We start from the raw sequence: 72089 nt of genomic DNA on the forward strand, positions 1-72089 counted from the left end.
AGAAGGGGTTCCATACAATCTAGCCGTGATAAAGTGTCAAACCATGAGTTTCAAACCCTCAAAGAGGAGATGGATCATGATCGTGCACTAAGCGCTTATGAGAAATATAAATGCACTTGTGATGACTATAAAGAGAACCAAAGGAGGACGTGCCAAACATCTAAAAGGAGTTCATCCTTAACTAAATCAGTTTGTACCTTTGAAGAGTTTCATGACCATAATCTCAATTGATCGACATATGGTGAATCAAAGGGGAAAAGACTGCTCAAAAAGGAAAAAGAGCCTACCACATTAGCATCTTCCAAATCTAAGTATGCCAATACATCTTCCATAAATGAGATATGTGGTAGTGTATTGGATACTTACCAACGACTTCTTTAAGAAAAACAGAAGAAAAAGCAGATTAAAAGAGTTGAACTTGAAGAAATTGCCATTGAAGCTAAAAAGTGAGAAGATGAAATTGAGTGTGAGGTAAAACTTGAGAATGCACTTGAGGTAAAATCCGAGAAGATTGTCAAAAAAAAAAAAAGAGTGAACATTCAAAAGAGTTGAGTGTGAAAAATTCCGTAAGTGATTCGGCCATTGAAAGAAAGGAGAGAAAGCAATTACTCAATGTAAAGTCTAAGGATGTGAGGAGAATTTCTTATTGTACTAATCATCTTAATTTTGTCTTGTTTAGTGTTTCTTATTTTGCACAAGTTAAGCAAAGTGCAATCTCCTTGGTCTTAAGTTATTCCATTCCTACATCTATCGGAGAGTTAGAGAACTTTCACGGAGTTGAAGTCTTGAGTGTTGTTTCTTTTTACTGTCAACATATGTTCAAACTTCAAGTTAAGAATAGGTTACTTGTTGATCAGCCAATTTTCGTGTCAAAGGAAGTCACTACACTTGAGTTTTGTTCTATAGTTTCTTATAATTTCGATAATACTGAAGGTGTTACTCGAAGTGCTGCATTTTCTCTAATTTGTTGATTTGAGGGCAAATCGCTTTCAAGAGGAGGGAAATGATACAAATATGTGATCAATGGCATCAAATTCTAAAGATGATTCTGTAACAGCCCCACTTTCCCCTAAGGCGAACCAAAGAGGTTAGCGGACTGCCTGCCCAGCTCTCGCCAGGACTACGGATCAGTTCAAGTCGATCTAATACGGTCCGGAACATACCCACGCGCGTAAACAAGTCAAAATCACAAAATAAAAAAACGAATGAAAATCGAAGCCGATGATGAACAGTACCGGCCATGTCCGAATCCGGATACTAGGCCGAGAGTAGCCAAATTTTTCTTTTGCCGTTTGAAATACGAGTTAATCCGAAATCCAACCAAATGTCAACCAAACATTGAAATGTAACATTTACAAGCCAAAAGCCAAAGCGGCATATCAAAACGATTCATCATGGATATACATGTTTGGTTTGCCAATCAAAAGAAATTGAACCCAATACACATTAGGGTTTCATTCAAAGAGCTATTCAAAAGACATTTACATGAGCTCAACTTGACAACCAACTAACACAACCTTTTCCAAAAGTGGTCATTTCCTGTAAGGAAAACAAATAGAACGGAATGAGCTTAAACCCAGTGAGTTACTACCACATAAGCACAAAGAGCATATAGCATAACCTTTCATTTCAAGTACACAATGAAAGAATAAAACAAGTCGGTAAAAGGATACGGACGGCTCTCAAGAGCCCATTTCCACGCGTACATTCTTGATCCAATCTCATTGACTCTCCGTCAACGTTTATGAGTACCAACCGTAGAACCCACTTCACTCCCATCCCTTCCACCAAACATACCCCAACCGGGCCCGTACTCCAATCAGTAGCTTTTGGTAATACTCGAGTTTACCGGAATCAAGAGTCTCATTACTACAAGATTCCCCAGTACAGTCCCCGTGGCATGTCAATTTTCACGACCAAGCCCTCGCCGGCTCGATTCAATTGACTACCAATGGGGTTGAGCTCAGTAGTACAGTAAGGCCGTTGGATACTCGTCCAGACGACACCAAATCAGTTTTTCATGAAGTGAAGTCAATATCTCATATAGCAAGTGCAGTATATCAGTGGAGCGGTAAACAGTCACTAACGGTATCACAAGGGGTGAGGGCGGTCAAGTACACCCTCACCTCAATCAATTCCAATAGCCAAATAAGCCTTCAAGGCATCAAAATCACATATAGCAAAGCCACATTGTAACATTCAAGTGAGTAGTATACTCACCACTCAAGTAAGTGATGTTTCATGCACCGTCGTTAAAAGGACGTCGTGAACCCCCGTCACGTCCTAAAACATACAAACAAATACAATGAGATTCGATAACGAGTCATAAAGCCATGCCAATCACAACCCCAATAAGACTTTATATGAAAATATAAGCATTATAGCAAACCAGAAAATCAGGAAATGTAACTCATTTGGCCCTAACAACAAAAACAGTTTTGGCCTCATTATGCGGTAATGGCACAAATTGCACTACGATTATCGGATTAGGGTGTAAGATCCACCGTTTCGAAGCTAAGAACCAAGGCTACAACAATGTAGAAGGTCACTCAGTCCAAATCCCAGCACAACTAAGTCAAATATGCCAAATAACAAACCAGAACCGTAATTGCAGGTTTACAAATTACACTATGCTGTAATCAGTACAACTCAGTCTAAACAGGTCCAAATGCAGAAATTCCAAAGGCATATGGTAGCTAGGACATCAAGCTACATTTCATCAGAAGACCTCAACACCCAAATCCAAAACAATTCCAGTCAAAACAACCCATTTCAGACGCAGTTCTAACATCCTGATGAACCCAGAACAGCAATAGTAATTTCGGCTTATCTCATTCTACACTACTCCAATTGACCTGAAATTTTACAGGCACCCTTAAAACATCAATACCTACAACTTTCATGCTTTGAGCCAAGGCCAATTCGGCCCCTAACCATGAGATACAAAACCGGACAGAATTGGGGATATAAAACCCTAACTTTCTCAAATTCCTTCCAAACCCAAAATTGGTTACAATTACCAATCATGTACACCTACTAGAGTCATTACCCTTCATTACCAACCATCATAGATAACCACAACATCATGATCACATTAAACCAGAAAATACACCATTAAATTGAAAACTTCATCATTTCATCCAAAAGCAAGAAATAAATCACAAATGTCATCACTTTAGCTTCCACTAAGCACAACTCAAGCTTCATTAAGTGTAGGAGGAAGTTCAAACACCACTTACCTAGAACACAAGAGAGGGAGAGTTGTAGGACACCTTAGCTTCCTTGAACACTTCCACAAAATCACTTACTAGCACCAAATGGAGGGATTTTACGGAGTAGAAACAAATTTAAGCAATTGGTTTGGATGATTTGCACTAGATGGAAGCTTGAAAATTGGAGAAGTTTTCTTTCTTTTCCTAGAGAGAGAGCCGGCCAAGAAGTTGAAGACAAGAATGAATTTTGTGTGATTTTTGAGATATTTAAGCAATTGGTCAAAAGTCAAGAAAATGAATAGTTGTCCTACAAGTGCCACCATTCACCAAGTGACACTTGTCACTACATTTAAAGCATTTCTATCCTTTAAGTCTCTCTCACATCAATCACATCTCATCCTCTACTTATCTCTTAACACCTGAGATATTTCACTCAGTATCCGAAACTCAACCTACTTGGCCGAATTTTTCTGAACTTTTCGCCCTAGTGGGTCCCACATCCGGTATACACTCTTAATTTCTCAAAACCTATTTGATACTAGAAAAATCATCCAAAAACTATATCTGCTCATTAAAAATATCTAGAAAATTTCCCTACTAAAGAAAACGCAGAAAACAAGCCATTAAATAAATAAAACCCTAGAAAATGGGAAAAGTACGGGTTCTCACAGATTCAAGATAAAATAGTGGCTGATCCATTGAAACTCAACAAATGCACATCCTTTCCTTGGTTTGAAGTAGTTTTCTATAGTTTGTCATTATTTTAGATTATAAATATTATGTGTCATTTGCTTGAAAAATTTCAGCCATGTGTGTTTCGCTATTTTCAACAAATTGTAGGTGATTAATTAGTTAATTAACTTCTTAGTTTGGTTGAATAAATGGCTAAAGGTCATGTGGACCATTATTGAACCAATTTGAGTTAGTTAGTTTCCTATTCTAGTCGAGTTAGGGTTAGAAAAGTAGTTAAATTATTTTCATATTTGAGTAGGTTTTTTGAGTCTTGTAAAGGCTATAAATAAATCTCAAGTGCCAACGTTTTTTATGGTCAAGTCATGATGAACTAAAGAAAATTTCAACAAAACACTTTGTGTTTAGCAAGTCTCTTGTCTAAGAGATTTTTTCTTAAATACGTGAGAGGATTCTTGAGTTTTCAATTGACTAATCAATTCAAGATTACATTGAATTGTGGTGTCATTCTACCGTTCTAAACTATCTCGAGTTATCCTTGATTGGTTTAGAGTCCATCCTTTGTATTCATAACCTGATCAAGATAAATCCTTCCATTGCCTGTGCAATTCGATTTTTCAAGATAGATTCTTGCTGGGTCGAGTTCGCATCTTTCTGTAAAAAAATGGAGGTTGCTTTCTAATGTGTTGGGACTTTTAGTAGATAAATGAAGAGTTTGTGGTCACATGGGAGCATGAGGATATCCCGATATCCAACAAGCAAGACCTTAATCAAAGTTGATATTAGCTACAAGAAAGACTTTAATATTAAAGATTCCTGACTAGCTAATCTAGTTGTAAAGGTTCAACAAACTTTCTTGCTTTTTTTTTTTTGCTTTAATTTTTGGGTATTAAAGGTGCTAAGGCTTGAGAGGTCAGGTTTGGTTCGTTTCGATAAGAAAATCATGATGAGGGGATATGTTAAAATTTAAAGTTAATCCTGTCAATGAATTATAATAAACTCTCTAGAAACTTTTAGATAGTATTTTCTATGATATGAGACAACTTAACTGCAAGTCTTAGAGGGATCAATATTCCCACATTTAGTAATTTTATATGCTTATTGGTAACAGGCATCTTAAGGCTATTTTTTATCTGGAACATAATTTTAAATTGGATTTATTCGACACTTGTTAGTATTGTCTAATTTAGACTTAATCTTTATTTAAATGTACATACAAGTTCAGGGTTATTAGTCCCCCTTCATTTAGACATGCATTTTCCTAATCTAATTAATTCTTTTCTTTTTTGACCAATGCAAAGAATTTGGAAAAAAAATAAAAAAAAACCCCAATCTTTTAGTAGTTAAACATTTCTAATCTAAATCTTTGTAAATGTTGATGACCATTGAGGCCTTAAATGTGATGAATATTTGCATTTTAATCTTTATAACAAAAAAAGGTGTTAATATGGCCTAACAAACTTTATTTTAGAGACAAATAGATGCCATGCTCTTTGAATGGATGATTAGTTAGGCGGTATTTCGTAGGGAAAGGCACGTTGATGTTTTCGATGGTTCAAGAAGGTCAAGTTGTTTTCAACTTTCATGCTTTAGGATTTAATTAACTCATTCAAATTCCAGTGGAGCAAATCTTGATGCCCTATTAATTGGGTTTGACAACCAAGTATTTAAATAAACTATGAATGCCCATTCATAAATTTGGTGATGTGCAATCACTTTTTTGAACTACAAGCACTTTTCAAAAATTAAGCATGACTTTGTTTGTCTTTTTTAAACTTTTACCAGATTCACATCTTAGCTGTTTTTTACAACAGAGTGCTTATGTCTTTCTTTTCTCCTTCGTGTATAGCTAAAACATATGAAGCATAAGATGGATATGCCTCTCCAAGAGTAGTCTTCACAAATTATTAGATTAATGAGTGATTCTGCTAGTCTCGTGGATATTTTGAATAGAGAGACGGGAATTGAGAATCAATAAGAGCTCAAATTCTCTCTTGGAGATAAAGAAATAGGGAGCCAAGAAGAGGGGTCAGAAGGTGATACTTATATAACCAAACAAATTACAAATCAAGAGAATACTGCAGGTGATGACTTAGATGCTTTTAGAAAAAAAAGAAAAGAGTCAGAAAGTCTAAAGTATGGGATGATTTCAATGATGTAGAACTTGGACATCAAAAAACTCTCATGTTAGAGTGTATGCACTGCTATGCTAAATTCAACAAGACCAAAAGTAGTACAATGTCAATTTTGTTTCGGCATATCAAATCATGTCCTGTCCGCTTACAAAAACTCAAAAAGAAAAATGAACAACAACAAAAGAAGCAATAGTTTGATATGGTTGCAATGAGAGAAGCAGCAGTTGAATGGGTGCTTATACGTGAGCATTCCTTCTCGATTGTGGAGGAAGAAGGCTTCAATTTGCTGATGAAAGAGGGATGCTTGAATGACAAAGAATTAGCTAGACCACTAACAAGAATGATTGCACTTCCGTATATGAAAGAGAGAAGACCAACGCCAAGTAGAGGAATTTATTGAAAAAAGTCAAGAAAATCAGCTTGACTATAGATTTTTGGAAGTCCAAGAATCAAAAGATTGAGTATATGGTCATTGCTGGACGTTGGATTGATAGCCATTGGAGATTGCAGAAGTGGGTTCTAAACTTTGTGCATCTTCTTCCAGCACATCGAGGTATCCAAATTGCAGATGCTATTTTTAAGTACTTAAAGGAATGGAGCATTGAGAACAAAATTTATACAGTCTCGGTGGATAATGTTTCAAATAATGACACTGTTTTGAGATGTTTGAAAGATATCTTCTCAAGAAGCAAATGCCTATTAGTCAAGAGGAAGTTGTTTCATGTGAGATGCCATGCTCACATACTCAACTTAATGGTTCAGGATGGTCTCAATGAAATCAAAGATATAGTTGCAAGAGTAAGGGAGAGCGTGGAGTTTATAAACAAAACAGAAGGAAGACGCTTGCTCTTTACTGCTATTGTATAGCAACTTCAATTACCAAGGAAAGTGCTCATTTATGACTATAAAACAAGGTGAAATTCAACCTATGAGATGTTGGATTGTACTCTAAAGTTTTAAGAAATTTTTCCAAAATTTAGAGATAGAGAGTCGGATTTCAATTTATACCCAGCCACAGAAGATTGGGAAAAAGTGGAAAAAGTTTGCAATTTTTACAAGTTTTCTAGACAACTACTAATATCATATTTGGTAGTGATTATTCAATAGCTAATTTGTATCTAAATGAAGTCTGCTGGATAAAAGCACAATTAAATAGTAAGGTAGATGATGAAGATGATTTTGCTCGATCAATGGTTAGGAGGATGAAGCAAAAATTTGACAAGTATTAGGGTGAGTGTAATTTATTGATGGCTATAGCAGCAATCTTGGACCCGATGTGCAAAATGAGAGTCATAAACTATTGTTTTCCATTAATATATCCTCCACATAAAGTGCAAGTTAATATAAGCAAGGTTCGACAAATATTGTATGATCTGTATGATGAATATGTGGAGATGCATGTTTCAAGTTCAAGTGGTTGTTCATCTTCATCGGTGACACATATTTTGGGAATGAGTCAATTTCTTAGTCATATTACTACCATAGAAAGTGTTCAAGCCCCTAAGAATAACTTGGATACCTACTTTGAAAATGGTCTCCTCACTGCCATAGAGGATTCAAATGTGGATACTGTGAACTTGGATGTTTTGAAGTGGTGGAAAGACACAACAAAATACAATATTCTACTTAGAATGACTGCTGATATTTTAGCCATTCTTATAAGCATTGTAGCTTCAGAAACTACATTAGTGCTGGAACTAGAGTGATTGACTCTTACCTTACTTCATTGGCTCTAAAAATTGTAGAACTGTTGATATGTGCAGACTGGTGTCGCAAACTACATGAGGTTAAGAAAAGGGAAAAGGTGACTAAAAAGCAAAATTACTATACATAGTATTTAAAATATGTCTTATTTCACTATTTCTTGACTTTCTTTTCTTTTTTGTAGAAAATGAAGACTTCACAAGAGATTGTATTGCCTATTTTTTGACTTATCTCATTTTAGTAATATGCATTTCATTTTTCTTCTTATAATCTTACTTGTGGTTCATTTTTAGCTATTTTTTAGTCTTTTTATTCTTGGCTAGTATTTGGCTGGTTTTTGGATTATTTTATGTTGGCTAGTATTTGGTTGGTTTTTGACTATTTATGATGTGTATTTGGCTGTTTTTTTGACTTTTTTCTTGGCTAGTATTTGGCCATTTATGTTGTGTATTTGGCTGATTTTTTAATTTTTTTTCAACTGGTGTTTGGCTTGTTTTTGCCAACTCACTTGGTGTTTTTTTTTTTTTTGTTTAATGTAGTCAATGGTGCACATTTTAGCTACTGTGCAGAATTGAGAACTTGAGGCTAGACTGCAGAGGATAAGTGGAGAACTCATGGCTTGTTCATAGGCTCATAGCTATTTAAGACAATGCATTTCCCCTTTGAACCTTGTTTATCTACTTGATTGATCCTATTGTGTGTGTGACAATAGTTGAATAATCCTTGAAGTGTTGGATATTTGGACTTTAATGTCTTCATATTTTTTAATTGTATGATTGTGTTAGTGGATAATTTGTAAGCCTAAATTCGATTGGGAACATGTGAAAAACTATCATCAATTATAGCTTAAAAGTGTAGGCTATTATTATGCTCAAATTTGATTAGGAATAGATGGACAAAATGCTATTTTTATAGTTTGAATTTCCAGAAATTTGAGCAAAATTCGAATTGCTTGGGAGCCCAAAATTGGAGCGTAACTCAAGCTGACAATTCGAGCTGCTCATGAGTTAAAATCCAGCTTTAACTCTCAAGCCTTGTCGACTCGAGCTCGAAGTTGCATTTTCCTTGGTCGAGTCAAGCTTGTGGTCCAATTTCTTGGCTCGTTGAACTCAAGTTCAAACTCGAGCTCACACATGAACAAGTCACACGCAGCTCGATAGGATCAAAATTCGACTTGATTTGGCTCGTTTGCATCCTTAGTCCTTGCAATCAAAATTGGTTTGAATTTCTTATTAAAAAATTTTGTATCAATGCTTAAACTTATTAGTTCAAGTTATTAATATTTCTTGACATAAATAAATCCCAACTATTGATGGACATTTTCTTTAATATTATGCTCTTCTTTTTCTTTTCACTTTCCTTTTTCTTCTACCAAATCCATAAGTTCTCTACTTTTATATCTTTCACTACTGAATAACATGAATAGGTTATAATACATTATTAGTAATTACTCCCTCCGTCCCATTGATAGTGTCATACTTTCCTTTTTGGGCTGTCCCAAAATATTTGTCATGTTTGACATTTCAAACTATTTTAAGCTATGAATTTCCATTTCTGCCCTCCATTAATGGTGTGATAATGCATGTACTAGTTGGCCCACAAATTGATGTGTGGTCCCAAAGGACATCCAAATATTCCAACTTGTACCATATTTGACTTTCGGCTCCAGCAACAAAGTTCCGACTCCAGCCAAATTCATCATGAAGAATGTGCACATGGTTCTTTTAAACTTCAATTGAAAACTGGTTTTGTTATCAAGAGGATCATTTCGATTTTTTGCAGGAAATAGAATATCGAGATGATTTAATTAGTGATTTTCTTTTGAAAGCTTTCAAATTTTAAATTATTTTCATACGCACTAATTTGTTAAGAATGATCAACTTTCACAAAATAAATTCATATTGAAAGCAAGAAAAAACTGTAAAAAATAGGTGAATAATTTTAGATTGATCCAAAAACTAAATGAGCAAAATAATAAGGCATGTTACTCTACTTGGAGAAAAAAAACTACACTCACTACCAAATTTAATTTAAACGTAGTCTATGGAAGTGTCAGTTCCTTTCTTTTTTTTTTAATGTTTCAAAACTCAAAAATGCAAAAACAGATATTCTACCACCAAATAGCAAAAGAATGCAAACCAATATGCACTATTTTCACTTTATAGAATAATGCTATTGACAGTTTCAAAAACTCCAACAAAAGTAGTGTTTCAATGTTTATACATGTACATAGCTTCACTCAGCATTGCACATTTTCCCTTTTGTACAAAAATCAGCACTACTACTACTAACGTCAAGCTAACTTTACTGAGCTATTCTAAAATCTTGTAAAGTGAAATAAAAGCAGTCAATGAGAAACCACTAGTACATAAAAGTGCTTCTATATTCTTTGCCCAATCAAAAGCTTGTACCACAAAATCAAAAGGGTTGGATTGCTTGACTTCAACCATCTGCCAAAAGATGAGATAGGACACAATTTAGTGATAAACAACAAATAAAGATGCTCAAGAGCAAAGTGAACAAGAACAGCTAGACAAATGAACATTGAGTACATGTACATTTTGCACATTAGAACACCCATACCATTTTGTTCAAAACACATGATTAGTAAAGTTTAAGTACCTACAAATATGAAAATAAGGAACACTAGTTAGTTTAAACAACCATACACACAAGAAATTAGAGATAAAAAATCTTAAAAAACAAAAAAGCTTTATAAAATCTTACCTGTCCAATGAAGATAATCACGTTTGCATATGACTTAGAACTTGATTCACAAGTTCTTTTTCACATTCTATTTGCAGTGGAAGACAACTTTCTTTCATTAAATGGTGCTTCCCAATGTGTGGCACTTTATAGTTATTTCCCCCAAGATTTTTCATCACCTCTACCATACATGATTGCAATGTTAAGAAAACATTGTTTAGACTTTCACTTGATAATTGATCAAATGACTTTTCCACAGCAAGAATTAGCTCATCAATTGACAAGGGTGCTTCTTGATGTTGCAAGGATTGTATAGCTCTAAAATATCCCAAGTCAAGAACATTCATGTCCGGACTGTTAGGAGGCTGAAATGACAAGTGAATATCAAATCCATCTCTAGAAGCAGCTTCAATAAATACAGGATCAGTGGGATTAATATGTGGTTTTGCATTATCCTGTTGGATCAAAATTTCAGTAACACTACCACCATCCCGTGGCCATTTAGCATGTATTGCAGGCAAAACCTGTTCAATTAAACATCTCCTATATACTTCCTTGGTCACTGACAATATTGGCTTAGTTTCTAATGTACCTGCCATACGATTTTTACTACTCCTCTTTGCTGGTTCTTTGAATACAAAAGGAAAAATCCCAATTTTCCCATCAAATGTTGGGTTACCAGAGCAGTCAAAACGTGGTCGAGCAACAGCAGCTAGGAACATAACTTTCACAATGAACTTTTTGCTCTTACATGTCCTAAGAGGTTCTTCTTCTTGAGGATGAAGATAATATTTTTCACATTCTTTAGTCATGTAAAACCACTTTTCATCAATATGCACAACATTGAACATACTCATAAATGTTGGATTGCTGTTGAGACTTTCTGGTTCAAGCATTGACAAGCAAAAGTTAAGCCTTACTTGCTTATTCTGATCTGTCAATTGTGGTTTGAGTGCATTTGAGTGTGGCCTTATAGCACCTTCTTTAATTCGTCGGTGAAGGGTTGATTTGGACACTTTCATTTCACTGTGACCTGATATTTGTTCGGCGCCGGAGAGGAATTGCCATGATCAAAGTAAAATCAATATCCACTCGTTTTCTTCCGCATCTTTTAGGAAACCTACGTGATACATCAACTCTTCCATCTGTAGAAGTAATTGCTGCTAGCTTCCAAATTCTCTGAACTGTCCTAACACTTGTTTTAAATAGGCTTGCAATGTTCCTGATGGTTCCCCTTTTCAATTTACCGCAATTACTTTCCTGTAATAAAGCTTCAAAAATCATTTGCCTTTCTTGATTAGTTAATCTCTTCGTAGAATTATTAGTTTCAACATCATTAAAAGTATCCATATTTCTTTTAAGAGTCACTTTTGAAACATGGTGTAAAAAAAAAAAGAAACAGAGTGTTAAAACAAAACAAAATGACTGCATATATAGAGGTACAAGTCAGTGTACAATTCCATTAAATATTTTAAAATAGGCATTTCAAGACTTATTTTTGGAGTAATCCGCCAAAATCTAAATTTTCAGTAAATAATTTGGCGGCAAATCTTTAAGAAATTATAGACAAAATAATCAATAAATAAACATTACAAAAGTTTAAAAGATCCAGCCTTTCTTACATGAGAAAAGAGAAAAAAACCATTAAAAAGAAAGAATAAAAGACAGTTAACTAACCTTTTAATCTCATTTGTTATCAACTATGGATTAGCAATCAACTTCATATCCTTCCAATGCTTCTCTCTTGAACTGGAGCACCAATATTGTAATCAAAGGTGAAAACTTTCAAGTGAATATGGAGTATGAGAAGTGGGAATTTGTAGTTATTTCAGAGAAATTATCGTAGCTTAAATTTGCAGCAATTGAAGAATGGCTAACGATGGAGAATCAGAGAAGATTTTAGTAGTAGGCGGTGATGAATGTCTGCTAGAAGAAGGAAACAGTTTCTGTGGCAGCAATTGATAAGGAAACGGTTTTTGTGGCTGAAACAAAGGATTGGTTTTTGGTGGGTCCCATTTTGACCCATTTGCTTTGGATGAAGAAGATTTTGATAAGGAAATGAGTTTTTGTTTTTGGTAGCCGAAACAATGGAATGCTTTTGATGGGTCCCTCTTTGACCCATTTATTTCTTGAGCCTGTCGGTGAATGTGAAGGGCAAATTTGGAACCCATGAGTTTACAAACAAGTGGATTTTACTGTGCATAAAAAGCACTGCTTCCCAAGCGCGACAGAGTTTACGGGACGGAGGGAGTATATAGTATGAAGTAATTTTACATTTTGATTATTCTGTAGCAATCAATTTTACATTATTGTAGTGCAATTAACTAAACAATATCTAAACTAAAAAAATTAAATTCTTAAAAAATCTAGAATGAAATAAATGATATTTTGTTTGTTAATTTTGAAAACCTAAAACATCACTAGATTATAGGTGTTTTTCCAAAAGAAAAAGTTATAGTGGGATCATAACATGATGTGTTGCAAGGAAATCCAATATTCTAAAATTAAGTAGCTACATTAATGTTAATGATTTTCATAATTATTATGACTAATTTAGGGTATTAAGAGCGGAAAGTCATTAATGCACATAATTTTTTGCATTTGAAAATCCAATTTAAATATTTTAATGGCTTAAGTGTTTTGAAAACAAATTCAAGAAGTAAAGTGGTACGAGGACAAGCTCTGATATTAAGTACAAATCACTAAAACTGTAAAGTAGACCAAATAAAGGGTTAATTATATTTACCTTTCCTAAGGTTTGTCAAACTAAAAAATTAGCCCCTAAAGTTTGACCAAATCACAATGACCTTTATTGGTAGAGTTAGGACTTCACAATGGAGAAGCAATGTGTGAATGGTAAAAACTAATCCTTTGTGAGATTTAAAAAGAAAAGAAATTAGAACTTGTTATAAAGCAAAATGTAAGGGAAGAGGAGGTGATAAATGGTATTTTATCAAAATGTTTAGGGATAATGACACAAAAATTCTAAAATCTAATTGGGGTTAAAAGATATTTTCAAAGTTTAGAGAGCGACCTTCAGCATTGACCACCTTCTTAGTAGTAGCATCGAAATCCAACTACCATAAGTAATGAAATGACCTCTCTTTGTATATCATAAAGTTAAAACAACAAAAAAAAAGAAGCAGCTACTTACCTTTACCTCTCATGACATGTATGAAATATGAACAAATCCTTAAGTTCGGCCAAATTAGAAATACTTCCTTGTGATTAATGTCATTAGAATCCAAATAACAAAAATAATAGATTGACAAGTGTGCTCTATCAAAAAGATAATTTTTCTTTTTTTCTTAAAAAATTTAAAAAGGATTTTCTAGAAGGGTTTTTTTTGTCAAAAAAATTCTTCATTTGAGAAAGCTATGAAAGTATTAGTTGGGTCTGCTTTTCTTTTTTAAAAGCAATAAGAAAAAGCATTTTCTAATTCTTTTCCTACGATATCCTAGTAAGATCAGATATAATGTGTAGGGGAAAATCGTTCAAAATATCTCTCATATTTCGTCCAATGAATTTTTTTGTCCTTTACTTTTAAAACGATAACTTTACGCCCCTTACAAAATTTAATTAGTAAAATTTGATGCTAGCCTAGTTTTTTTTCAATAATATAGTGATGTGTATATGTTAATAAACTTTATGCTGCAAAGCCTCTTAAAGAATATAACAAAATTTTCTAAATTAAAAAGTCATATCGATACGTAAAAGTTCTCAACCAACTACAATAGTTTCAAATATTAGAGAAGTTACTTGACAATAATTTTTTGTCAATTTTAGCCATAAGAAAGTTTTTTTTTTTTGGCAAACCCTGATCACAGGGTTGGGTCGCCAACCCTTATATTATTTAAAATTGAGAACATTACAAGGGAAGAGAAAACTACATGTCGGTCACTTGGCGAATTTAAGGAAATTGCCTAGCATCTAAACGAATCACACCTGTGATTGCTGCCAGCGGCATGTTAGCCCCATAGACTGACGAAATCCTATTCTGCACCGCAAGTTTTGCAAGACCACTTGCTGCAAAGTTAATCTCCCTGTAGCAGTGTGTTAAAGTGAACATCGCACTTGCCAACATATTAGAGATCCCCACTACTTCCTCATGTATACGCCAGGGACACCTTTGCAGCCTCTTAACCGTGTTGAGCAAAGTAAGCAAGTCCGTCTCAACAATAACATTGCTCAAGCCCAAGGATATGCATAGTTCCAAGCCTTCCAACATAGCCATGGCCTCATCTTTGGTGTTCGTTTGGTAGCCATAGAACGATGAAAAGGATCTAAGGACACGGCCGTATGAGTCACGAATAATTCCTCCACCCCCGACATTTCCTAGATTCCCCATGAAAACCCATCAATGTTCAGTTTTACGGTGAGGAAAGGGGGGAGACTCCATGCCAAACATAGAAGCTTTGTAGCCCTGGTCTTTGTGATAGATGACAAGACCCTTCTAAGAGATCCAACACTATTGTTCATGGTAACAAAGGGGTGAGCCAAAGAAGTGAGTTGTAGATGGTGAAGCGCTTGTGTAGAGATCTGATCAGCTGTCATGATGCAACCTTCAAAAACTGTCTTGTTCCATGCTTTACATAGTTCCCAACAAATGTATAGAGGGACAATCTGAGCTATTTCAACCTTTATGAATGTCCAAAAAAGTGTAGCCACCAGCTTTGCAATTTGAGCGTTAACTCATCCGCCGGTGAAGTGTAAATATCAAGCACTTGCTCCATTTTTCTTCAAACCGAAGCCCCTACTGGGCACCTAACAAACCCATGAGATATACTATCTTCATTTTCGCAAAACGGCACTTGGAGGGGAGATTGAAGCCGAAATGCCTCAGAATTTCTGGGAAAGGAAGTGCGAGGTTGAGCAACCGCCACATAAAATTTGAGACCTTTAGTGGAACCCGCTTATCCCAAATCAGCTTCCTTGATATCATTGAGTGTGATGGTTGTCGAAGGAGTTCCAAGCCAGAGGATATTAAGAAACATCCACTCATTGTTGGACGTCATACCATCGAGTCTTTGCCCGCACCTAATTAGATATGTGCACCTTGAATCTGCACCCTGTCCTCCTGTATTAAAACCGTTGCTATTAGGTCCAACTTTCAAGTCCCATTATCAAATAAGTTTCGAATACGAACATTGGGCAGCGGCACCTGCAACCTGTGAGCCCCAAGAGGACCTGATCCAAACCAATTGTCATACCAAAACGAGGAGCTACCATCCTTAATCAACAGCTGCAGGTGTTCCTCAACAAAGTTTTAGACACCCAACATTCGTTTCCAGCACCCTGAGCTCGAAGGCCTAAGCGCAACATTACACACGTGCTAAGAAGGCGAGACATATTTTGATCACATGAATCGGGACCATTATGTTCAAGTCACCCTCATCTTCCACCAGAGCTTGCACCCAAAAGCCTGTAAGATGTCATGCAACAGCCTTAACCCCAACCCACTTTCTTGTGTTGGCTTGCACAATTTACTATGTTGCTTGTCTAGCCCATCAACCTCACCCCAAAAGAAAGCGGACATTATCTTCTCCAGCTGATTCAATATACCCTTAGGGGGTTCCAGAATAGCAAATGAGTGTAATGGTATAGTCGACAAGACGTGCTTGATGAGTATTAAGCGATCACCCGTTGAGAGCACTTTGTTTTTCCAGCCCGCAAGCTTGCCATATATTCTGTCAATTAAATGTTGAAAGTAGACATTCTTTTGCTTCCCCTTTGAATACCTTGCATCCTAAGTAGACTAAGGGAAGAGTTTTTTTGTGGAAACCCGGTCCAACGGGGGACATTAACCGCTTCCTAGCAGCTGGACACTTTGGAAGATGTCACGTAGAAGCTTTTCTCTATATTTACTTCTTGGTTGGAGTCTTTCTGATATAACTCCAAGAAATCCATGAAGTTTTTCACAGATCTCCAGTCTCCCCTTGTGAAAATAATAACGTCATCCACAAATGCCAAATGCGATACCAGAATGCACCCTCGACCTGTAGCAAACGACTTCAGCTTTTTTAACGAGAGCAAATTGTGTAGCCCTCGGCTCAGAGCCTCCGATACCAATATAAAGAGGAAGGGAGATAGCGAATCTCCTTGTTTCAACCCACGCTTCACTTGGAAGAACCCATGAGGCTTCCCATTGACAAGTATTGAGAACCAGGCTGAATTTAGTTTATTTAAAATCCATGAGACGAAGCGAGGATAGAACCCAAAACGAATCAGCAGCCGCGATAGAAAATCCCAGGAAACGTGATCAAATGCCTTCATCATATCCAACTTGAAAGGGACATTATGCCATCGGGTCTTATTGTCAATGGACCGAATCAGTTCCTGTGCAAGTAATTTATTATCTAAAATTTTCCTTCCACTAACAAAAGCAGATTGTTTAGGCGAAATAAGGGCAGGCAACACCATTTTTAACCGATTGCTCAAGATTTTGCTGAAAACCTTGTTAATGAATGTACGATGACTGATCGATCTAAAATCTGTAAACGAAATAGGCGAGTCTTTCTTAGGGATAAGAACCACCATAGTTCTTGAGATACCCCTAGGAATGGAAACCCCGCACATAAACTCACGAGCTGCTTGCAAGACATCCTCCGAGACAATCTCCCAGTAGTGGGTGTAGAAATATCCTCCAAACCCATCACAACCTGCTGCACTTTGGCCATCGAGTCCAAAGACTGCTTTCTTGACCTCGTCTCATATAACCTTTTGCGTTAGCTGGTTGTTTTGTTGCGGAGTGACTAACAATAACTCCTATGTTGCATGATTATTTATAGGCGAAACCTCTACCAATAAGGCCTTAAAAAATTCAATAGTTGCAGCTCCAATGTTGTCGTCCCCTTCTATGTTATCTTCCTTAGCAGTCCTAATTCTTTTAATAGCTAGGCTTGCTCGTTTCTGCAGAAGGGATGCATGATAAAACTTTGTATTATTATCTCTTTCTCGCAACCATTTAACCCTCACTTTTTGTTTCCAAAAAGATTCTTCATTTGCTAGGCGTTTTAGTAGTGAAGCGTGAGCCTGACTCCATAGGATCCGTGCCCAGTTGAATCTCCCTTTGTCTCACTACCTCTTTCGCTTGCGCTACCTTGTCGAAGACATTTCCAAAAGTCGTTCGATTCCACTTTTGCAGTGACTACTTTAACTGCTTCAACTTATGGAGGAATCATCTCATACCATAATCGGAGGCGGGCTGAGTCCAGTTCTGTCGTATTATCTCTATGAAGGTGGGATTATTAAGCCACATGTTTTGAAATCGAAACGACTTAGACCCCGTGTCAGTGTGAGTTTGAAGCAGCAAAAACAAAAGGCTATGGTCCGAAGCCGCCCTATTAAGGTGCTGCACATGACATGACGGAAATAACCACTACCATTCCGGGTTCATAAGGAGCCTATCTAGTCTTTTCCAAACACGTGTATCTTGACAAATACCAGTCCACATGTAGCGGCTACCTGATGTCAGAACATGTATAAGCTCACATATGAAAGTATGTGACGTCCCGAAAGGATGAGTGTGAGAACCCAAAAATTTTTATATATTTTCTAGACATTATTTTGTTTCCTTGTTTATAATTTTGTACCTTTCTTCAAGATATTAATTTTCTATACATTTTTATAAAGGAATATAATTTTCAAATCATTTTCTTGATACAAGTTAGTCCACGTTGAGTTTGAAGTGTATTATGGACTTGGGACCCACTAGTGCGGTAAATGCAATATATATTTTTGACAACTTGTTGGAATTTTGTATTAAGTGATATTATTTTACAATGTGCTAAGAGATAATTAGAAATTACCTATATGGATTAGTATTAGAGAGACAAAGAGATAAGTTTTAAACTAAAAGGTGACAAGTGTCACCATTCAATTCATCCTTGGACTTTTGACCAAGATATTTTTACCTTCTTAAAGCTAATTTTGGCTAATTTATTTCTTCATTTTTAGCTCCTTTGGCCGGCCCTCTCAACAAGAAAAGAAAAGAAAGCTCTCAACTTGTTTCTTCCATTTCTTGCCTTGATCTCACAAACCAACCGTTAAAATTTTGATTTACTCCATAAAAACCTTTCTCTTTGTAGGATTAAAGTGAGTGGTAAAGTGGTTTGAGAAGCAAAGGTGCTAAGTTGCTTGTTGTCTTGAGATTACAAGGTGAGTTGTTAAGAATTTTTCCCTTTAGCTTTGATAATGTTCAATTGGTGGCTTTAGTGGTTTAATATGATAACATATGGTGTGATTATGGTTTGTTTATGGTTGGAAGTGAAGGTTTGATGAATTTTGATTTATTCTTGTTATTTTTCTGTTTTGTATGAGGATCATGGTTTGATCATGGTATGATGGCTGGTAATGGTATAAAATGAAGTTTGTATATGTTAGTTGAAGTTGGTTGCGGAAAATTTCTGGTTTGATACGAAATTCCAGGTTTAGGGTTTGCTTTTGCCCAGTTCTGACCGGATTTATTTGAGCATGTTAGAGGCCGAATCAGGCTTAGGTTAAAACATGAAAGTTGTAGAAAATGGTGTTAACTAGCTACCGGTAAAATTTCAGCTCGATATGAGTACTGTAGCCTATGAAATGACCGAAATACCCTTGACTGCCCATGAGCCCTGTTTCGCGCCTAGATTTGTTTTCGTGGAGTTTTCCATTTTTGACCATGAAATTGCATGATTTGGCTTTGGAGGTCTTCATAAGAAATGTAGGTTTATGTCTTGGTTTCGAAACGCCATAAGATTCGTTTCAATCCGATAAGTGTAGCTTCATTTATGGATATTGTGCTGAAAGGTGTATTTGATAATTTATGATATGTATGTGGTTAATTCGAGATGAATTGGTGTTGCTTGTAGGTTGGAAATGAAGCATTTATGGAAAAATGCTGTCCGAACTTATAGAGTGTATGATTGCTTTGAGTTTGTGATTTAGGGCTTGGATTCGGGCAAGGTAAGAATATATGATGGATGGTTCCTGAGCTGTGGAGGTGAGTGACCCTAAACCATTTCCAAAGTTACTTTCGAATTGTTTCTTGCATTATTTACTTGTTTGCATATCATGTGTGCCGACATGCGAGTTCATAACATGATTTGGCTTAACTGAGTTCTTGGGAAGTCTGTGCTGAACACCAACGTCTCCAACTCTGTTCATTTGGAGCAAATGGCTCCCTCTTACTGTTTCACTGCTACTTGATCTATTTGAGCGTTGGATGTTTAAGTACAATGATTTCACTGGCTCACGAGAGCAATAAACGTACATTTGATTACTGATTCATGACATCATTGAAATTAACGATTTTGAAATATATTTGAGTACTGATTTTACTGGTTACTCATTGAGTTTTTAATTCACCCCAAAACTATTTTATTCCCCTCCACATGGCTCGTGGCGAAGGAAGGCTTGTAGTACTTATTCGCGTGACTGGATGGCATATATCTTGTACCGTTTGGATTTGGAATCATTTTATGTATAGTTGGGAATTAGTTTCCGCTTCGCTTATGATATGTAATTCTTGAAGAATTTGATGTAATATTTGAGATTTATATTGTAATTGAATTGAGGATTGTAGTGAGTGAGTGAGTCCCGGCGAGAGTTGGACAGGCGGCCCGCCGAACCCTCTAGTTCGCCCTAGGGGGAGGTGTGGCTGTCACAAAATACACTTAGCAAAATCTGTAATGGCATTCAAATCATGGGGAGCCCGTCCTAGGTACTCGTCAACCGATGCAACAACAATGAAATCTCCCCCTATTAGCCATGGCTTGGCAGTTAAGTCCCCAGAGATGGACACTAAATCCGACCACAAAGGCATTCGCTCAACGCGCGAACACTTAGCATAAACGAAAGAGCAAAAGGTGACAGAATTCCAAGACTCATGGGCAATGGCTAAGTGAATGTATTGATCCGTGTTCTTGACGACATTTACTGCAAAATCAGCTTTCCACATAACCCATATTTTATTTGATGTGTTACAAATAGCGAGATAGAATCCGAACCTGATTGCAAAAGCATTGAGTTGTTCAGGATTCACCATAACCTCAAGTATTACCAAGAACAAGATCGAGTGACTTTTAATTAACTTCTTTAACTGATGAACGGATGCACACCCATTAGTGCCCCTTATATTCTAGACCAAATCGCTATTCATCTTTAAAGGTGGGAAAAGGAGTCTTCGATTACCTTGGATGATTGCCTCGTGACAACCATCTTTGGTAAACTTAGATAACGTCTCTTCCGACTATGCTTCGCAGTTGCTGGTTCTTGTCGAGGAAGTGGAGACAACTGGTTTGTCCGCTTCTTGAAGCAAGCAAATTTCTCCATCAAATCAGCCCTAGGTTTACTTAGCTACTGGTTCTCTTCAATGTCTGAAAGGGAGTCCCAATTGTCTTGCCTCTTTGCGCGAAATTGTTGGTTGTCAATGATTGTTCCAACCAGCGCATTGCAACCCGAGAGGGAAACCAATTGCTACACTAGTTGTACTTCCAATGTTGGTGAGAATTCAGATTGGGGCTGCTGGAGCCCATCCAGTGGCAATAAAGGCATTGAATCATCAGTTTTCCCTTAACCCGAAGTCTTTTGAAATTTGGTGCTGTCATGGCTCAAAATTTGCTCCATGTCTGGCTGAACTGATGCACCTGAGTTTTCCTTTTCCTGCTCAATCTTCTGCTATAGCTGAGAAGGCTGACCTTTTTCATGATGCTTGGCGGTCTGGTGGGGATCCTTCGTTCTTAATTGCACATCCTTTCCTTTCGGTATCCACAGTTCCTGCACAGTAGGATTCTCCGTTTTCCCATCATCGCTGCTCGTCTTGTGGCGCAGATCTTGCAATTGCCTACAGGAGGTCTCAGCATGTTCAAGTTTGTGGCAGTGAGTGCAATAGGCCAGCAGATATTCATATTCAACACGCTGCCAAAATCCAGCAAATCCATTTTGAATCCAAATTCTTTCCGGGAGGGTCTTTAAAAGGTCAGCTTCAACACAGACCTTGGCTACGGTTAGACGAGAGAGCATGGTTGTCAATGAGTCCATCTGTAGAGGCTTCCCAATCAAGCTCACAATAGAGAATAGAGGTCCTTTGCTAAAAAAATGGACATGGAGATGCGACAAGGACACCCAAATCGGAACCACCAATGACTCCGTATCCACTGAAAAGTTGGGAGTCCACTTGAAAACCCTCATGACAAAACCCTGGAAAGACCAGAATCCACGCAACTAACATCTGTGATAGTCCTTCTCAAGATCGAATCTGATCAAGACGTGCTGCGTATCCAAACAGCCTAAAGAGTAGGGTCCCTTAAAGCCAATAGCAAGGAAATCTTTCCGAAGACCTTTCATGAAGGGCCAACCCTTAGTAAACTTACCGACCAGGGCAAACTCGAGAGGAGTCATGGTTGCCAAAGTTGAGGAAGAGGTAGAGAAAAGAATCTCCGCAAAAGACTGCTTGGTTGGGTGCCCTTCACCCAAGAGATGAAGGACAACCATGGTGGGGTTGAGGGCTTAGAGGGAGAAGCGATGGAGAAGAAACCCTAAAACTCTTTGCACTAGCAATCGCAAAGAAGAGCCACAAGAAAGTTTTTCTTTTAGGTTGATAGAGGAAATGTAAACTTTAATTGAAGAGCCGCTAACCTAGGTTTTCAACCATTTTACCTTAAATTTATCATGTGATTATAGATACCAAATTTTTTCCAAAAAAATTTGTTAATTTTTATTTTGTCTTTATTTATATCATTATTTAAATAATCATTTTTATTTTATTTTTGTAGGAGAAAAGAAAAGAAAAATGGGATTTTCAAAATTAGAAAATCTATACTTAGTAGAGATTTCCTTTCTAACCCAACCAAAAATTTCTCAACAGAAAACAGATGAATTGGTGGCAAATTTCGGAAGTAGCAAAATCCAATTTTTCTTCCCTTTCTTCTCCCCCAAGTATAACAGTACAAAGAGTCACCTCACCTCTTGTGAGAATTATCAAGAAACATCTAGAAAGAGGCCATCAACCAGATCAAAATGAGTCAGCAAAAATCAGTTTCATCCCACCATTGAGATAAGGGTTTTGCAGCTTAGTTTCATTTTAAAAGGGTTTTTAGGGGCAGAAGGAAGGAAGAAGAAATGGTAGAAAAGAGAAAGCAGAAAAAGAAAAGAAAAAAACGGAGAAACAAAAGAAATTTTTTAGATATTTTTCCAGAAAAAGGCTGATCAATCAGCCCTACTTAGACTCGATTTTCTTCCTTGATAAAGCTTCGTTTAAGGAGTTTTTGATTTCTGCGTAATCTACGAACTTGGTAGAGCAAGTTTCGGTTAGAAATCTTTTTAAAACAACGTCCGGAAACCCTTCGAATCTAGCCCCAAAGTTGTTGTTTCGACCTTGCTGGTACACATTTGAAGTTTCAACAAATCTGCTTCCATTCATGTTTTTCTGGTTTCAATCTAGTCCGAAATCATTCTCAGGTATTTCCATGACCTTTCTTTTTCGATTCAACGTTCATGTAAGGATTTGAGTGTGTTCATGGAAGTTTATGTTCAAGAAACTTAGATCCCCATTTTTACATGATTATTTAGCTTTTCAGATGTTGTTTGATGTTTGGTTGAGTCCGTAATGCCATGAGCTTCATGTATATGAAAAGATTCAGTTCAAGAGTTTGAAAAAAGGGGTTCCAGCGAGATTCTGGTCGACTTGGCCGGACCCGCCAGAAACTTCATTCCAATTTTTCCTTTCATTTATGTTCTTTTTATTTTGTTTTGTTTTGTTATGTTTGATCCATTAGAGGTTGTAAACGTTTAATGGGATGTGTTTGTGGATTAAAATTGGGTTAAGAATTTATTTTGTGTTGGGTTTCATGTTATGTTTATGCATGTGTTTTGATGTTCAAACCCAACACTTTTATTAGGTTTAGTTTAGCAAAATAAGTTGGGTTGATTGGTTCTTTGTTTTAACAAAATAACCCATTTATTTTCCATGGGCGGAAGGGTTTTGGCCCAAAATATATAGAAATGGCCCAATGTTATTTTTCTAGTGAAATCAGGAAGGAATTTTGCAATTTGGTCCCTACTTTTTTGAGTAATTTTACTATGACCCACAATATTTTAGATTTTTTCAATTAGATTCTTAATTTAATTGCATTTTGGTCTTTGAACTTTATTTTTTATTTGATTTTGACCCCTATTTTTTCAAAAATTAATAATTTAACCCCAAAAACTTTTTAATTTTTGCAATTGAGTCCTTGATGGTTTTGATTTCTTAATTACTATTGTTTATCTTCTTTAATTGTTAATCATGCTTCATTTAAATGCATCTAATTTGTAAATTTTTAGAAATTTTATGTTTATTCATATTTCTTTAAAATAATAAAGTGAATTTACTATATGTTTACATTTTTTTAAATTGTTAATTAAATTGGTGTCTTGACTATTTTTATTAGTTTTGGAGTGTAAATAGGGTAAACTCTATCTCATTTAACCACTACCTCAAGGGATGTACCCTCTATTATTCTTTAAGTCCTTTGTGTGCTCTTATGTGTTTTTTTAGTGTGATTATATGTTTTATGTGTTTTTCCTTTATTTACTTATTTTAGTTTTTTATTCATTTTCTGTTTGATTTAAGTCTTTTGATTATTTTGAAGGGTATTTTAAATGTCAAATTGTAATAGATAGGTTTTTCCCTATTGCCTAAGAAAGTGTATTTAGATAGACAAATGTAATAGATAGGTTTATTATTTTCAAAAATTCCCCTCTTAGATTGTAATTAGGATCTCCAAATATAATAATTAAGTCTTATTTGGTTACATGTTTGTGTGCTTGTGTGCTTATATGTTTTTTCATTTTCTTATGATTTTTACTTCTAGATATTATGTCTATGTGTTATGTGATCTATGTGCCTTATATATTTATTTATTTTAATTATTATTTATATATTTTATTTATTCATAATGAGTGCATGACGTCACCACACTAGTCCAATATTAGTTGTGATTTCATTCCCCAATTTCTTACTAGTCCAACGCTAGTGAAAATTGTAGAAATGGGTTAGTCTAATGCTAGACCCTTTAAATTATCAACATGATAAATTCATACTTTGGTGTGACATTTATTGCATCTCATGCTTTTTTATTTTACGTTATTTTTATTTGTATGATACGTCCCCCTATTCCCTTATCCTTATACACACAAATCATGCAATTTAGACTTGTATTTCTTTTAGATAATTAAAAATAGACTAGTTCATTTGTTTGACTAGATTAGAAGAGTCGCCATTTGAAAATGGAAAATGGGCGAGTATGGCTTTTGAACCTTAGTAAGCTATTCCCTCTATAAAAAGGAAAATTAATTCACAAATTTTAATCTCCCATACCCATTATGTTACATTCTACTCTTCTAAATTATATATATTTGTATTATAATTTCCTTCTTTTGAGTCTTATCTTTTGCATATTCGTGACCTTTTCGAGACCTCTTCGAGGGATCATTCTTAAGTTTCATATTTTATGTGATTTGCACCAATTAAAATTTAAAGAGATATTTCGTCCTTTCCGATATTCTCTAGATTTAGGTTTGCATTCATATAAAAGCATTCAAAATGTGATAATTTTTATAGATTAGATTAGAAAAAGTTTTTGACTAAATCTTGCAACTATCCTAGGTTAAGTTGAAAATGTGCTTTAGATTTGAGTTGAACAAATTTTTGTCTTCCCTTTCTTCAACCGTGACTTTCGAACTCTTTTTTCTCATTTTTAAAGATCTGGAATTGTCTAAAAAGGTTTTATTTGTTTTCATTAAAAATATATTTTGAGTGACTTAGTACACCTAAATTCAAATCAAGTGATGACTCTGTTTTTCTAAAAAATCTTTTTTAGATTATTATTTTGGATCCAAATCGTGGTATATTCTCAGTTCCATTTTAGACCCTTTTTTTATTTTCTAAAATCAAAAACTCATTTTTAAAATGCTTTTTTCTTTTATTTTCAAAAATGGGGTGCGACAGCTTAGGCGACTCTACTGGGGATTTCTAATGAATCCAATTACTTGATTTAGTCGATTTTTTTCTTTTCTAACCCTTTTACATATCACATTTAGATGTTTAGATTGCATTTTTTTGGGTTTTTTGTATTTCATACTCGTATTCGGCCCCATTATTCGCGTATATAATGAATGTTTTGTTTGTTTTCATTTATTTGTATTTACCTATTCGTATTACATTTTGTATTTTTTAGTAGAAGGTGATATCACCTTAAAGCCTTCATGTGCATTTAATGATGTTAATCCCTTCTATCAAAGGAGCACTTCAAATATGCATACGCTATTCCTTTTAACCCTTCATTTTATTTTCTTTTAGTGGTTGTCACATTACTCCTCCCTATTAGAATTAGAATTGATTCACTTGTACATGTGGCTATGGCACAATGTGCAGTAGCAATGTGGGGGGGATCACTCGAGCCATCGACTAAAAATTTTGGGATTAATGACCATTTGCCCTTTAGTCTGAATGTTTGTGAGTCTGAAATCTTATCGAATTTAACATCAGTGAGGCCAAACTCATACATCCATATTAGAGATTGCTTAGGATAGAGTCAATTTTACCCTATTAGGAACAGTAGATACGATACGAGTGTAGGGATTCTACCCCTCTTTCTTTACCTTATATTTCTATATCATTTTATTGTTCCAATGTAATATATGTGTTATTTATCAATTGAACTAATCTTTCTTTACTTTCTCTTCTCTTACATTTACAAATCTTAGAAATACGAGTTCTAACATGGTAATCTAATAGGTTATTATACGTTTAAATTATGATTCATTGCATTAAATATTCTAATAATTGCACATCATTTTTAGACTTACCCTGACATATAAAAAGGGTGCCTTTAGGTCATATTTAATTTCTGCTGTTGCATATTTATTTGTTTTAATAAATGAACATCATGCATTAAGTTTAGAGGGAATGCCATTTAGCAAATCCCATTTTTAGGATTATGCTAACCTTTCTCCCCTAGGTATCTAGCCCTCTATGAGATTTTCACATTTAATTTTCGTCAAAAACTGGAGAAATGGGCCATGTAGGTAAGGTATTTGCCCTAGATTTTATGTTTCAGATAGACAATTTTCGATGAATCAAACAATTGTTGGTAGTTCCAATTGAGATTTGGAGGTGGTCCGCGCTTCTTTCGTCTAGTGAAATTCGACAAGTGGCATCTTATCTAGAACCAATCGGAGATTTTAAGGACATTGAATCAGATGGTTACCTGGTAGAGGTTTTGATATAGTTATGGAATCCTAGTTGTTCGGCATTTAAAGTAGAAAACAGATAAATAACTATGACAATTGAAGAGATAACTGACCTTCTTAACTTGTCAATACATAGCACAGTCGTGATATTCCCATTTTTCTCTGGCAAGGTTCAGTTTTGTCACTTCATTGGGTTGAAAGATTCTGTGATACGAGGATTTGATCAGAGTATAGATGTAAAGTTCTTATTTGATAGATTTGCATTAAGAGATGGGTTCGAGAAGTATTTTGAGAACTTTTCGTTTACATCTAAGATAATGTAAGAGCGCAAGAGACCTTGAGTATATGGACTAGTCATGGCTGGGACTTACCTCTTTTCGAGAAGGGATAAGAAGATCACTTTCAAAATCACTATACTCATGTTTGACCTATTTTTGGGAATTAAGAATCGACAGCGTTCCATAGTGCCAACCATGTTGACAGATATATTTGTCACTTATACTAATTGCCAGAGAGGAATAAAATTCTTTCATTGTTCGAATTTGATTCTATATATGTGAGATATGGAGCATTTTAGGAGACAATTACCGGCTTTTAATAGTTTACTCTTGATTGAGTACAATTAGATAGTGACTCACCACAAAAGGGTTGACCGAAATAGTCAGCCGAAATGTGCATTGGAATACCTAGATTTCCTAAAGACATTACTAGATTAGAGAACCAAGTGGATTTTGGATTGGACCGACTGTTTCAATTATGCTATTCGCACTAAGTCATCAGATTTTATAACATTGCCAGAAACTCAAGGTATCATGACTTACATTCCAAAAAAGTTTCTTAGACAGTTAGGACGTGTTCAAGGATCGCCACCTACACCCGATCCAATCGAATTCACCATCAGTTTCGATAAGAAAATCTGTCCGAACTAAATTCCAATAAAGATATTGATCATTGAATCATGGAAAACATTGTCTAATAATGAGAGTATTGCTTATATTCTGGAATTTAAACAAATGATTTGGTCACCTCACAATACAAAAATTGGCTTAGAGATGTTGGTGCACAAAGGCCACGAGAAGAGCAATCCGAAGAGGTCAAGAAATTGATGGTAATCATTGAGGCAAAGGATAGAGAAAATTTACAATTGAAACAATCCGTAGAAGTCAACAAAGATCTGGCAGAAAGAAATAAAAGGCCATCCAAAGAAATGAGAGAAAAACACTAAGAATTGAAAAGAAAATATAGTGAATTGTATGATCAACCTGAGTGTATGAGAAATCCCTATTCTAGAGAGCGAAAGGATGCTGTAATAGATAAGTTGAAAAATATTTAATGATTTTGTAAGAAATCGTCTTCAAAAAATGATGTAGCTAATGTACATCGGTTCCGCAACTTTGGCTATGAAATGACTTTCCTTCTCTTGCAAAATTCTTATTGACAAACAGGTTTGATGAGCGGGTCCTATTTCAAAAGTGGTGTATTATATTAGGCCAACTCTTGGAGTAAAAAGGGTATCCCCATAAGACACACATCCAAATTATTTAAATATTTACTAACTCATATTTTTTTCTTTTCTTTTCCTTTTCTTTTGAAGCAGTTTAATCAAGAACGAACTTCTAAATTGATTTTTCTTCTAAAATTCAGGTACTTTCAAATATAGCTACACATAGAAGTCCCATGTTACAAGGTCGTATAGTAGAATTTTGAGAAACCGTATAAGCATGAGTTTGCACCCACAATCATCGGAAAGATCTATAATGATTATCTCATCAGATGTCGCATCTTTAGGGGTCCAATTGAATGAAATGTTGAATAAATTCAATGAGTTAAATGTAAAAATATTGACGCAAAGAGGAGTGGCTGATCAGTTGGTTTCAAATAGTCATGGTGGTGTCCAAAATGACCATATACCTATTGATGATAATGAACTTGAACCAGATAACCAACCACCCCATATGTCCAATATTCAAACCATATTTGTTCCACCTTTTACAAATCCACCTGAGGGTGCTTTCACTTACCTCAATCCTGTCTTTCAACAAACATACCCAAGCATTTCCTTGATTTACTCGACTAACAACTAAATTCTCTAAAATTACCTACAGACGAATCCAAATATCTTACCTAATTCTCAAGGACCCCAACCCCCTACCAAAGAGTCGTTCATGTTGGACACCACCTTTCAGGAGAAGATAGGAATGGATGAATACACTACTCCTATTAACAAGAATTTACTGAAGAGATTAGATCGATTTAATGAGTTCATGAAGAAAAATCAAGAATTGAGTAAGCATGGAAGCTTAGATTATGATGAACTGTGTCTTTTTCCAAACGTGCAACTGGTTTTGAATTTTAAAATTCTAAAATTTTGTAAGTATGATGGAACTGAAAATCCTAAAATGCATTTTAAAATGTTTCCTAACAAACTTGACAAATCTATGGATGAAAAAAGCTTGCCAGTGCAATTATTCCCTAAAAGTCTGGAAGGCAATACTCTGAATTGGTATTCTAATATGAAATTTGAAAAAATGAAGACTTTGTTGGATTTATCAACAAATTTTGTGAGACAGTATGAGTATAACTATGAGCTTGCATCTAGGTGAACAACACTCGAAGGAACTAAGAGGAAACCCTCAGAAGATCACAACACATGCAAAATGATGGAAGAAATTTGCTGCTAAGGTAGAAGCCCCTATGATTGAAGAGGAGATTGTCTGTACGTTTATCAAAACCCATGATCCACTGTATTTTGAAGAGATTTTTCGCATGACTAGGAGTTTGTTTGCCACTATCGTCAATAAACTCGAATAATATGATGAATTTGGGAAAATAAAAAATTATCAATGTGTCACCTTTAAAAGTACAATTGGAATCCCTGCAAGGTTAAAATAATAGGGGAAAGAACCCCCAATTTAAGAAAAAAGAAGGAAAAATTGCTTTTATGTGGGATCAAGACCCCTCTTTTAGATCAAGATTTCAAAATCACCCAACATATTCGTCTCCTTATCCACACTACTTAAACCCCAGACCTATTTATTATACCACTATCAACCCTCCTTGTCCCCGATCAAACTATACAAATACACCAGCACCATTCGAAATTTTTTAACCTACCTTATAAAGTCATTCTCACTCTATCTATAATCCAAGACCTACTCTCTCAAATCTCCCAATTCATGATCCTTTTCAAACCAATGGAACTCAAATCCAAAATTAATTTTGAATCTTTATCAATTAAAGCCGACCCATTGACCAACTGTATGAACAACTTAAGGCTGCTAGTAAGATTGGAGTTGTACCTCCCAAGATTTGTCCTAGTGACTTTCCTACTAGTTATGATCTTCAGGTTATTTGCCCTTATTATTTTAGGAGTTTCGATCACTCAACTGTCAATTTATGGACTCTGAAGCATAAAATTCAAGATATGATTTATACTGGTGATATACCATTGAGAAAAAGAGGTGAACAAGGGTCGAACGTCTGTAAAATTTTCTCGCTGAGCATAAAGGCACTGTTGGAGCCATCACCCTTGATGAGGAGTTTAAAGAGCCCGCTCAATATATTGTAGATGAGATTGAAATAATTGGAATAACTGACAAGCCATTCGTGCTAGAAGAGAAGACCTCCGAAATTGGGAATATTAGAGAATCTTTCATCTTAGACTTACCGCCTTTTGAATGGGAGTTGTTAGAACTTGTTGTACTTGAATTTCTAAAATAATCGCCTGTTCATAATCTGCAAGAAATGCCGTTGAACTATAGTGAGCCCACCATATTGATTGGAGATAAGGAGATGCCGAAAGAGGAGGTGACTGCTGTCACTAGATTTGAAATAGTTGTGACCGATTCTGAAATTTATATTCAATCAACAGCCAAGGAGGATGTCCCGTCAACAAAAATGCAGGTAACTGAAAGGAAAGCACTGGATTTCTTAAAACTGCTAAAGAGGAATGAATACAAGATTATAAAATAGTTGGATAAAATGCCCACTCAACTCTCTATTTTAAATCTGCTTTTGACTTTCGAGTCATATGTAGAGGTGTTGCTTAAGATTTTGAATGAATCTCAAGTACCTATGAACATTCCTCTTGAAAAATTCTCCTACGTCATTGAAAATGTTCTAGCTTTCAATCATATTACCTTCTCTAATGACGACTTGATTTTGAAGAGATTCGAACACAATAGACCATTGTATATGTCAATGCGTTGTAATGGAAAGTTAGCACTCAGGGTCTTGATAGATAATGGTTCAACTTTAAACATCTGTCTGTGGAATACTCTAACAAAGTTAGGATTTCTTGATGTTAGATTTCATCCATCAACAACTGTAGTAAGAGGATAAGATGGCACCAGGAAGGAGTCTATGGGTGAAGTTGATTTAATATTGGAGATTGGACTCGCTCAATTTCAAGTTACTTGCCAAGTTACAGATTTTTTAAGTGTGTATAATCTCTTACTTGGACGACCCTAGATTCACACATCTAACTCAATGTCGTCCTCTCTCCATCATATATTGAGATTTATTGTGAATGACCAACTGATCATTGTGTTCGCTGAAAATGATTGTACTATGATCGTTAACCCTGAATCAAAAGGAAAAAGTAGTAGAAAAACTTTAGTATCTTTTCATCATGTTGCTGACATTGTTTCAATGGGATGTATATCTAAAGAGAAGCTATTGATGAAATCGAATCTTTCAGAAACTAGTGTTATGATAGCCAAAGAGATGATCCAAGAAAGATACGAGATTGGGAAAGGCTTTGGATGAAATCTGCAAGAAATCTTAGAGCCGATAGACTTTCTAGTGCAAAAGAACACATTTGGGGATTTCGACCGACTGCTAAGAATAAAAGGGAGATGCAACCTCGCAAGAAGACAGAAAAGGAAGAGAAACAAATTGACGTGAACATCCCGCCACTGCACTTCACTTTTCCTCATTCGTCTGGAGTAATCATATTCGAGTCAGCTGAGAAAAATTCGATCAATGAAGTGGAAGTGAATTTATCCCAATTATTTGTCGGAGCTACTTATGAGAGTAAACCGTTAGAAAATTTGGAGTTCCCAACCATTCTCGAAGGAGGTATGCAAAACTAGACTATTGATCATCTTCCCTTTTGAAATTTTTTTTTGATAAATGCTGTTAAATGCTATTTGTCATAGACAATGTTATCAAAAGCGAATGGCTCGTACTTACAAAAAAAAAGTCTAATCTCGCCTATTCGAAGAAGGAGACAAGGTCCTGAAACGAATTCTTCCAGTTCAAGATAAATCTAAAGGAAAATTTGCCTTAAATTGGCAGGGACTTTTCATTGTTAAGAAGGTATTGCACGGATGAAATCTCATTCTCTTGTAGATGGACGGACAAGTTTTTTTTCAACTAATCAATTCAGATATGTGCAAGAAATTTTTCAACTGATTAGATAAGTTTTCTTTTGAACTACTGCATAGGGTGGATTAAAAGACGGATTTTCTTCCTTTTCGATTAAACATTTTATCCCTAATTTTTCCTTTTGAACCTTCAAAATGACCTACTCTTTTCGTTTGGCAGCTCCTGAGGATCGCATACCCCACACTGGGGCAGGTTTTAATTTTCATTTGATTTTTTTTTAAAAAAAAAGAGAGAGAAAAGAAAAATAGGAAAAAAGCAAAAAAGAGCGAAAATATATACAAAATAAAGAAAAAAAGGAAAAAGCCCAATCAAAGACAAAAATCAGAGCAGCTTTTTTAGTTTTAATAGTCCTATATTGCGACAAATTTTGTAGGATGCAATCTTAATATTATTTTAAACCCCTTAAAAGATTTGCTTTCAAACATTAACATTTCTTAACACCCCACTTGACCCCATTACGAAAGTTAAAAACCTCCAGACTTCCGTCTTTTGCAATATTTCTAATAGAAAATTTCTTAATCAAGTGGCAAATGATGTAAATACACTTTCACCAATTTTTATAAGGGAAGGATTGTCTCACTAATGTCATCAATTATGAAATATATTTCTGAATTGATATAGACTGACATCAAAGTTGTTCATTAGGTGTAAATTTGAAAGGGCACCTTTTCAAAAAAGAAAGAAAAAAAGTAAAAAAAAAAGAAGAAAAAAATGATGAAAATGGGTGAAAAAAACCTTAGTGAAAACCCGAAAGGGCACTAAGATAAGGATTCCTAGTACAAGAGAGTCCTGAATAGGAAAACAGAATGGTCAGGGATTGAATAGCTAGTGACTATTTTCATTTGGGTTTCTTTTCGTACTGTGGTTCTTTTGACAACACTGAATTCTAGAAAGGTGATATCAGAAGGGATTAAATGTTATCTTTTTTTTCTCATCACAAACTGGCTAGTCAAATGCGGATTCATTTAGAGTGCTTAAGTCATTTTTCATAAATTTAATAAAGGTTGTTTTTGAATATCATTTTTTCTCTGTTTTGTATCTTTGCATGAAATAATCTTGTTTAAAACCTTTAATCCCTCCATCCCATTGAAAGTGTTATATTTTCCTTTTTTTTGACTATCCCAAAATATTTTTTATATTTGACATTTCTAACTACTTCACACTCTAAAATTTCCCTTATACCCTTCATTAATGATGCATAAAGACAAATGTGATGGTTTGCTTTCTACTTTTTACTTTGACCAGCATGTGATTAAGGGCAATAGTGGAACAAAAAAAATTTGGTGGAATGTACAATGCATAAAAAGTATGTATCCTCAAATATGACTAAATATATGGGACGGAGAGAGTTTATATTTTTAATTGAATTTTACCAAGAGACAATCCTATAATTTATCATAATAGGTGTATAGACGTGTATATATCATGGCATACAGCATGGTTGACTAATACAGATACTAGAAGATCTGAAATAAGTTGCAAAATAATTATGAACGAGACAATTTTTCCAAGTTTTTGACATCTAAAAACTCATGTTTAAGATAAGGATTCCTAGTACAAGAGAGTCATGAATAGGAAAACAGAATGGTCAGGGATTGAATAGCTAGTGACTATTTTCATTTGGGTTTCTTTTCGTACTGTGGTTCTTTTGATAATACTGAATTCTAGAAAGGTGATATCAGAAGGGATTAAATGTGATCTTTTTTTTCTCATCACAAACTGGCTAGTCAAATGCGGATTCATTTAGAGTGCTTAAGTCATTTTTCATAAATTTAATAAAGGTTGTTTTCTTGTTGAATATCATTTTTTCTCTGTTTTGTATCTTTGAATGAAATAATCTTGTTTAAAACCTTTACTCCCTCCATCCCATTGAAAGTGTCATATTTTTCTTTTTTTTTACTATCCCAAAATATTTTTTATATTTGACATTTCTAACTACTTCACACTCTAAAATTTCCCTTATACCCTTCATTAATGATGCATAAAGACAAATGTGATGGTTTGCTTTCTACTTTTTACTTTGACCAGCACGTGATTAAGGGCAATAGTGGAACAAAAAAATTTGGTGGAATGTACAATGCATAAAAAGTATATATCCTCAAATATGACTAAATATATGGGACGGAGAGAGTTTATATTTTTAATTGAATTTTACCAAGAGACAATCCTATAATTTATCATAATAGGTATATAGACGTGTATATATCATGGCATACAGCATGGTTGACTAATACAGATACTAGAAGATCTGAAATAAGTTGCAAAATAATTATGAACGAGACAATTTTTTCAAGTTTTTGACATCTAAAAACTCATGTTTACATGATTCTCAAGACTCGAGGGATCATACGGTGATAGCATCATATTTCATCGCAGTTGTTTCCGCCTTTTTTACAAGTTGGATTACGGGACCATTATTTATACCTTCTCAAAGGGAGAAGAAAGAATATCACTTGTTTTATCTGAACTCGATCTACATTGGGACAAATTTTTGTAAAGGTAATATCTGATTCTATAAATATTCTCAATATTTACTTAGAAAAATAGCAAAAGCGCTCCACGTCTTTTCATTTAATTGAAACGCATTTTCGTTTCTTCTGTCATTTAATTGGAATTGAGTTTTATCCTACTAATTTGTTATTTAATTAGGTTCAAGTTTTATTCTACCAATCTGTCATTTAATTGGGTTCGACTTTTATTTTACCAATCTGTCATTTAATTGGGTTCGAATTTTATTTACCAATTTGTCATTTAATTGGGTTTAGGTTTTATCCTATCAATATATCATTTAATTGAACTCGAGTTTTTATCCCATCAATCTGTCATTTAATTAGACCCGAATTTTATCCCATAAATTTGTCATTTAATTGGATTCAAGTTTTATCCCATCAATCTGTTATTTAATTGGGTTCGGGTATTATCCATCAATCTATCTTTTGATTGGGTTTGGATTTTATCCTACCAATTTGTTATATAATTGGATTCAGATTTTATTCCATCAATTTGTTATTTAATTGGATTCGAATTTTATCCCATTAATCTATTGGTTATTAGAGTTTCGGTTGAATCCCACCGATCAATCTAGTTTTAAAATGATTTTTCAAATTTTTACTAGTTGTTTGGGTTTGGGTTCAATCCCATTGAACAGCCTGGATTCAGGACAATCACATTTAGTTTACTGTTAGCAATTTTCAACGTCTGCCACGCACTCTTATATCCCCTTTCTTGAAACGTAACTACGTCCCTCCGAGTATCTTTTGTTACTATGACAACTTACTTTTCTTGATTGTTTTGTTTAGCAATTGTGTTTTATCACCTGTTTTGTGTTTCATGTTTAGAAAGTTCTGAGAAGTCTGATTTCTTTATATTTGGAGAGATCCCATACAAAAACACATCTTTGTTTCATTATAGTTTATTTCCATTTGAACTACGTTTGACCTGATTCCCATGGCAGGGATATGTAGACAGTTCTACACGACTTCGGCCACTTCTTTTGCAATGTCATTGTATCATTTCCTATTTGATAATTTTTAACTAGGTGTTTGCTTGTTTATTTTGATCAGTTGCAATCAGAAGAGACAGGTAAATGATTTAGTATCTATATTTTCATCTTGAATTTCTTTGAAACTGCAGACAAAGAGAAACAAACTTTAGACACTAACTTTTTTTCAAAAAATTTTGTTAATTTTTATTGTGTCTTTATTTATATCATTGTTTAAATAATCATTTTTATTTTATTTTTGTAGGAGAAAAGAAAATAAAAATGGAATTTTCAAAATTAAAAAAAAATAGTAGAGATTTCCTTTCTAACTCAACCAAAAAATTCTCCCCAAAACCCAACCAAAAATTCCCCCCAAAACCCAAATAAAAATTTCCCAAAGTCCAAGCAAAAACCTATCAAAAAGCCTGGAAGTAGGCCAGGACAAGAGAAGGCCCATTGGCCCAGTTTCCTTCCTTTTTCCAGAAAAAAAAAATTCACGCTTGGGTGCACTTTATTTTCCTTCTCAACAGTATACAGAAAACAAACGTGAATTGGTGGCAAATTTTGGAAGCAACAAAATTGAATTTTTCTTCCCTTTCTTTTCTTCCAAGCATAATAGTACAAAGAACCACCTCACCCTTTGTGAGAATTATCAAGAAACATCTAGAAAGAGACCATTAAACGGATCGAAATGAGCCAGTAAAAACCAGTTTCATCTCCACCATTGAGATTAGGGTTTTGCAGCTTAGTTTCATTTACAAAGGAAAAAAAGGGTTTCTAGGGGCAAAAGGAAGTAAGAAGAAACAGCAAAAAAGAGAGAGAGGAAAAAGAAAAGGAAAGAACGGAGAAACAAAAGAAATTTTCCAGAAATTTTTCCAGAAAAAGACTGATTAGTCACCCCTGTTTAGACTCACTTTTCTTCCTCGATAAAGCTTCGTTTGAGGAGTTTTTGATTTCTGCATAATCTAGGAACTTGGTAGAGTAAGTTTCGTTTAGAAATCTTTTGGAACCAACATCCAGAAACCCTTCGAATCTAGCCCCAAAGTTGCTACTTTGATCTCGCTGGTACACGTTTGAAGCTTCAACAAATCTGCTTCCATTCGTGTTTTTCTGGTTTCAATCTAGTCCAAAATCATTCTCAGGTATTTCCATGACCTTTCATTGTTCGATTCGATGTTCATGTAAGGATTTGAGTGTGTCCATAGAAGCTTATATTCAAGAAACTTATATCCTCATTTTCATATGATTATTTAGTCTTTTGGATCTTGTTTGATGTTTGGTTGAGTCCATAATACCATGAATTTCATGTATGTGAAAAGATCTGATCTCAAGAGTTTGAAAAAGGGGGTTAAGAATTTATTTTGTGTTGGGTTTCACGTTGCATTTGTGCATGTGCTTTGATGTTCAAACCTAACTTTTTTATTAGGTTTAGTTTAGCAAAATAAGTTGGGTGAATTGGTTCTTTGTTTTAACAAAATGTTATTTTTCTGGTGAAGTCAGGAACGAATTTTGCATGGCGGTCCCTGCTTTTTTGAGTAATTTTATTGTGATCCAAAATATTTTAGATTTCTTTCAATTAAGTCCTCAATTTAATTACATTTTGGTCTCTAAACTTTATTTTTATTTGATTTTGACCCTAATTTTTTCAAAAATTATAATCTAACCCCAAATTTTTTTAATTTTTGCAATTGAATCCCTAATGGTTTTGATTTCTTAATTACAATTGTTTATCTTCTTTAATTGTTAATCATGCTTCATTTAAATGTATCTAATTTGTAAATTTTTAGGAATTTTATGTTTATTCATATTTTAAAAATAATAAAGTGAATTTGTTATATGTTTATATTTTCTTTTAAATTATTAATTAAATTAATGCCTTGACAATTTTTTGTTGGTTTTGGAGTATAAATAGGACAAACTCTACCTCATTTAACCACTAATTCAAGAAATGTACCCTCTATTGTTCTTTAACCCCTTTTATGTGCTCCTATATATTTTTAAGTGTGATTATATGTTTTATGTGTTTTCCCTTTATCTACTTATTTTAGTTTTTTATTCATTTTATGTTTGATTTAAGTCTTTTGATTATTTTGGAGGGTATTTTAAATGCCAAATTATAATAGAAGGTTTTCCCTTTTGCCAAGAAAATGTATTTAGATAGACAAATGTAATAGATAGGTTTTATTATTTCTAAAAATTTCCCTTTTAGATTATAGTTAGGGCCCCCAAATGTAACAATTAAGTCTTATTTGTTTGCATACTTGTGCGTTTGTGTGCTTATGTATTTCTTTACTTTTTTAGTATTGTTGCATTTAGATTTAGATATTATGCCTATGTGTTATGTGTTCTATGTGCCTTATATGTTTATTTATTTTAATTATACTTTATATGCTTTATTTATTCATAATGAGTGCATGACGTTACCACACTAATCCAATGCTAGTTGTAATTTCATTCTCTGATTTCTCACTAGTGTAACGTTAATGAGAATTTGTAGAAATTGACTAATCCAACACTAGGCCCTTTAGGCCATCGATATGATAAATTCATGTTTTGGTGCGACATTTATTGCATCTCATACATTTGTTCTATTTTTAGGTTATTTTCATTTGCATGATACATCCCTCTATTCCCTTATCTTTATACACGCAAATAATGTCATTTAGACTTGCATTTCATTAGAAAATTAAAAATAGGCTAATTCATTTGCTTGACTAGATTAGAAGAGCCACACTTTAAAAATGAAAAATGGGCGAGTATGATTTTTTAGTCTTAGTTCGCTATTACCCCTCTATAAGAAGGAAAACTAAGTCACAAATTTTAGTCTTCCGTACCCGTTATGTTGCATTTCTCTTTTCTAGGTCATGTATATTTATATTATAATTTCCTTCTTTTGAGTCTCGGTTTTTGCATATTCGTGACCTCTTCGAAAGATTATTTTTGGGTTTCACAATTAATGTGATTTGTTCTAATTAAACTTTGAAAAGATATTTCTTTACTCCCGATATCATCTAGGTCTAGGTTTGCATCCATTTAGAAGCATCCAAAATGTGATAAATTTTATAGGTTAGATTAGGAAAATTTTTTGACCAAATCTTGAAATTAACCTTGGTTTGGTTGAAAGAGTGCCTTAGATTTGAGTCGATCAAATCTTTGCCTTGCCTTTCTTCAATCGTGACTCCCGAACTCTTTTCTCTCATTTTCAAAAACCTAGAGTTGTCTAAAAGGGTTTTATTTGTTTTCATTAAAAATATATTTTGGATGATTTGGTGCACCTAAACTTAATCGTAAGTGGCAACTCCCTTTTTCTAAAAAATCCTTTTTAAACTATTATTTTGGATCCAAACCGTCGCATATTCTTAGTTCCATTTTAGGCCATTTATGTTTATTTTCTAAAATAAAAAACTCATTTTTAAAACACTTTTCTCTTTTATTTTAAAAAATGGAGCGCGACAATGATCCACACATGGTCATTTTTTAGGGGCAAAAGAGTTAGATCTCATTTGTAGTTAGTCAAATGACTCGATTTATATTCATTTTTGTTCTAAAAAAAGTAGGGTTTGACTCGAACCTTATTTATTTTTCCTAAAAAGGTGAGATTTGATTCAATTCATATTCATTTTTGCTACTAAAAAGATAGGATCTGACCTTTTTATATATGAAAAAAATGACTGCATATGAGTCATATGGTGATTTTAGGTTAAAAAAGTGATCGAAAAATTAAGTTAAGCCAAAATTTTACTAATTTGAATTTATAATGGACATAAAGTTAACATTTAAGTGAAGGATGAAAAAAATTTATTTGGCAAAATGTGAGAGAAGTTTTAAACAATTTTTCCTAATGTATAGCATCAAAAAAGAGAACAAGAGTAAAATGGAAAAAAGAAAGGGAAAATGAAAAGAGAAAAAATTGTTTTATTGTAGATTTAAGAAAAGGAAAGGAAATTCACAAAGAATTACACAAAAAATTGAAGAATAAAAATGAAGAAGACGATTACCAGAAGAACAAAAACTTCTTCACCTATACTTAACATATTCCATTAACATTTCAAATCTTGTTTTCTTTTGCACTCTCATATCACTATGTGACCCCTCTCTCTCCAATGGTATTCTTTTTAATTAGAACTATATTAGATTCTGTCTTTACTCTTGTTTTTTAGTTTGAAACTGTATGGGTACTTTTAAGCATAAAAATGCATAAATACTTGGACAACTCCAATATCAAAATATCTCTACATTTATGCATACTAAGCAAACTAAATTTACTAGGGTATTTAAAACTCCTTAATTACAGAAAACTCAAACAACTCTCCAAATATTTTAAAAGACACATCTCAAAATACTCAAAACACACAAAAATTTTTTTTCCTTCTTTTCTTTCTTCTTTCTCCCCCTTGCCTCAACCCACCACTATCGCCGTTGGCCAGCATCGTCACCACCAACTACCTTTCTGTTTTTCTTGTTCTTTTTCTCTCTTGCCACCCCTTCTCCCTTAGTCGTCCCCTCGCCCTCCCCTTGGTCACACAATTACATGACCAAAAGGAGGGGAAGGGGGAAAGGAGAAGGAGGGGGAGAGGAGAGGAGGAGAGGGGAAAGGGGACGAAGAGAGGGAATGAGAGAAAGAAAGGAGAAAAAAAGGAGGCATCAACATTTGTGTTAGCTGACAGTAGAGGTGGCGCTTGACAATGATGGAAGTAGTGGCTGGAGTCTGGAGCAGTGGCCAGCAAATTTTAAGGTTCTTTTTGTAATTTAGATAAACCTCAACAAAGGTAAATATAGCTTTTTGTATAGGGCAATTTTGTCATTTGACTACCACTATTTTGGGTTTAGATGTGTTACTCATAATGGAGCAGCGGTAATTTGGTCAATCAGGGAGTTCATTTGTGATAATTTGGTTAGAGCTCAATTGAAGGATTTCTTCAATTCTTTGGTTTAAAAGTAGACATTTTATTTTTGCTCAAAAATAAAAAGGTCAACATTTTATTTCTGCTCAAAAATAAAAGGACAGGCAAAATATTCCCGCTAGCGCTAGGCGAGGCGGTTTGCAAGTATCGATTGCATTTAGGGGAACAAAATGCAATTACATAACACATCCAAGGAGTCTAATGTAATTAACGCTTAAGTTAAACTTAACGGAATAATTACCTCAGAACCCCCTCTTCAATCACCGATTGTTCATCATCATCGTCTTCGTCTTCTTCGTCCTTGCTTCCTTCCTTCCGTCGTACTCTTTCGCCATTTCTAGGGCTCCGAAATTCCAATCCTAATCCAAATCCCTAAAATGTCCTCGTAATCGTTTCCCTCACCTCTTCCCTCACAGAGAATCACACGGTGAAAACACACACATATTGCATCCAGAGCCAGTCTACCTTCCCAAAATAGAAAGAAATGGCGCAAGAAAATGACGTAATTGGCCTCCACTTCCTAGAACTATGGCGTTCCAACTCGAAAGCAGCAGCCGCCGCCGCGACAGCTACTACGTCGACTTCCTCCTCGTCAAAGGAGGACGCGGAATTCGAGGAGGAGCCGACGGAGCTGGACACGTTTAACAGCTCGGGAATGTTTTCAGTGGTTTTGTCGGATAAGCTATCAGTTCAGTATCCTACTGTGAATTTGCACGGTCACGATGTCGGCGTTGTTCAGGCGAACAAGCCGGCGCCGTTGAAACGGCTGGTTTATTACTTCGAGATCTTTGTTAAGAATGCCGGTGCTAAAGGCCAGATTGCTATTGGTTTCACCGCCTCGGGCTTTAAAATGCGCCGCCAACCAGGGTTAGGATTCGAGATTAGTTGTTTCTTGGATTTAGTTATTGTTATTTTCGTTACTGTAGTTTGAAAATCTTCAATTGAAATGATTTCTTATGTTTTTGAATTGGAAATGCGAGGTTTTTTGTGCTAAAAGAGTTCAATTTGATGGTAGGGTTTATCGGATTTTTGGATAAATTTGAGAATTGATCTTTGTTTTGGATGTTTGAGTGTTTGTTTGTGATTTGCACACAAGATCGTAGATATTGTGTTTAAGATAAACAGAGACTAACATACAGATAATGATTGTGGTATTCTTGATTGGGATAATTTCGGTCATTTTCTTGCATGAGACGGGGGTGAAGTATGCTGCAGTGGTTAATATTACTGCTACTTGTTTATGGTTGTCTCATGTTCCTATGTATTAGATGTTTTAGGATGCTGTCTGGAGTTGCTAACCGGATTAGGTTGCTCACAGATTTTCTTTGGTTGGCTCAGTAGCTAGAGCTAAAAATTGTATTTACGAAGCTGTTCTAAATGATCTATGAAAGACATGAGCAATTTATCTGTGGATCATCTTATTTTCATTATCCCCTCTTAAATTTGTTGTTTTGTGATTAAAAAATGACACCTTGGATATCCTTTTGAAGTATCTTACGTCAAGAAATATGGACCAAACCTTAATTTTGGTGCTTTAAGAGTCTTTTTGTAACTCTACACTTTTGACTAGATTCTAGGTTGGGGTACTGACATAAGTACATTGTTTCTTCTTGTGAGTTATACATGGCATTTGTTGGTATAGAACCTATGGTATAGCTGTTGATAATGGATTTTAGAAGATAAATTTCCCCGAGGTAAAAGCAGTTACTCAAAGCATGATTTAGAGGAACGTATTCTAAGGGCTTTCTAGAAGTGGTGAAGTGCAACAGGTCCTATTTTAATGAGTATAAAATGAAATGAATTGGAGTAGTCATTTCTGTGCTTACTATCTGTTGTAAGGAAACTTTGGAATGTCATTTCTAAGAGAGCTGATGAAAGGCTCGAGCAAAGGAAAACAAAGGTCAATACATAACAGTGTGCTTGCTTCAGAATCCGTAGGAGGAAATAAGATGTTTATGTTTTTTGTTTGTGAAAATAGTTTCTTTGGCAAGGGGTTGCCTTCTTCTCTTGCTTGTCTTCTAATTTGATTGCTTTTTTGACATGTGGCTCCAATACATTAGCTATGGACTGGAGTCAGACTCTGTATTGACACATTGGGAAAACTGGCATATCACTTAATTTCTGGGATAACTGGCATATCACTTAATTTCTGTTTAAAAAATATCAGGAAAATGAATTCTGTTCTGTAGATATAAAAGGCATGCCTCACCCTTACAGTAAAAGTCAGATGCCTTGCTGCTCATTTGCTTTCTTTTCTGTTGTTTTATTTTTGAGGGAGTGGATGTTATATAAGTAGGGGAGGGTGAAGAAAGGAGGAGAAGCTTAATACCTTAAAAGAGTATCTTGGAACCTATTGTAGTGCATTCCAGATGTCTCATTCCTGTACTGTTAATGCTCAATAGGAGAATTGAATGAAGGATTCCCATCTGACATTCATTTCAAAATCCATGTGTTATTGACATTTTTGTTAGTTCTTTTTGAGTGCATGTTTGTGAGACAGGTAGGAAGTAATTGAACTTTTGCCACCATTTTCATCATGGAACTTTTGTTTCTGACAGTTGGGAAGCAAACAGCTTTGGATATCATGGCGATGATGGTTTGCTTTACCGTGGACATGGCAAAGGAGAAACATTTGGCCCAACTTATACAACTGGTGATTCTGTTGGTGGTGGCATTAACTACTCTGCACAGGAATTTTTCTTCACGTAAGATAACCATCTTTTTTTTCTTTCTTGTACAATATGGATAATGTTGTTTTATTTTAGTGATTGTGGAGTGCAGATTGAACTAATAAGCAGCATGTTTCATTGTAATTTGGGTAAAATACAAGAAACCCCCTTGTGGTTTCGTCAAAGGTCACGGAACCCCCCTTTTGTTCAAAAACACCCAAAGGGCCTCCTTGTGCTTTGGACTAATCTGGGAAGTGGGCGGAAACTGTCTCTATTGACAAAGAACCATGAAATTTCGATTCTATTCTTAATTTAAAATACCAAAAAATTAAGTGGGAGCCTCAATTTTAGTTTTAAAATATTTCTACATAGATTTGGTAAAGGAAAGATAGTTAAGGAGTTTATTTGAAATTTTAGAAGATATGTTATCTTCTCCAGCTGCAAATGATCTGCACCAGGCCCTTGTTTTCATTTTTCTTCCTTTTTTCTTTTCTTTTCTTTCACCCCAACCAACACCAGTTCATCTTCCATTGTCATCAACTCTAAGATGTCCAAGTTCTGCAATCGACTATCTATACCAAGATCTCCAGTACTCTAATGAGCCACCACCGTCAACTTCCTTTCTTTTCTTTTTCTCTTTTTTTTTTTGTTTTTATTCGTTACCTTTTGTCTTTTCTTTATTCTTCTTCAGCCGATTAAGATAGCCAGCAATGAACCCCCGAAGCACAATAGAGAGAGAGAAAACACCTTCAAGATTGCACCTCTGACACTGCAGCTGCTGATGACGAAGTTACTCTGGAGCTTTTTGCTCACCATCAGCGAAGAAGATGAATATGCCATCTTTAATTTATTTCTTTTTTTTAAAATTTTTTGCCACTGAATCTGCTTCATTCATAGATTCATGTTAAAAAATCATCTTTTCTTCAAATTGTGAAATAAAGAGGATATAGTGTTTTTCTTCAAATTTTGATTTGCTTTAATTGCCTCTTCATTTGATGAAGATTGAAATTAATAGAAAGAGGTGCGTTGATATTGTGAAACTCTAGAAGCGTGAAGAAACGGGAAAATTGTAATCTAAAACAATCTATGTTGTTTGCAATTGTTCTTTTACACAGCTCATCATTTTTTTTCAGTTTTTTTTTTTTTTTTGGCAGAATTCAAAAACCAAATCATGATTTACATGAAAATTAAAATATGGGAAGAAAAATTGGCAAAATTATCACTGGAGATGGTGGCCAGAGGTGGTTGGTGGCAGTTGGAGGTGGCAGGATGGCTGTTGGCGGTGGCAGCTCTGAATAACCCACCGCCCATGCCAGTTCAGCTAGAGGATTGACCACAAATCAGACAAGAAGAAGCAAAAGAAACAAATGGGAAAAAAGGGGAAGGAGAAAGAACAAAATAGGAGAAGAAATACAATTAATAATGAGATATGGTGAGATTTTTTTTTAAAAAAATTTTACAGGTGACATAACCTGTAATAGTAGGGGTATTTTGTGGAGAAAGGTTGATTATAATATGAAAAAAAAAACGTAATTTATGACTTGTACTCACGTATGAGGTGAGTGTGCTTTAGCTTCTGTTAGTGGAGATGATTTCCATCCATGTTCCAGTTTAGTCCAAAACAAAAGGAGGTTCTTTCGGGGTTTTTAAACAATGAGGGGGTTTCATGACCATTATTCAAACCACAAGGGGATTTAGTGTATTTTACCATTGTAATTTTGCTTCTACTATTCTGATATTTGAGGTAAACAAAATTGGCTTTCCTCCCTTTCTGTAAGTTTACTTCATTGTGGGGAGAGCTAATTGTCAGTAATAAGACCTTTTAGAGCTGTAGTTAACCCTGCATCCAGTTGTAAATTATGCTTGTTAACATTCTCAAAATTGTTGTTGAATTATTTTGGTACAGGAAAAATGGGAAAGTAGTGGGAACTGTGGCCAAGGATGTCAAAGGTCCTTTATTTCCTACAGTTGCTGTTCATAGCCAAAATGAGGAGTATGTAGCAGCTTTTGGTTTTTCCTTATATGCTCTTGCATTTTTTATATGTATATTTCAACTTCTTGATTGACGGAACATTTTCAGGCTAATTGAAAAGCTGTTATACAAGTCTATAGCTCCTATAATCTCTAATATTCATGTGCAGTGCCGATTTTCAAATAATAAGGTCGATGGGTAGTCAGACAAACTTTTCCAGATCTGAAAATTTTGTATACCATCTTTTCTGGTATTCTCAAGGTGCCTTGAACATTCTCAGAGATCTCGCTTATGCTGGCCATGGTTGTGAAGGAGCTTTAACTTGGCAAAGATAAATAGGCCTAACAATGCTTGGGCATTAATTTTCATAATCGTACTTTATTCAGACTATTGGTAATCGGTTTGTATTAAGATAAGAATGCTGAAGGTTTAGGTTTTCTCTTTTCAAATGCTTCTTATGTTGGGAGGTTAAAAAAAAAGTAGAAAAAACCTATATACCATGTAAAGTGTAATTCTCATAATGAGGAATGGTTATGGCCCATTGTAGTGCCCTAATAAAGAGGTCAGCAGAGCTAATGTGGATCTGTTTTCTAACTGGGACACCAATGACATGCTGAGTATCATGCCATTTAAAAATGATAACCGTTCAGTTTACTTGTGGAGACTCTTGTAATTTACTTAAAGAAGTGTTTTTCTTCTGGATTTGATTATCAAGACTTGTTAAGAGGTTATAGCACCTTCGGAAGGCAATTTTCACAGCCATTGTATATAAGCACAATAACCATGATGAAGGATTACCTTGGGCATTTGCTTACTTTTCTCTTGGTAAAGCATGCCTGACAATAAAGCTTGCAGTGTTATGTATTTTACAAACGCACCACACTTACCATGCATTAGTGAATGCTAAATTTGTCTTATTGCCTAAAGCTTTGCCTGGTTGGAAATATTAAGATAAAAAAAAAACTTTCATTTTTTCTGAAAAGTAAATCTTATTACTCTTCTGTTCTTTATAATTTTTTCCGTTTTCTGGAACCCGATAATCTTTTTGATGTGTCGCTCTTTGACTATATGTTTGTTAGCTGTATTGAATATGAATTGCGACATAGACCAACTACCTTTTTAGTTGGTGGGTTTAAGTTGGTAGTGACATCTATAATCGATTGTACCATGCATGTGCTCTGGCACTATATTGCTACTTTGTCATTTAATATTTTCTATTCCAAGTTCTTTTCCTTTTCTGCACTCTTGGCATGTATCTTTTCTCTTAGTAATTGTAACAATATTTGTTCAAATTGCTATTTTGTTTGAGTTATTCCAGTTTATTCATGGTTTCTTATATAAACTAGAACTTTTCTTATGCTTGTTTTTTGACTGTATTGTGGCAGGGTAACGGTCAACTTTGGAAAGGACCCATTTGTTTTTGATCTAAAGGTATGATTTTCTTGGTAATTCTTCATGATCTCTATTCATGTCCAAGTTGGTGTGTCAAACCTTTATTAAGGTGGATCAATTATGGCTCTTTTGCTTTTTGGCCCTTGATGGTAATGATTGCACTCAGATTTTACAAATGGTTCCCTTTGTCAAATTTAGGTAATCAATTGCATTTCAGATGGTTGTATTAAAAAGTTGCTCTCTTTTCATTATTTCTGACCTCTAGTGGTTTCTTGGGGATTTTTCAACCAGGTATAATGACTTTTTCGTTGTACCTTGTAATTTCGGATTAAGATATGAGTATTTGGCTGCCATGTTAGAGCACCAACCCAGTTATTGCAGAAAATCTTTGTCCTAATGAAGTAACTTATAAGTGAATCAAAGGAAAAATTAGGCTTGAGTTTTTAGCCTACCAAGATTCGCTTCACTTGCTTTTCAGCTGACTATTAAGTTGCAAGAGTTTGTAGAGCTAGTACTGTTGTGATCTTTTACCCTGCTCACTTAATTGCTGGAAAACAGCAGTTGGGAATCGCATAAAATGGCCATCAAACCATACTCCTAGTAGTAGCTGATTCTCTTACCTGTAAATCCACTTTGCCCAAAATTTCTAGGTGAATTTTAGCTTCTCGAGATTCTGTATGTGTTGTTTTGGCCATGTAATCTCTATTCCATCAGGAAACTATACATTTTTTTTGTGGGCCCCATGCTATCAGAGAACTGTATGTACAGTGTTTAGTTGATAATGCATCAGCCAAAATGTCTATAAATACTCCTTAAAGATTGATAATTTACCCCTCTATATGGTGCATAAGCTTTGAATTTGATATTTAATTGGAGAGCAAGACAATCAAGTGACTGTTCCTGAAAGGTCCTACCTAAAAGTGGGCGAAAGCGCTCAAGTCTAACAAGGAATCTCATTAACCTATTCTAGCATCTACAAAAAGTTCAGAGGTGGTAATAATAATTTATCTCGGAAAAGGTTCACTTACTATCAGCATTGGTTTTCTGCTCTCTGATTATTTTCCATGGTTGTCTCCGATTATGGTAATTTCTGCATTACTGTTGAATTTCTTACATATACCAGCAAAGTGTGTTATATTTTAGAATCTAGAATGTTTTGTTTGTTCTTTTGGTCAACCACAACGCTTACACACAGTACCCTTAACTGTCCCTGATCATCGTATTCTACCTGTATGTGGGCTTATGTCATGTTATTCAGCTTAGCAGAATATGATGTCTTAAATTAAACCAAAGTACTAGGTAACTGTTGCTAGAGTAATATTTGTTTCTTCTAATTTCTTTGTTTCATATTATTCAATCAGGCGTTTGAAGCAGAGGAAAGAAGAAAGCAACAGATGACAATTGATAAGATATCTATATCACAGAATGCCAGTTATGAGTAAGTCTAGATATCAATGTAAATTATATAATGTTTGGTGTTCTGAGATAGCAATTCAAATAATCAAGGCTGCATTGTCTGTCGAATAGACTTTTGAAATCCTCTCAAAATTGTGGACAAACAGAAGTACATGTTACTATGATTCTGGCAATTAAGCGAACTGTGGGGAAAGTTTTTACAACTAGAATATCACATAGATATCTCAAAAAAGGATAAGCACAACTTTTTCAGAGGCCCTTTTTACTGCATGAATACTTTTCCCACCAGAATAATTAGTAACCAACCACACGAAATTAACCTATGACGTTATTTTCTCAAGTGACAAAATTCTTTGAAACTTAACTACTGTACATTGAGAGGTGTTTAGGCTCTGCACCTCTGGAATCAATTTTTTAAGCATGTACAAACTCAAACTGGGTGGAACAATTAATAATAGTGCGTGCATGCTGAAAAAGTAAGAGAACTTTTTTCTTTTTGATGAGAGATAGAAAATAGCTACATTCCTGGTCTGTGGTCTTTCAGAAGATAATTTGAGCATGCAAAAGCACAATTCTCATGTCTAATAGTAGTAGTTTGATGAAATTGATCTTACTTTCTTTAACTTGATGACGCATTGGTAACAGGCAGATTCTTGATGAAACACATTTTTTTTCTTATGTGAACATTAGAGGAAAAAATGTGTTCTGTCTTAAACAGTGGCAAAGATTGGCCGGACATCCTTCCAGCTGATAATTGGTTTAGTCTAAAAGCATTTCAGAACTTGGCTCAAAATTGCTGAGGATTTTAGTCTTAAAGAGTTATCTGGAAGTCATGTGATCTGTTTGCCAGAGAGAACATGCTAAGTATAATTAAATGTCTTTTTTTTTTTTTTAAATTGCATGTTAGTGTGAGGGACTTCTGAATTTTTTTTCTCTTGCTAGGAAGGAACTTTGGGGCTCTATTTAGGTTAATATAGTGGTTCTGTAGCCCGCTTTTCCTTACACATTACAGTTAATCCTTTTGTGGAATATTATCTATGTTGTGATGTTTCTTTGTTTCTAACTGCAAATACAAACTATTTGATCTTTATTGACATATTCAACATATACACAATGACTCCCTTTTTTGGGTGTTTTGGAGGTTGTCCATTTCTTTGACTGCAATATGCTGAAATATCTTATTTTATTTGCTGTCAGGTAGCAAAAAGAGATCTAAGGGAAGTTTGTACTTGAACTAAAAGCGAATCCTCATAGGACATTTAAGGTTTTTTAGTGATTGCGAAGAACATGTATTCTTGAAGAGAAGTTTGTTTGGATAAGAGTTTATTTGGATGATTTATTTGAGATAATTACTGTAGCACTTTTTGTGATGTGATGTATGTGAGATAAAAAGGTGATTGAGAAGATAAAAAAGGTGATTGGGATTTGTGAAGTAAATTATTTTGTTTCAAATTATCTCAATCCAAACACATTAATATGTTTTAATTGATCTTCAGTATCATGCCTTTGGTATGGGAGCCTTCGCCATGGCAGATGCATTTCATGTACTTTGTTGTGTATGATGTGTTTGGTGTATATATTACAAGTTCTGTATTTGTGAGTTTGTTGAGTTCCACATTTATCTTTGCAGCTTTACCACTACATCATTAAAATATTTATTTATTTTTTTGGGTTCCAGAATTATCCGTTCCTACTTACAATATTATGGATATGAAGAAACGCTCAAACAGTTTGACATGGCTAGTAGAAGTACTGTTCCTCCCATCGCATTAGGTCAGGAGAATGGATCCAGTGATACTGAGATCACTTATGCAATGAATCACAGAAAGACTCTTCGTCAGGTATAAATGCTAGAAGCATGCTTCTCATAATTGTTTGACAAGTGCGATGCTACAGAAGAATGAGAGCACTTTCTGTTCATTTTGATTTCTTGTTTCAATGATGCTTTTAGTTGTAACTGAGGGGCTAAGCTGTTTGCTATCTAGGTATAGCATATCTGAATGGTTGCTTATGTTGCTTTCTTCTTTTACTGAAAAATCATTAATTTTTCAAGGTTAGAACTATTTTTTATATACATAAATGTTTTGATCATAAAATTTTTGTTTCTGGGTCTCCTTTTAGTTTTGTTTGGAAAATATAGTGACATCCCACTCGGGCAATATGTTAGCTTTACAGAATGGTCATTATTCTTGGAAGTGCATCTGTTATGAGTTCTTGCGGGCTTCTACCCTTCTTGCAATTAATGACTGGAGACATGCAAACAAGTATTGCTTGTTAACTAACTAATAGCCTTTAAATTATTGTTAAGCATGTGTTAGCTGAAGAGTTTCTTAACACATTGATCTGCAGGGCAATAATTATCTTAACCAACTAAAATGTATACAGAATAAGTACTAATACACTGTTGGAATTTCTGGTATTTGGTGGAACAGTGAACTGAATTTTGTTTGGAACTTCTGTTTTTCTGTTTCAGTAGATCTGCTGGTGTATGTTGGCGTAACTTATGTACTTATTCACCAAATCTCTTGCATACATGGTTAATCGTAATTCATAGAAAAGATATTTGATGGGAAAGCACTGTTAAGGAATCGTCAATTTCTTGTTCACTTGTTGACCTAATTTTGAGCGAGCAATGTGTTCCATTTTCATAGGCACAATTCTTGTGCATCATTCTGTTTTCCAAGTTGTTGATAAAACCTAGAGATACTAAGTGATCTTATTGAAATTAATCTATTTCGTGAAGACTTTCCTTGGATTGTCCTTTTTAGTCATTTCCTTCGCCTCTAAATCATAACTCAACATGATTTCGCTTGTTCTTGTATATGCTGTCATTCTGATGCGTCAAAGTTTTCACAAAGCCAGTTGGTTTTAGGTTTTTTTTTTCTGTGTTGGGGGGGGGGGGGGGGGGGGGGGGGGGAGGGAGGAGGGGGCGGATTTAGCTGATTTAACTCCTACCCTTTACCCTTGGAAAGAACTTTCTTGCTTGAATTGGCTTCTCTTTTTAGCTTCTACATGCCAATCTCTTCACTTATTTTAGCTTCTACGTGCCAATCTCTTATTTTGAATTGGCTTCTCTTTTTAGCTTCTACATGCCAATCTCTTCATTTATTTTAGTTTCATTTTTCTCATGATAAATGTGTAAGAACTCCAAGTAACCTTGATTTGCAACCTGTGCAGCTAATTAGGAGTGGTGAGATTGATGATGCATTTGACAAGCTTCGCATATGGTATCCTCAGATTGTTCAGGTAAACGAATACTGATCCTATAGATGTCAGTTTTATTTGCATAAACTGTGTTTCTAGTAAGTTCTTACTTTTGTGCTTGTTATGCATTTCATGCCTACTCTTAGTACTGTTTATTACTGGCTGAGCTTTATTGTCCTTCCCTATCTTTTCTTTTTTTATTTTTCCCCCTTGTCTATCAGCTGAGCTTTATATCAGACAACATGTAACTTTTCACTTCCTTTAGTTAGAAATTACTGGCTAAATGCGAAATACTGTGAGCACTGGCCAAATAATGCTTGTTTTCCTTTTGGTTCTTAATTGAGGGCATATTCCCCCATTCATCAACTAGTATGTGAGGCTATAAGTAAAATATTTGTTGTTGATCTTAGCTTCTTGAAGTAGATGTGATTGCGTTCTTAAGTCACAAATGCTGTGGAGATCCACTGATAATACCAGTTTGGGGTACGAAAATCTGTTTTATTAAACTCATGTTGATGAGGCCAACTTCTCAAACAAACCTACAGAAAATTCAAGCTGAGGGAACTTTGGCAATACTTATTTTGGCATGGAGTACGATTTGCCAAGATATGGTTCAGAAGTTCATCTTTTTGTGGAACGACACTTTGATTAATTATTGATCCTCCTATGCATACAACTTGGACAGTCATGTTTGTAGTTTTGAATGGCCGAGATGTATCATTCTTGGATGGTTCTGGAGGTGTATTAAGCTATGCCTGCTTGAGCGAAAGATAAGAAATATAATTAAAGCTGAGGGAACTTTGATAATACTTCTTTTGTCAAGGAGTACAATTTGCCAAGATATGGTTCAGAAGTTCATCTTTTTGTGGAACAACACCTTTTGCTTAATTATTGATCCTCCTATGCATACAACTTGGACAGTCATGTTTGTAGTTTTGAATGGCCTAGATGTATCATTCTCGAATGGTTCTGGAGGTGTATTAAGCTATGCCTGCTTGAGTGAAAGATAAGAAATATAATTAAGACACTGATTTACTGAGTTTCAAGATGATTCCACTGATAAGAAACTGGTTTATTGATTTTTTAAAGTGAACCAGCAAAATTGCTTCAACTAGATGTAATTATGAAGGTTCTACTGGAATTTTGTGCCATGATTTTTTTTCTCATTCTTTAACTGGTTATTTTTTTCTCATTGGGCTTCTGTCATGATCATCATTTTCACAGCATGAGGCCTAAAAACTAATAGATCTGTAAATGGTTGATGGTGGAAAGAAATTCTTTAGACATCATCTTCTTTCTCTCTCATTGATATCAGCTTGTAGTTTTCCTATTTTTCCTGTTAAATTGAGTATGGCCCCACTTTCTTCACTTGTTCTTCAGCTAGCATTTGCTTAAAAATTGACTTAATTAATAAAGACAGACTTCTCCAGTGACAGGCTTTTCTGGTTACAGCCAATCAACTTGCTGTAAAATTCGTTGGCTTCTGTCTCCCCTGTCACTTCTGAAGTAATATTTATTTTTCACGTGATGATTAGTCTCCTGATCTTAGTTATTGGTTTTGCTTTGTGCAGGACAATAAATCAGCTATGTGCTTTCTGCTTCACTGTCAAAAATTCATTGAGCTTGTTCGGGTAATATTCTTTTTTTCTATATAGTTCGAGTTATATGCTTGATTGCTTGGCCAACTGTCTGCATTCTGTCCTTTGATGCTTATAAATGTGTTATACGCATTGCTATATGGTTCTGGTATATGGTTCTTGTCTCAATCAAATGTAATGCTAAAAGTTATAAAAAATGGTACTTTAAGGAAAATGAGAGGATAGAACAGATATGTTTCCATGGGCAACTGGAATTTTGTACTTCCTGGTCATGCTTGATGTTCTTTGCTAGGGCCGAAATTACTGCACTGTTTTTAACAGAGTAAGGGACTCACTAACCTTTGTCTACTTATTAGGTGGAAAAGACTTTATGAAACCCTTACTCGTTGATTGCTTCCTTAAAGACTGGGATGATTAGATGTCAATTGACAGCACCAAAATATTTCCTGGTTTTGAATTCCAAGAATCTGTCAGAGGTTCCCCAGTCTAATTTGATTAGTCTTTGGATGGTGTGGCAGCTGACCCTGAGCTGAAGTGTGATGTTTCTTCAATCTTAGGTTTAAATGAATTTAAGTTAGGGTAGCAATAAATAGTCCATAGAAATGGCATTTTCAGTTAAACCTTATGCTAACCTTTCCTAAGATCACAAGCCCTCTCCAATGAGTTCAACTGTAGAAATTTCAACCTAGATCTGGGTCCAAAGACTTTGATGCACTGATGGATTCTCCTGAAAGACGTGCAAATGGATAGGAGTGACATTTTGAATTGTTGCTGAGTAGCTTTTTATTCATCAGCATAGCAAAGCTTGCAGTGTTTTTCCACAGTTCATACTGTGGCAGAATATTGGTAATGTTACTATTGAAGCAGTTGTCATTTAGATAGTTCCCTTTTAGCACGTCCTATGAGTAGCTTTTGGGCCCCATTATTGCCACTTTAAACGTTACATGAGATTTTATCTCATAGGGCTTGTCTAATTCTTTGAAGTTCTCCGTTTGAGCTAAACATGTTATATTTGACCTCGGGCACCTCCGCAGGTTAATGAGAACTAGATGTTAAAGAAAATTACCAATGTATTTGTAACAGTTTGTGATTAGTTTTTTGATATATGATGAGGTATTGGCATCACTTTTGTCTTCTTATTATTTCTTCATTCTTAGTTTTCCTTCAAAAAGCATGTGGGTGTATTACTATTCTTGAATGCCAACTCAAACTCTTTCCTCAGGGCACTTCGATACTTAGATATTGCATGTATTGGATATTCTGCGGCTATTATTTCAAAAATTAGCTCTAAAATGAGCATTAAGATTGGCAAGTGATGCCTGCTGTTATTTTCAGATCGGCAAGTTGGAAGAGGCGGTGGTATTTGGCAGAACCGAGTTCGAAAAGTTTTACAGGTTGACCGAGGTTCACGATCTGGTTAAGGTACCTGGTATACATTTTCACTATTATAGTTTGTTTGACTGGATCTCTCACTGCAATACTGATTCAGTGTGGTCAAAATCTGGCTATCTGACTAGTATGGAGAAACCATTGTCTTGTTAGAATTATGCTTCTTGACCATAATTGTTAGATTTATTCACTTGTAAGCTCTATAAATGTACATTTGCAAAATTAATGGAAATCCGTGCATCTTGTTTCAATTTGTTTATAAAGGACATCCATGAATTAACTGAAACCATTAAACAACTAATTCACAACGCCAAGTTTTAAAATCTTGTGGTATTTATGTTACTGGACAGACCATAGGCTTCCTGTTTGGAGACCTGGAGAGGGGAACGTTTATGAAGAATTTTTAAAGCATCTCTCTTCTTGTTATAAATCTGTCGGTAACATATTAAAATGACTTCAAGTACTCCTTTCTCTCTCCTCAGGATTGTGCGGCATTGCTAGCATATGAACAGCCACTGAAGTCCTCAGTTGGATATCTTCTTGAAGATTCTCAGCGAGAAATTGTAGCTGATGCTGTTAATTCCATGATCTTATCAACAAATCCTAATATCACGGATGCAAGAGTTTGCTTGCATTCTTGTCTTGAGAGATTACTCAGGCAGCTAACTGCATGCTTCTTAGAGAAGCGGTCGTTGAATGGTGATCAGGGTGAAGCATTTTATCTGGGCCGACTACTTTGACATATATTTACTGCCAATACAACTAGATTGCTACCTCTGTCCATGTGTACATATCGAGCTTCACCTATTCAGCACAGGCGGTAAAATTGCTTTTAGGGTCCGAGATGCGTCTTGAGTGGGGGCCTTGTGTAAGTCCTAAATTGTCAGTAATATTAGTCTTCTAAACGAGGGTTCCTCTGCTGTAAAGTTTGTACCCTGATAACATAAGCGATGAACGAAAGTGCTTCGTTGACCAATTGATGTTACAGCAGTAACCTAGATAGCGGTTAATGCTAATGTTTTTACAGTTATAATACACCTGCTGTACAGGATAAGCATCTCTTACTTTCTTTGCTTCTGCCAATTGATGTCAACTGTCCATTGCTTAATGTGGTCCATAGAGGATTCTCTCTCTCTCTCTCTCTCTCTCTCTCTCCCTCTCTCTCTCTCTCTCTAGCTGGAGAGAGCAAACTTTGTCCTACACTGGTGGTCACCAGAATCGAGCTAATATAGGTGATACACAGATCTCTAGATACCAGTTACTTTAGTGTTCTCCAATTGATCTTGTCAAACCAGAAAGAGTTGCAGTAAATTGAGTACCGGGAGACTTTTCTAAAATTTTCTTTCTAACAGGGAAAGGAGCGGATATAAGAGGGCTGAAGGGAGATTTGAATTTAGGAGCTCTTAAGGACTCAACTGTTGTCATTAGCTAAGGCTTCCTTGGCAGAGATTGTGTATACTCTAATTTAAGGTGTGATGCACAATCTGTCGATCCTTATCTATTTATTATATGTTATCTATTATCTATTATTATGTAACATAATCGTGTTTCCTTTTTTTATTTTTTTGATGTTTAATGTACTACTATTTATTTTAACAAATTTTTTTTCCAATAGGGAAAGGGTGTGACTTGGGAAATTAGGAGTAAGTAGACGGATTTATACCCAAAACTTCTAATTTCTAATATCTCAGTGAACTCCTATTTAATTAAATGTCATAGGAAGGGGCTAAATCCACATCCTTCCATCCTAAGTCTATACCCTCCTATTCTAAATCTACACCTTAATCACCAATACAATAATTAAGTCCCTGTCATTTAATGACTTTTATTTATAATTTTTTACAATTCTAGAATAGTCATATTATACAATAAAAATAATTTGCCATAACAATACTCTTTCAATTATTTCCTAATTTTCTTTTAATTCATTTCTTTTTTTAAAAAATAATTTACATTACGTTAAGCGTCTTTAAACAATTATAAATTCATGAAACCAATCAAGTTAGATAATAGAGTTAGATATTAGAGGTACTACAAAAGTGCTGCTACACAAATAATTCATCATTTCAATGTAATAGATAGGCATCCTATAAAACAAACTAAAAAAAATGTAAAAGAAACATCTAATGATCCATGTATTTGGTTAATTTGATTGTTATATATTGTGAAAAACAAATTAAGAATACATACTACACATCTTATGAGCTTAAAATTTCTCTAAAGCCATGAGAATTTTGTTGGAATCGTTTAAAAGATAAACTAGTGTAAAAGCAGTTAAAAGAATTCTGCTAAGCAAATTGCTTGTAGTGTGGAAAAAAAGGAAGAAAAACCATCAAATGTTAAGTGTCTTGATGTCATATTGGTCTTTAGGGAGTGGATATAGGATCAAGGGTGTGGATTTAGCTTTTCCTAATGTTTTATCCTCAATCAAAAATCCTATTAAAAATATAATTCTTCAATTTGATATAGAGTACATGCAAAGAAAGATAAAAGCTGATATGATGTGGGGACTTTTTTTGCAGTTTCTCAAAAAAATTAAAGCAAATAACATTTTTATTAGATTCGGACATCATACGTTTATTTTAATTAGATTATCCCTATTTCCTACCTATCTCTTGATCAATTGGTCCCGTATTCTTGTCTCTCATGACCCTTTCTTTGGCTAATAAATATTGCAGTTTGTGTTCTAGGGATATTTATCTAATTCTGTGAAGGTTATACCGCAAGAGCAAGCAAACCACTGTGACAGAATAGAGTTGAATGCTTTTTTTTTTTTTTTTTTTTTTAAAAAAAAAAAAAGAGAGAATCAACAGTTGTTTTTCACTTATCTCTTTATGACTTGAACTTGTCACCGTCAATTATAAGTGGCGTATTTTACCAACTAGGGTGTGCTTCGTTTTCAAATAAAGTTGAATGCTACCACTATTGAATGTCAAGTATCTTATAGTTCGGAGCTATAAAATTTTTGTGAGTTGAAATTAAGTTGATTACGTTAATACTTGCCATAAAATAAGACAATAATTCTTTCTCGATATCTTGACCAAGGTTATTTGGTATTTAATTTATGCTTCACCTTATAATACAATAAGTAAATTTATAGGAGTCTCTCTATTGCGTCCCATTTCTCAAAAATAAATTTAAAAACTTGGTTTAAAGAGCAATAAAAAGAGCAATTTTGATTTTTGTTTTGTTTGTGTTTTTTAAAATAAAAATAAAGAAAAATAAAAGGGCCTAGAATAGAACTTGGCAAAGGCAACGGATTAGGGCCTATTAGAAGTCTTGGAAAAATGGTTTCTTGGAAAAAATTTTAAGAGCTGTCACTCATTATTAAGTTCAGGTATATCAAATCACCTATAAAAGAGCAATTTTGATATTTAAAACACAAATTAAAACCCTTTAATTAGATAACTCTAGCTCTTTTGAAATAAGTGAAATAGATCTGAAAGTTGCATTTATTGGGAGCTACATTTATGAGGGAGGAAGGTCGGAATATTATCCTCAAGCACCTCTCTGTAAAATCAGTTGCGGAGTTTAATTTCACTTTTCTAATTTTAAGGCCAAACTTGAGCTAATTTATGCTAAGCACATAACATGCATTTAGTTAACATAAAAACATCTAACCATTAGAAGACATGCATACACATAAAATTGAAATCAAACAAAATAAAAAATTTGCAAGGCTTCCGTTGAAGAAGATAACAATATGATGGAGTTTTTTTTTTTTTAATTATTATCAGTATCAGTGATTGATTATCATACAACAAATAATACTTTTTTTTATTAAGTACAACAGATAATTAAAACTTTCTCTATCCCAATTTTTTATCTTATTTCGATCTTCGTGCTTTTTATGTACAGTAGAAATGTTATGTTACTATTTAGCATGATTTCCTAATTTTACCCACATCAAAGTCCTCATTTTTTGTTGATAGTAGACCCATCACCCATGTGATAATCATCATGACAAGTGGTCCAATAGTTGTTTGTATGTTCCAACTATATCATTATGTCAAAATGGCGTGTGAAGTTACTTCTAAGTATTTTATTGAACAAATAAGGTTTTTTTTTTTTTTTTTTTTTTTTTGTCGACACGATAGAATTCTTATAACCTAAACTAGCCTATTCTAGAGGGGAAGGGGAGGGGACTTGATGTGAGTAGAAACTCCATCGAAACTGGTCAAAGAAGACCGTTACATATTGTGACAAATTTTGTGGGAGGCAAGGTTCGAACCCTTGACCTCTCGCACTACCAAGCCTAAGAAGGCTTGGGATGACCACTGGACCAAAGGCCCAATGGCGAACAAATAAGGTTGGGATGGCTTCATCCGTCTCAAATGCAAATTTGAATTCCAACGGAGGTCTGACAAAAAATAAACAAAACTAAAGGTGAAAGTAAGAAATTTGTAAATGTCTTGTTTACCATTTTGGGTAAGTCACAATAATTTTGGAACAGACCAAAATGACAAGCATCACATTTTATGGAAATAAGGGAATAACTACTCCTAAAACAAAATTGCATCGGCAACAGACAAAATTATAGCATCTGAAGTGTATGAAAAAAAAAAAAAAACAAATTGGACTGCATTGAACTCATCCCTGTCGTTGGATAGAACAACCACTGCACTGTGAAAATGGTAGAAAAAACTTGGGTATCATTGATCTAAGAATGAGAAAATCTCAAATTGGATTGATGTTAAATAAAAATAAAAAATATAATAATATTAATAGTAATAATAAAATAAAAACTAGTAGCATTAATATTCAGCAATTTTGAAATATTAGTAACATCTATCTAACAATAGAGAAAGAGTTTTTTTCCCTATAAAATAACTTCATCCCATCCAACTGAATTGAATTACATTATCATTCAACTAAATTGAATTACATCATTATTCTACAATAAAACCGGCATTTTTATTCCACCATTATTTAAATCAATAGATATCAAGCTTGTGCTAATTTAGGGAGTATAGATTGTGTCCACCACAAGGTGCAGGCAGGTGATCTACGTTCTTATGAAGTTGTATAAATTCTTACCTCTGTCAAAATATTTGGCCCTCTAATTGTTTTGCAAATCAGCTTTGGATATGTATTAGTTATACTTTTAACTACATTTGAAAATGTGTTTGGATTGTATTGATTTCCAAGTATAATAGTCTGAAGTGCTAACGAATTTAATAGGTTGAAACAATTTTGTAAAAATATTTCCGTATCTAAATATTTTTGTTGATATAAATTATTATAACTACCAAGTTTAAGATATTCATATCTTCAAAAGGTTTGGACCACAATTTTATCAAAATGATTGCTTTTAAAATCTCGCCAATACCTACCAAGATTGTCTATAAGTAATTAAACTTTAATAAAAGAAAAATCATGCAAAATTGTAAAAAAAATTGGGTAGATGTTTATGTTATTTATATTGTCTTTGTTCATCAATTTTTTTGTAAATTTTTTATTTTTATTCGCAATTTGATTATAAAATTGATTATAGAAAATCATTGTGTTCAGTGAACTAGAGTAGGCATGTAAGTATAGAGGATCAAATTGGATGATAAGGGGAGAGAGATTCTAAATAAGAGGTTTTGGATTCAAGATCTCCTACTTACAAAAAAAAAGGTATGTTAATGCAACAATAGCCTCCGCATAATAATGTTACTATATAATAATGCATGAGTATGGTTTGGAGTTTACAAAGGTGTTAGCATTTACCCATCCAAAAATATCCTTCCAACATTTACTATTATCTATCCCCATCTTATTTGGAAAATCTTCACTCGTACATAACTATCACTACATACGATGACTACATTCCCATTAACTGATTCACTAATCCAATAATGAACATTGCACCACCACCCAAAATTGTCTCCAACTAATTTTTTATTTTATATCTACTTTATTATTTGCTTTTTTCTAAAATATGCACACTAATACTAAAATATGTTTTTTTTTTTCAAAATTAATGTGTTCCACACCTACTAGTACTAATAAATTATGGATAGTAAGCATTGCTTTGCTCTAAGTAGTAGAGTGGAAGCACAAAAATAGCAAATGCTCTATTCTGTTCTAAGTTTTAGAGTGGAAGCAGGTAGTAAAGTGGAAGTAGAGTAACAACAAATATCCTATTCTGTTCTAAGTTTTATAGTGAAAGCAGCGTAATAGTGTGGAAGTAGAGCAACAAGGAACTCTAATCAAAATGTTTCGTTCTATTCTAAATAGAAGGGTGGAAGTGGAGTACTAGCAATTGTTCTATTCTTTTATAAGTAGTAGAGTGGAAGCATAGTAATAGTAAGGAAGCAAAGAAGCAAGAATCGTTAATCAAACCTATCCAAGTAAGATTTGGTGTTGAGATGGCAGATAAAATTGAGTTTTTAAAATTCAAATTAAAGCGGATTGAGCATGAGAAAAACCTGATTGATGCCATGAAGTCTTAAGGCATCGATTCATTGCTCAAGACGAGCGACTTCACCAATTATTCTATAGTCGCGATGACACTCTTGATGAACACTCTTGATGAACTCTAGTACAGGTAACTAGGAACTGTGGCAAATTTCCTCTCTTGATGACTGCTATGCCTCTTCTACTTGGCTTCTACAGCATTTTTAGTATTACAATCTTACCTTGTACTCCAAAAAGAAAACAAGGTATTACCACCATGTTGCTGAATACACAAAAAACAACAATACATATATGGCATTCTCTATACTATTTATGATATTCTTTGTACTATTTATGATGACAACTATATAGGTACGTAGTGGGCTGGTAAAATTAGACTATATGTAAAGATAGTTTTAAATAATGGCCAATGAAAATTAGACTATATGTAATTTGCTAGATGTCAGATTTGAAGTAGTATTAGTAATTACTAGTTCCTGATCCATTTGCTTGACATTGTTCGGATTTAAGTCTTATACCATACAGTTAATTAATTATGAGTTTTGAGGATATAGGTAATAGAGTTGATAATTTGCTGATTTCTATTTCACTGTAACATCAGAAAAAAAAAAAACTTCCATGGTGCGATAATTGTAAAAAAAAAAACAAAAAGTATGAATGCTATTATATTTTAGAGCCATTACAATTCTTTGTACTTCTAATTTATTATGTACCTATGATAGATACTTGTAATCTATTATGTTCTTATCTTAAACATGACAAGTAAATCGCCAAAAGGTGTTTTGATTTATTAGTTTAATGGCAGCCAAAGATAGATTCACTAAGTCTTTAACTTACATTTGAAATGAATAGCCATAATGTGCCAAATAACCTTATTCCCGTGATTATTGTGCTTCCCCTAATTTTTGTAGCATTCCCTTTAAATTTACCATACCCTTAAGTAACATGAGGTGTTCCTACATACAATTTAGAAACCAACACTATAGTGACAAAATGTTTCTAAAAATCTTACAATACATGTTATGAGATTAGATAGTAATTATGTGTAACTCCTAATTTCTATTTGCAGGATAAATTTCAATTGATATCATGGATACTATTTGCTTCACATATATCAAACAAAAAGTACCCCAGATCTACAAATAATAATGATACCTGATGTGGTTAATAGTTTTCATGACATCTTAATTACACTTACCTAAGTATGGTTACAAAGTTCAAAAAATTTTATGATTATTTAAATCAAATTATAGGAATGGTTTGTAAATTGGCAATTTATAGTATTTATTAATTAGCATTAAAGAGACTAATTTTTGGATATGAACCTAGCAAGTAAAAGTAAAAGTTCAAACATGCATGGGTCAAAATGTTAGTGAATATACTGCATCATGAATAGGAAAGACGAGGCTTCGAGTCTCAGTTGTCGATGCCAAGAATCACGTGGAGCCCTGAGAGATAGGGATCCCACATTGACGTCATAAAATTTTTGAGTTTTAAGAGATCGAAAGATGAGGGTTGGATAAATCCTAATGTCTTCCACCCAATACAAGAGGTAGAAAGTAAATTAATATCACACGTAATACACTAAGTGTACAAGAGGTAGCACGAAAAAAAGACATATTAAGATAAAAAAAAAATGACAAATAGTATTATCAACATATTATGTCATTTACCAAATGACTAATTTCTGTTTTGACTTCAATGACTAATGGTCATTTAGCCTTAAAACCTATACTTTTATTCTCTTTTTTTTACATATAAAAAAAAAGCTGATCATTTTTTTTTGGCAATGGCCGACCCATCAATTAAATCTATGGTCTAGAAAAAACTTCCTGGCGAAAGCTCTAGATGAGCCAAATGAGTTATTTAGTTCTTCCGTCGGATATACCTACTATTGTATTACCAACCCTTGATCTATTGCCTCCTACCATCACCATCACAGATGTTGAGCTGCCACCTCCTGCTATCACGGGTGATGGTAGTCGATAGATTGATTCTTTTGAAGAATTACAAGGATTTTGCACCATTGAATCATCACGTTTATCACTAGGAGTCTACAAAGAAACCTTTAAGGGGGGAAAAAAATGGCGTGCGATAAGTTGATTTATTTGCGGTCAAGACTGCGACGTCACCTGCTCATGTATCTGCCAAATCCTTCGCTGTTTTTGCCTCTTTTGTGGCTTCTAAGTTTTCAAGCAAATGTGAAGCCAACCTGTTTTGGTGCCTCTAAGTTGCCAGCTACTACCTCTACTGGCCACTTTTGAGTTTTCCAGGTGAAGCCAATTTTTTGCTGGTGCCTTTGAGTTGCAAGTTACTGCCTATACTGATGCATTTGAGTTGCCGACAATGGCTGCAGTTGCTATTTCTGCTTCTGTTGTTGCTTCTAAGTCTTCGCCGAAGGTGAAATTCGTCTCTTACAATGCTTCTAAGTTTGCAAAACTGGCTGCTGTCTCTGCTGGTGCATCAAGCACCAGTCACAGTTTGAGTCACAGGTTGGCACCTTTGTGCTGGTATCACCTATCACATCTAATGCTATCATGGTTCATTCAGGTTCACTACTTGAGGATTAAACGAGAATTTGATTAACATTATACTTAAGGAAGAGAATGCTAGGAAACAGGTGAAGAATGTATAGATCAAAATTGATAAATTGAATGTTAAATTTAGGGAGTTCTAAAAAGACACATATCATGAAGCAAGCATACCCACAATTAAGGGATTTAAATCCGATGGTAGTGACAAACATCAAAGAGATTGAGTTTGTCACTAGTCTGAAAAATCATACGCGGGTGCCATTGCTGATTCTTAGATACAAAAATCATAATCATTGATTTCGAATGAAGGAAGAGTAGCTACTGCAATGCATCTCAAATTTGTAAAAAAAAAAAAAAAAACATTAAACTTCAACTTCAATGTCAAGATGACTAGTGTTTGAATGGTTAGGTTATGGAGACTAGAAGAAAGCAAAAGACAAGAAACATACAACTTCAGAGTAGAATTAGTAGTTGATAATAAATTTCACACACTGGCATTTTTATAATTAGATAATTATTGGCATTAGACTCGATAATATTAGAAGAAGTTTGCCAAGCATTTCTATTTTGGTAAGAAATAGGATCCTCGTGCATTTGACTCTCTTTCTACTGTCCCTATAGGCTAACAATATTTCCAGAGCAATAATGTTCCTTCTAGAGCAAATTTTTCTCAAATGCGAAAACTGCCCTCAATTAATCAACTCCATATATTCTTGAGTTTTTTAGATCCATTAAGCACTAATTACTCCTTTTTTCTCTCTCTAATTAAAGTTTTTTCCCACTCATTTACTCACATTCTTCTTTGTCTCTCTCTCACATTAATTTAACAATTATTTTCATGATTTATTAAATTAGTTTTAGCTTTAATAATTCTTCATATATTAATTTTACATGCTCTTATATTTTTTATTTTTAAAATTTTACTCAAAATGTTCTTTTCTCAAACACAATGTAATTTAATTCAAAATAAATAAAAATTTAGAATGAAAAAAATAACCTTACTTTCCCTTCAATATTCATGGGATACATAATGTGATGTAATTGAACTTATTTTCATCTAATTATTGGAGAATATATATACTTGATAGAAGTGAAGTCTTACATGATAAATATGAATACTTGATAAAAGATAAAAGTCAAGATTTACGTCACAAGTTTAAAAGAGAAAAAGATGGCAAAGTTTTAACAGCATTAGTTGTTTAGAGACATGGTAAACAAGCAAAATTTAAAGGAAAAATGCATGTGGCATGTCAACATCGGCGCCATAATAATAATTATTTTAAGCTAAAATTTATCGGAGTTAAAATGAAATTCTATTTGGAAAAAGTAAATAAATGAATAAATAAAAATTTTAGAATTAAATAAAAAAGGAAGAGCATAGAACCAAAAAGATACAATAAAAGATTAAGGCAAAAATAAGTTTATTTAATTATAAAATAATAGATGTATTAATTTGTGAGTGAGACAAAGACAAGTAAGAATAATCGGAAGAGTGAGAGACTGTAAAAGAAAATAGTTAATTAGAGAGAGAAAAGAGAAGTGATTAATGCATAATGAATCTTAGAAAAATCAATGAACATTTATAAAGTTGATTGATTGAGGGTAATTTTGGCATTTGAGTAAAATGTATTTTGGCAAGAAGATAATTGCTTTGGCAATATTGCTTGCCGTCGCTATAAATTGTTGGTGTCCCTATGCATTGATATGTGTCTATTTAGTCTGGATAACAACAATATACCTATCTAAATAACATGATAGACAAGAATTCTTGAATTTTATCCTATAATAATATTGTATTTTATTTCTTTTCTTATAAGTGAAATTCTTCCTTCTGAAACAAATGACTGTAAATATGTGACGGGTATTTTACATACGTGCAAGCTAAAAAATACCGAATTACACCCGTTCACTGCAAGTATACAGATCAACTAGTAGTTTAGGGTATATATCGGGTCGATCCCACAAGGAAGAGTGAACAATTACCGGTATTACTAAAGCTTCTCTATTATTTAGACTATCAATGAATTATAACAAATTTATCCTACTGAAATTATACAAAATGACAAATGAAAGCTCCTTAGGTTATGGTATCCCCAACTACTCATGCAAGTGCTATATTTGGATCATTAATTACTACATCTAGGCTAATTATGGTGAAATTTCCTTATGCATTTGAATCCTACTTTCGTAGTGAATCAATTATACTTATAACTAATTCATACCTATTCTCATGGTTATGAAATTAGCTACAAGTTCATTTCTTCAGTGAAATTACATGAAATGAATCACTAAAAACCACATAGGTGCACCTCTACTTTCGTGAGTGTACTCCCTATGTTTAGCACTTCTTGAACTAGTGTTAAGTCTCAATTTTCATTGCAGAAATAACACCTTAGATAATCACAATCAATGGTACCAGATTAATCATGATTTAAGAAGCCAAAGTGCTAAATAACTTGCTCAAATCATAGCAGTCAAATAACCAAATAATAAACACTAACAATTATAGAAAGTTCAACCAAACCCAGGGCTTAAACTTTAGATACACATATTAAACACAAAATCCAGAACTTGTATATTAACTAAACTTGGAATCAAGTACAAAAGATAAAGAGTTTGGAAGGAATACAACCCTTGTCACATGAGCTTTCTTCCTTGCCTTCTTCATCCTCCATCTTCATCCTAATCTAGATAATAAACAAGAATGGACAGACTATACTACACTATACTAAGCTAAACTAACGCTAGAGAGATGAAAGAGCTACATTTCTGCAACTTCAAGCTTTCTCCCGTAGCTCACTCTCTATTTTCCTGCTATGAACTCCAATCTCTCTCTCCTTCTTGCAATGAATTTTGGCTCTTTTATGATGAAAGGTGGTCAAGAAATGAGGCCTCCACCTTCCTTTTACAGCTGGAGATGTTTCTCACATGTCTAGCAACGCATGTGAGTTGGTGGAGGTGAAATTGAGTTTTACGCGTACAAAGCAGCCTTTTCTGACCACAATCCGGCCAGGAATCCGGCCACAAATCCGGCCAAATTCCGGCCGGATTGCTACAGTGACCATTTGGTCACTTCTGGTTCAATTTCCAGCTCTGCTCCGATTTTGCATCAACTTCCACTGAACCTTTCTTGATGATAAAAGCTGATTTAGCTCTTTACCAAAACATGAAACTTGTAGCCCTTTGAGTTAGCTTTCCAATGCATCAAGAATCACCTCATTTGGATCTGTGTAGGCTGAGAAATGACCGAAATACCCTTACCTGTTCATTGCCCTGTTCCAGTTTCGACCAGTAGAAATTTGCTATTGTAATTCGGCATTTTGACCTAGAAAACCTTTAAACTGGATTTAGATGTCTTCACCAAAGTTGTAGATATATCTCTTATCTTCAAATGGGTTCAAGAATCATCTCAATCCGATCATTGTAGCTCAAGTTATAGCCGAAATACGAAAATGTGTCAAAACTGTCAAAATACACAAAATCCAAGTAAAAAGTGATAAAAACCTCATTTAATTGAACAAAAGCATTTTATACCAATTATAGCCAAAATAAATCATTTTCTTCCAATAATATACCCAAAGTGACTAAAAATAATATAAAATATCATACAATTATTACGTAAATTAGTCACTTATCAAACTCCCCCACACTTAAATCATTGCTTGTCCTCAAGCAATCCACACATAATCAACTACAATGATTTAAGAGGTGAAACAATATATGCACTTTTGTCAAATTTAATTCCTCATGACCTGAAAAATAATCATTATTCAATTATTCAAATTACATTAAATACTCATAATATCAAGTAAAGGAAAGATAAGTATACCTTAATTCAACAAGTTAAACGTAATCTCTTACCCTAACCTAATTTCACAAATAAGCAAATCACATAGTCGATTTATAGCCTTCCTCCTCCTATAATCATCTTTTTCTCAAAATTTTACAACTAAGAGGGATTTATTCATACTGGTTTTACTTAAATAGTGAGAATGTCTTTTTACGCGAAAATCGACACTTTTAGGTGAAGATCCCCGGTTACTCAACATTTCACTTATTCAAGTTGCTATGCATACTCTTAATTCAAGTACCTTTTTACGCGAATGTCGACATTTGTAGATACCAACCCCCGGTTACTTGGTACGAGAATCATTGGAGTAGAACAATTTTTATTTACTTTCTTTTCTTTTCTCTTTTTTTTTTTTACTTTTCTTTTTTTCTTTTCTACTTTTTTTCTTCAAAAATAAAGGACAATAAATAGATATTCCCTCTTAGAAAATATATAAGAACAATCAAAGGAGGAGTATAACCTTTTATCAACTATATCAATCACTTACTTATAAAATTAAGTAAAGAGAAGAAATTTCATTAAACATATAAAATTATAGGCATAATTTTCCTCACTTTACCAAATATACTTTCTAAAATGTAAAAATCCTAATTGCATAATAACCATTTTCAAGTTAAATGAGGACTAAACTTTCCAAAATACATATAAAGTTTCAACAATTGGAAGAATTAAACACTTAAGGTTGGAATACTTTGGCCCTTTTTGAAATAAAAATGAAAAAATTGAAGAACTTTTGGGCCATAGTGAAATATTGGACAAGATGTTAGAAAAATTTTGACGGAGTTTCCCCATATAAATGGAAGAAAACTCCCTGCCAACAAACCCAATTTCAATCAAATTATCCACATGGCAAATAATTCAAACACAATTCCAACATTTCTAAGCATTTAAATCCACAAAATATCATCACATAGAAAGTATTTGCAAGTTCAAATATTTCCTCCCCCACACTTAAACTTCACATTGTCCTCAATGTGAGAAAAGGAAAATAAATAAAGAGTAAAAGAAAATACTCCCCTTATGACTTGCGCGATCCAAATCCATGGCAATGTGATGAATTTCCAACCGTATTTGAGAAAGAATGGAGAGTTCACTTATTGCACCCTGAAAAAGACAAAATCAAAACAAATAAATTTCTTAAAAATAAACGGTTGCAATCAACAAGAAGAAAACATGCAAGTCAAGGAAAAAGGAAAAATGATCGAGCATGTGGAACCATACAATGTTCATGGGATAAAAACATGAAATGAGCTAATCTTTGCTAATGAAATATATGCATTAGTATCCAAAGCAAAGGGAAGCTAATTTCACACAAAAAATCCACAATCATGAACAAAATAAGTTCCATTTATACATTTTGTCATCAATGATTAAATCCCTTCAAGTACAAAAGTAATCTCAAAATGGAGGCAAACACACCAAACCAAAATATAAATGACCTTCATGAGAATTCATGAAATACTAAAAACTATTGAACCACAAAAATTGTAAGTGCATTTATGAATTTCATCAATTAAGGTCATCTTCAATTCACCTCTTCTTTTAGAATTACCTAAGAATTCACAAAATCATTCAATCAAGCACCTTTTCATTCATTAGATAATCTAAATTACTCACATGAATATCAAAAACTCCCACTAAGCTAATTAAAATGCTACATTTGGCTACTTAATATGCAACTTCGTTACCAAGCCAAATTAAGCATAAAACTAGCAAGAATTCACCAAATAAATACAATAAATGCAAATCACAAAATATATTTATCACTAACAATCACCAATAGCATCAATAAGCTGAAATAAATGCACCTAACTTCACATATTAAAAATTGCCTAAAAATAGAAAATATTCATTCATGGCAAAATTCAAATAACAAAGTTAGGTGAAGAATTGTTACCTCAAGGTGGTTTGGTGATGTTTAGAGATGAATATGATGTGAAAACCCCCAAGAAACTTACTCCAATATGACCTCAATTGAGTGATTCAAGAAAGTACAACCCTAACTATTGGTAAGGTTGAATCCACTTTAGAGTTGTTTTTGAAAAAATATGAACTATGAAATTCACTCTAGAGGATAGGAGAAAGTGATTTGGTGAAGGTTATTTGAAGATTAAATGGTGAAAAGTGGTGTTTTAGTGAGTGGTGTGTGTTTGAGGTGTTAGTGTGTGAGTTGGGTTGAAGAAGAAGGGAGAAAAATTGTGAGGAATCCGTGAAACGGATTCATCTTACGCTGGTTACTGTTCAAAATCCGGCCAGAAATTGGAGGGATTCGTGGAGGGATTCTGGGCAGAAATTTTTTTATTTTATTTTTTATTTTTTTTACTGTTGCATATCCGGCCACTTTCTGGCCAGATTTCCGGCCGGATTGTTGGCCGGATTTGCTACAGTGGATTGTTGGCCGGATTCTGTCCAGAATGCTAGAAAAAATTTTCTTTTCTCCCCTGACTATCCGGCCTTCAATCCGACCAACATTTGGCCGGATTTATGGCCGGATTTGCTGCAGAAAAAGCTGTTTTCTGCAGTTTTTCCTCCAAATTTGCTTGGCCAACCTTCCACATTCAACCTACTTCATGTTCTTTGAATAAAATTCAAATTTAACATGATCATGCATGAATATAACTTAAACATGAAACACTTTAAATGCATGAAATGCAGCAATTGAACATGAAACTCCCTTTTTGCCTTAATATAAACACCCTTGCAATTGAGATCATTTGCATGAACTCTTGCCATTGCCACCTACAAAACACACAAAAACATTAATCGAAGAACTAAAACTTACTAAAAACAAGCCAACATGAAGAAAAGTGGAGTTGAAAAGTGATCCAAGCCTTCGTTTTTTAAAAAGGATCCGAGGTCGTTTTTGAAAGGATCCGAGGTCAGATCATTGTGCTCAGAAAACGCGGCTCAAGAAAACGCGCCTCAAGGTGCGTTTTGTGAAGTCGCGTTTCTTCACCAAATTTGCAGCATTGAAAACGCGACTACGTGAGAAAACGCGACTTTAAGTCGCGTATTTGAATGCGCGTTTTTGGTTTCTGAACAGGCTGGAAAACGCGGCTTTGTGGAAAACGCGACTTCCTGTCGCGTTTTTAAGGCGCGTTTTCTTCATTATAGGCACAGAATTGAAAACGCGATTCTATGAAAACGCGATTCAGTGGCGCGTTTCATTGAAAAACGCATTTTCGGCTGCAAAATTTAGCAGAAATTCAACTTTTGAATAATTACAAATGATACCCCAATTTCCCAAAATGCATCATAGATCATTTCTATGTCAAAATAAACTATTCACGCACATGTAAAATGATCTAAACATGCATTCTAAACCTCTTTAATGCATCAAAAACCACAATTACTGAATTTGAGGTATTGAGATCTTTGATCAAATTTCGCCTTTTTTGCCTCATTTGGTCACTTTTCCAAAACCTACAAATGAAAAATAACAAAATTACTCAAACTTATACTTTAAACATAAAATCACTCCAAAGTAACAGCAACTTAAACAAACATTGGGTTGCCTCCCAATAAGCGCTTCTTTAAAGTCAATAGCTTGACTATTTCACCTCATTTTTTCAAGGAGGTTTAGTTAACGAATAATCCACCATTTTAGGCCTTGGTGGATCATTGTAAGGTGACTTAATAGAAAAAGCCACATGATCTAATGATGTGAGAAATGAAAGTGACTTACCTATCCCAAGTGTTTCATAGATATTACCATGAATATGCACCACTTGAGAACTTACCAAAGGAAATGTCATGAGAGTATCTTGGGCAGGAATACCTTTAGAACCTATACTTTCACTGCACTCCTCAAGAGGGGTGAAAAATGAGTCATTAAAACTCACCTCTTGAGGCTCAAAGTTAGTTTCAAAGGTATTATCATGTGAAATGGATATTTGCTCATTGAAATATAATTGAGATTCATCATTTTCATCCAAATGCAATCCATTTTCACATACAACATTTCCACCATTCATGCTAGGATCATTTTGCAAATTATTAGAAGAAATAACTTCACACAATACATTCAATTGCTCATGTATATCACCAAAGTGAGAAGCTAATTCATCTAACCTTTCTTCAATCCTATCAAAACGGTCAGAAGTTGCATTTGCTAGCTTTTCTATTGCTGAATCAAATTGATTAGAATAATTTTTTGCAGCTAGCTCCCAAAATGCATTAGAATCATTAGCTAATGGTTCACTTTCTAACTCCCAAGGCAGAGGTGCATTAGCTAACTTCTCTATTGCCAACTCCCAAGATGGTTTTGATTCATATTGGACACTTTCAAGTTGGTAATCATAAAAATATGAATAATCACTATATGTACATTGATTATTCCAACCATAAGCAGGAGAATTGCTCCAATTAGCACTATATTGATCAAAACAAGGATTGTAATGCTCTAATTCATCATAATAATCCACATTTTGTACTTGCATACATGTATTAGTAGCATGATAACCTCCACACAAGTCACAAATCACATGATAAGAATTAAAAACATTAACATTCCTCCTCTGCTCAATTTCATGCATCATGGTGTCCATTTGAACTTGTAACTTAATTATATCAAATTTTGCCTTTACGCACCTTAAACCATCTTCAAAAGACATACATTCAGTAAATTCTTGGTTACCTCTATTAAAGGAGCTTTGCACTTGGTAACCATCCATTACCAATCTTCCATTTCTCAAGCATTGTCCTCCAAATTGTTCTACCCTTCTCATCACCTAAAATTGCTTTTAAACAACTTAAGAGCAAAATTAGTAAGAAGAATAGGTGATAAAACACATACACATAAAATACAAAAATAACAGAAAATAACATTCACATTATAACTAATATTATGTCTAAACTAATAAAGTTGCTCTTCACACCGATATTGTCAAATCTTCCCCGGCAACGGCGCCAAAAACTTGACGGGTATTTTACATACGTGCAAGCTAAAAAATACCGAATTACACCCGTTCACTGCAAGTATACAGATCAACTAGTAGTTTAGGGTATATATCGGGTCGATCCCACAAGGAAGAGTGAACAATTACCGGTATTACTAAAGCTTCTCTATTATTTAGACTATCAATGAATTATAACAAATTTATCCTACTGAAATTATACAAAATGACAAATGAAAGCTCCTTAGGTTATGGTATCCCCAACTACTCATGCAAGTGCTATATTTGGATCATTAATTACTACATCTAGGCTAATTATGGTGAAATTTCCTTATG

At 34.4% G+C, this 72089-nt stretch overlaps 3 protein-coding genes across 4 annotated transcripts; 1 reads left to right on the top strand and 2 right to left on the bottom strand.

Moving 5' to 3' along the window:
• Nucleotides 1-9921: 9921 nt before the first annotated feature.
• LOC113750453 lies at nt 9922-11469 on the bottom strand. Its single transcript, XM_027294424.1, has 2 exons — nt 10469-11469; nt 9922-10191 (listed from the first exon to the last, which is right to left on the bottom strand). Exon 1 carries the CDS (start codon nt 11467-11469, stop codon nt 10486-10488), a length of 984 nt encoding a protein of 327 aa, XP_027150225.1. The 3' UTR covers nt 9922-10191; nt 10469-10485.
• A 9634-nt stretch (nt 11470-21103) lies between these two features.
• On the bottom strand, nt 21104-21919 carry LOC113750454. The gene is made up of 2 exons (XM_027294425.1): nt 21803-21919; nt 21104-21625 (listed from the first exon to the last, which is right to left on the bottom strand). Exons 1-2 carry the CDS (start codon nt 21917-21919, stop codon nt 21104-21106), a joined length of 639 nt encoding a protein of 212 aa, XP_027150226.1.
• Nucleotides 21920-40609: 18690 nt separating this feature from the next.
• On the top strand, nt 40610-55180 carry LOC113749597 (ran-binding protein M homolog). Of its 2 annotated transcripts, none has more exons than XM_027293390.1 (10): nt 40610-41299; nt 42991-43137; nt 45008-45094; nt 46459-46504; nt 47827-47903; nt 49560-49722; nt 51059-51127; nt 52657-52716; nt 54019-54112; nt 54555-54677. In XM_027293390.1, the coding sequence occupies exons 1-10, from the start codon at nt 40917-40919 to the stop codon at nt 54578-54580; spliced, it is 1152 nt and encodes a 383-aa protein (XP_027149191.1). In that variant the 5' UTR covers nt 40610-40916; the 3' UTR covers nt 54581-54677. The 2 variants fall into 2 exon arrangements, with proteins under 2 accessions (XP_027149191.1, XP_027149189.1); XM_027293388.1 differs by having other exon boundaries at nt 40625-41299; nt 54019-54105; nt 54555-55180.
• Nucleotides 55181-72089: the final 16909 nt, after the last annotated feature.

This window comes from Coffea eugenioides, chromosome 10 (genome assembly GCF_003713205.1).
Source record: "Coffea eugenioides isolate CCC68of chromosome 10, Ceug_1.0, whole genome shotgun sequence".
Taxonomy (NCBI): Eukaryota; Viridiplantae; Streptophyta; class Magnoliopsida; order Gentianales; family Rubiaceae; genus Coffea; species Coffea eugenioides.

What these genes read in the sequence shown, in the direction of transcription:
- LOC113749597 (XM_027293388.1), top strand. Translation starts at nt 40,917, where the DNA reads ATGGCGCAAGAAAATGACGTAATTGGCCTCCACTTCCTAGAACTATGG. An exon ending in GCACAGGAATTTTTCTTCAC is followed by an intron (nt 43,138 to 45,007) that starts GTAAGATAACCA and finishes ATTTTGGTACAG; the next exon opens with GAAAAATGGGAAAGTAGTGG. An exon ending in CATTTGTTTTTGATCTAAAG is followed by an intron (nt 46,505 to 47,826) that starts GTATGATTTTCT and finishes TTATTCAATCAG; the next exon opens with GCGTTTGAAGCAGAGGAAAG.
- LOC113750454 (XM_027294425.1), bottom strand. Translation starts at nt 21,919, where the DNA reads ATGGTTGTCCTTCATCTCTTGGGTGAAGGGCACCCAACCAAGCAGTCT. An exon ending in CTCCTCTCGAGTTTGCCCTG is followed by an intron (nt 21,626 to 21,802) that starts GTCGGTAAGTTT and finishes TGGTCTTTCCAG; the next exon opens with GGTTTTGTCATGAGGGTTTT.
- LOC113750453 (XM_027294424.1), bottom strand. Translation starts at nt 11,469, where the DNA reads ATGAAAGTGTCCAAATCAACCCTTCACCGACGAATTAAAGAAGGTGCT.